Source organism: Solanum lycopersicum, chromosome 12 (genome assembly GCF_036512215.1).
Source record: "Solanum lycopersicum chromosome 12, SLM_r2.1".
In the NCBI taxonomy this organism is placed as follows: Eukaryota; Viridiplantae; Streptophyta; class Magnoliopsida; order Solanales; family Solanaceae; genus Solanum; species Solanum lycopersicum.
The window spans coordinates 59,487,109-59,559,197 of NC_090811.1; the positions used below are offsets into that span (position 1 = coordinate 59,487,109).

At 34.1% G+C, this 72,089-nt stretch overlaps 3 protein-coding genes across 4 annotated transcripts; 2 read left to right on the forward strand and 1 right to left on the reverse strand.

Moving 5' to 3' along the window:
• The first annotated feature begins 12,032 nt into the window (after positions 1-12,032).
• Positions 12,033-21,045, forward strand: LOC101252560 (probable beta-1,4-xylosyltransferase IRX10L). The gene is made up of 5 exons (XM_010315936.4): positions 12,033-12,096; positions 12,289-12,394; positions 15,055-15,443; positions 15,682-15,923; positions 20,202-21,045. Exons 2-5 carry the CDS (start codon positions 12,289-12,291, stop codon positions 20,713-20,715), a joined length of 1,251 nt encoding a protein of 416 aa, XP_010314238.1. The 5' UTR covers positions 12,033-12,096; the 3' UTR covers positions 20,716-21,045.
• Positions 21,046-21,613: 568 nt separating this feature from the next.
• On the reverse strand, positions 21,614-24,523 carry LOC101244166 (uncharacterized). Its single transcript, XM_019211336.3, has 4 exons — positions 24,332-24,523; positions 22,894-23,152; positions 22,240-22,434; positions 21,614-22,160 (listed from the first exon to the last, which is right to left on the reverse strand). The coding sequence occupies exons 1-4, from the start codon at positions 24,427-24,429 to the stop codon at positions 21,765-21,767; spliced, it is 948 nt and encodes a 315-aa protein (XP_019066881.1). The 5' UTR covers positions 24,430-24,523; the 3' UTR covers positions 21,614-21,764.
• Positions 24,524-45,736: 21,213 nt separating this feature from the next.
• Positions 45,737-50,415, forward strand: LOC101252852 (uncharacterized). Of its 2 annotated transcripts, none has more exons than XM_010315937.4 (5): positions 45,737-45,930; positions 47,979-48,856; positions 48,953-49,108; positions 49,696-49,950; positions 50,091-50,415. In XM_010315937.4, the coding sequence occupies exons 2-5, from the start codon at positions 48,017-48,019 to the stop codon at positions 50,226-50,228; spliced, it is 1,389 nt and encodes a 462-aa protein (XP_010314239.1). In that variant the 5' UTR covers positions 45,737-45,930; positions 47,979-48,016; the 3' UTR covers positions 50,229-50,415. The 2 variants fall into 2 exon arrangements, with proteins under 2 accessions (XP_010314239.1, XP_004252289.1); XM_004252241.5 differs by lacking the exon at positions 45,737-45,930 and adding an exon at positions 47,099-47,442.
• The last annotated feature ends 21,674 nt before the right edge of the window (positions 50,416-72,089 follow it).

Genomic DNA, 72,089 nt, shown 5'->3' on the forward strand with positions numbered 1-72,089 from the left:
AAAACCTTCTTACTCAAGAATGTTTTAAACGTAGTAATCCTATCAACCTTGAAGACTTCAATTTGATGAATAATTCTCCCTTGTTCTCTGCGTGAAGTCATCGTATTCTTCATCAGCGTCTTCTTCTTCTTATAGACTTCCTTTTGCCTTCAGTCCTTATCAGATAAGGTAAGGAAGTTATTATTAAACAAGGATTCCCTTTTAAAGTACAATCCTTATTATATACAACTTCCTTCCTTAATAATATATTTAAGGTTTTCCTTATTTGTATCAACTTATACCTTTAATATATTATTTTTTGGCTTTGACAAATAACTCTATTTTCTTGATTACTTGGCTGACCCATTTTACTCGATCTTGGACTCGATCTTGGCTTCTTTTGCTGCGTACATTTGATATTGATTATTTATGCTTCTTGTCTATCATCAAAACATGAATTATCGATTCTATCATATTCTATCATATTCCCCCTTTTTGATGAAGACAAACAATTCTTTCTGTGTGATGCATGCGCAAATACTCTTCCCCCTTTTGACAAATCAAAAAGAGTCCAACAGCGGCTAAACAAACCCAATCAACATCCATAGCAACAAAATATGCCCAGCCAGGTGAGCAATGTAAATTGTTCTGGCAACAAAACAAGGAACAACAATACAGAGTGAAACCAGCTAAGAGAACCAGGTTCAGACAACATGCTTCATCACTATGGAGGTTGACCAGGCTTAGTTGAAGCTGAAGCCAGCATATCCAAAACTCTGTCAACTCTGGCATTGTTAGCAAGTTGCTGCTGCACCAACTGATCCTTCAACCTGTGTATTTCAGCATTTGAAGAATCGAGCTCAGCACGTAACTTCTGATTGTCTGATTCAAGAGAGGCGTTCTTTTCTTCAACTACTTTAAGTTCCCTAAGTAACTGAGCAACAGGACCAGATGTACGTGGAGACGCAGTTGCAACCTGCTCTGACTCCATAGGAATGCAACAATCAGCAAGGATAGTTTGAGTGAACATGTCTGCACGAGTTAAGATCCTGCCTTCTCCCAATGGTACTTCAAAAGCATCAAACACCCTAGTCAATAGGTTGCCAAAAGCTAACTGATGGGAGCCTAACTTAGGATCCACAATTCTAGCAAGATGTTTGATAATCAATGTAGGCCAATCAATGCGCTCTTTGCACTCAAGTGTACTCATAAGTCCCATGTCTCGTATGGAGGCAATGTGATGTTGGTGACCTCTAGGCAGTATCACCTTATGAACTATCTAAAAAAGAAGCTTATGCAAAGATCGCATTATTCCCATTAAAACAGTTTGAGCCCTGGAATTGACTCTACCTTGCGAGAATCGAGCTGGCAGACTTGAATACTCATCGAAACTCCAATTGTACTCATTTATACCTACAGATGGTATATGCAATATTTCCCCAAGCTTGGTTGCATCGAACACAATATCAACACCCTTTACACTAGACGACACCACATCTCCTTCTAAGATTACCAAGTTCGTATAGAAATCGACCACTTCCGTTTCATAAATCAAACTAGGTTCTAGAAATAACTCCTCCCACCCTTGAAACCTTAGGAGTTCATAAACCTGCTTCACTAAATCCATTGACAGTATATCAGGATGAAAGGTTCTACCCCTAAGCACTGATTTGGTTTGGAAGTACTTTTTCCTTCCCACTTTTAGAAATTTATCTGCATTTCTTTTCGCAGATTTTGTTTTGGATTGAGGGGTTGCAGAATGTTTTCCCTCAGACATGGCATTAGTATCAGAAGCAAGATCCATTGGGGAGACTGATGAAGGAACAGGAGACTTACCCAAATGTCGACGCTTCACCCCAGATGTTGTATCAGCAGCTGGCTTGACCGCATGCGCACTCCTTGTTACTGGCCTGTGTGGACGAGCCTATTTGACGGCAATGTGCTTTCTTGGCCGCCGTGGTTTTGTAGGATGAAGGGAACTCAAAAGAATATCATCATGGATTTGAGAGGTTGGTCGGTTTTAAGGAGTGGTTTGGTGAGATGGTGAAGAAGGGGGGATGGTTAGGACAGTGGTTGTGGGAGATGTTGGGTTTCGTGAAAGTGGGGTTTCGTGGACCGGTGATGCTGGGGTTTCTTGGACTGGTGATGGGGGAGATTCGATGATGGGTGGTGATGGGCAGTGTGTAACGACAGGTGAAGATGCTCCTTTAACTGGTGATGGTGAAGGGGTTACTTGTGGTGGTAGAGATGTAGCTTTTGGTGGTGGAGATGGAGATTTTTGTGGTGGTGATGGAGCTTTTGGTGCTGGTGATGGAGGTGTGGTTGGGAGTTGGCTTTCTTCCCCAAGATCGGGCACACCATCAACAACTTGGTTTTCTTCCCCCTGAGAATATGCACTATCAGACGAGCTTTCGTCATCGGAGTAAGCAACAAGTGGATTAGTCATGGTTATGGAAGGGATTTTGGTTTCTTGGTTTTCTGAAGAATGAAGATGAGAGAAAGATGGTTGCTAGTTTAGAGAGAGTGCTTTATTGGGAACGGTTTTGGTGTTGGAATCAAGAGATTGGAGTAATTATGGGGGATTGACATCGAGGAGACGTGCGTCGTGACGGTTGCACCTGCTTGTCAGGGGGCATGGGAGAGAGAAGATGAAATTGATTTCCCCCAATTTTTTAATTAACATTTTTTTTAATTTTTGACACATTTTTTTAAATATAATTTTTTTAAAAAAAAAAATTTAACAATTTTTTTTTTAAAAATAAAGATTATGTGGAACCATCTTGACTTAACCTGGTTTATACCTCAGTAGAACTTGGTTGGGCATGGTTCATTCCAAGAAGATGAGCCCTAACTCAAGTCTATTTTTCTGAAATAACTCTCTTCCTAGTGCCTTGGTGAAGATGTCCGCAACTTGATTCTCAGTTTTGCAGAACTCCATAATTATGTTTCCTTTTTCAACATTATCACGAAGAAAGTGATGTCTAACATCTATGTGTTTGGTGCGCTTGTGTTGAACTGGGTTTTTGGCCATGTTTATAGCACTTGTGTTATCACATAGAATAGGAATACAACATGTTTCTATACCAAAGTCTTTAAGCTGCTGTTTTACCCAAAGAAGTTGGGCACAACATGAAGCAGCTGCAACATACTCAGACTCTGCAATAGATAGAGCCACTGAATTTTGTTTTCTTGTTGCCCAGGATATCAAACATGATCCTAAGAAGTGTGCCATCCCAGAAGTACTTTTTCTATCAACCATGTGTCCTGCATAATCAGCGTCAGCAAATCCCTTTAGATCAAAAGAATCACCAGTTGGATACCAGAGAACCAGGTTTATTGTACCTTTCAAATATCTCAAGATTCTCTTGACAGCTTTTAGATGTGATTCCTTTGGACACGACTGAAATCTTGCACATAGACCAACACTAAACACTATATCAGGTCTGCTGGCAGTGAGATATAGGAGTGATCCAATCATACCTCTATATCTAGTGTCATTGACTGGTGAACCTGATTCATTTTTATCAAGCTTTGTTGTTGTCCCAATGGGAGTATCATTAGTCTTAGCTTCATTCATATCATACTTCTTCAGTAATTCCTTGATGTACTTTTGCTGATGAATTGATGTTCCAACTGGAGTTTGCTTAATTTGGAGTCCCAAGAAGAAATTCAATTCTCCTATCATACTCATCTCGAACTCACTATTCATTAGTTGAGCAAATTCTACTCCTAGTGAGTCATTGGTTCCTCCAAATATAATGTCATCTACATATACTTGGACTATGAACAGATCTTTACCTTGTTTTCGAAGAAACAGTGTATTGTCAATTTTTCCTCTTGTATATCCATATGTGAGAAGGAAAGTAGACAATCGATCATACCATGCTCTTGGTGCTTGTTTCAACCCATAGAGTGCTTTGTCCAGTTTATATACATGATCAGGATATATGGTGTTTTCGAAACCTGGAGGTTGTTTTACATACACCTCTTCTTGTAGGTAACCATTTAAAAAGGCACTTTTGACATCCATTTGGTAGAGTTTAAACTCCATGTGAGCAGCATATGCAACCAGTATTCTAATTGTCTCAATTCTTGCTACTGGTGCGAAGGTTTCATCATAGTCTATACCTTCTTCTTGGTTGTATCCCTGTACAACTAGCCTAGCTTTGTTGCGCACTATTTGACCTTGCTCATCGAGCTTGTTTCTAAACACCCACCTAGTTCCTATTACTGTTCTGTTTTGGGGCTTTGGAACCAGGTTCCACACTCTGCTTCTTTCAAATTGGTTGAGTTCTTCTTGCATAGCACCAATCCATTCAGAGTCTAGCAATGCTTCCTTTGTATTTTTAGGCTCAATCAGGGACACATAGGCAGAGAATGCACACATACTACGTAGTTTGGATCTTGTAGATATGCCTGAGTTAAGAGGAGTAAGAAGATTTTGCAGAGGGTGAGAGCTTTGATGTTTCCAATTATGAGTTGGAATACTTACTGGTTCTTGAGGTGCAGATGAACCAGCTTCATCAGCAGACTTATCTCCTATTTCAGATGTTTTGTCAGATGGTATGGGTTCTTTTTCTCGTGTTTTTGGGTCTAACGGCTTGGAGCAGGTTCCCTCATTTTGTTCATCCTCTGAATTTCTTTCAACTTCACTAGTATGTTCATTAAAGACAACATGGACACTTTCTTCTACACGGTTTGTTCTTTTATTCAGTACCTTGTAGGCCTTGCTTTGTGATGAGTAGCCTAGAAAGATTCCTTCATCACTCTTGGCATCAAATTTTCCCAAATTGTCTTTGTCATTGTTGTGTATAAAACATACACATCCAAAGGCCCTAAGATGTGCTAGATTTGGTTTTCTTCCTTTTAGTAGCTCATATGGTGTTTTGTTTAACACTGATCTGATCATACATCTATTTATTAAATAACATCCTGTATTTACTGCTTCAGCCCAATAAAATTTTAGAAGTTTGCTTGAGATTAACATTGTTCTTGCAATATCTTTCAGTGTTCTATTTTTCCTCTCAACAACACCATTTTGTTGTGGTGTTCTAGGTGCTGAGAAGTTATGCTCAATCCCATTTGTAGTACAAAATTGTAGGAATTGTGAGTTCTCAAACTCCAGTCCATGATCAGATCTGATGCTGATTATTTCTTTGTTGAATTTCTTCTGAACCAGCTTTGCAAAAACTTCAAACATAGTGAATGTCTCATCCTTTGTTGCAAGAAACAATGTCCAAGTGAATCTTGAGTAGTCATCAACTATTACAAACACATATCTTTTTCCACCCCTGCTTTGTACACGCATTGGTCCACACAAATCCATGTGAAGCAATTCAAGTGGCTTAGTAGTACTTACTGTCAACTTTGGTTTGAAGGATGACCTAACCTGTTTTCCTTGAATGCAGGTTCCACATACTTGGTTGTCCTTGAAACTTTTGGTTGGCAGTCCCCTAACCAGGTCTTTAGATATGAGTTTGTTTATAGTTGTCATACTAATGTGTCCCATTCTTTTGTGCCATAGCATGGAGCAATCTGAGACTGCACTTAGACATTTAAGATTATCTTCCTTGGAGTCAACAGTCTTGACTTTGTACACATTCTTGTGTCTCTTTCCTAGTAGAACCAGGTTTCCAGTCACTGAGTTTGTTACTCTGCATTCTTTTTCTGTAAAGAGAACGTTGTTTCCTTTATCACATATTTGCGATACGCTCAAAAGATTATGTTGTAAGCCATTTACATAATATACGTTCTCAATTGCATGAGTATCCATTGTTCCAACCTTTCCAATTCCTTGAATTTCTCCACTTTTACCATTACCAAAGGCAACGTTTCCTCCTTTGATGTTCTTGAGTGAGAGGAAGCTTCATTTATCTCCAGTCATGTGTCTTGAGCATGCACTATCCAAGTACCATTGTTGCTGCTTCCTCTTCACTGATCCCTGCAATTTATTGTTGGATTTTAGATTTTGGTACCCAAATCCACTTTGATTTAAGCTTAGGGAATGGGTGAATAAGATTTCTTCTGGCCCATCTAGGAAGAGACTTGTCTATAGAGATTTGTTTTTGCTCATTGGGTTTATCATGATGAGGTTTTCTCAAGGATTTCAAGTTTTTGTTATGAGCAGTTTGTTTCTTTTGACAATCATGACTTTTATGTCCTACCAGTCCACAGTGCATGCATAAACAGTCTATGTTGGGATTTTTTACTTGAGAGCTGGTTCTATCAAAACCTATCTCATGTTTCTCAAATGTGCGATTCTTGTGAATGCTGTCAAGCAGTATGGAGGATCTGGTCCATCTCATTCCATTTTCTGCTTCAGTTTTAGTCACAAGAAGCTCTTTGGAGAGTGTTTCATTCCTTTTAATTACCAGTTCTAGATTTTTACTTAGTTTGGTATTCTTGGATAAAAGATGAAGATTCTGTTTTTCAAGACTCTTATTTTCTTCTCTTAGTGATGCATAGTTTTCCATTATCAGTTCCCTTTTTGAGTCTATGGTTTTATATTCATCAATGAGAGTGTAGAGTGAGGATTCTAGCTCTCTTTTTGAGTATGAACCTAGATTGTCTTGTAAGTTATGAAGACTAACCTTTTCATTTATGTCTTCTTCTTCTTCAGAATCTGATCCAGCCATAAGTGCTAGTATGGTTTCTTGTGATCTGCAAGTTTCCCTTTCTTCCTTGTTTTCCACTGCTACAAGGGCAAGAAATTCATAATCATCTTCTTGTTCTAGTGCAAGAAGAGACTGGTTTTCTATCTCATCACCCTCAAACTCTTCATCAGATGAATTCCCCATTGCTGCAAAAGCCCTCTTCATTGACATGTCTGCCTCTTGAGTTGTCATTCTTCTGTTTGAGGGGACAAACTTATCCTTTTTGATGTCTTTCCCTTTCTCATAGTTTACCTTTTTCTGTTCTACAGCCCAGAGTGGACAGAATTTGATGAAGTGATCTGGACTCCCACACTTATGACAAACCTGGTCTTTAGTGTTTTCAGATGGTTTTTGAAAAGCTTTCTTTTAAAAGGTTTGTCCTCTCTTTAGCATTCTGGTGAACCTTTTAGTTATGAGGGCAATGTTTTCATCTTCAAAATCATCTGATGCAGTAGCCTTTAGAACCAGGTTCCTTTCCTTTCTTTTTCCTCTAATTTCCTTTTCTTGGTTTTTCTTAAGTTCGTAAGTGATGAGATTACCAATTAACTCATCCATTCCCAGTGAGTCTAGGTCGCGGGCTTCAGTGATAGCCTCGACTTTGCTTTCCCAAGTTTCAGGAAGGACACTCAAGAGTTTCCTTATTGCTTTTCCATTAGGCACTATCTCTCCTAAAGAGTACATTTCATTGATGATGGAGGTGAACCTGGTGTGCATGTCTTGAATAGTCTCTCCTTCTGCCATCCTGAACAGCTCATATTGCCTGTTCAAGTTATCAATTTTAGACTTCTTGACTTGTGTTGTTCCCTCATGAGCTGTCTGCAGTGTTTCCCATATGGCTTTGGCATCTTGACATACTGGTCCTATGCCACATATCAGAATTTTCTTGGCTTTGGCATTGTTTTAAATTGCAAGCTTGTCTTCAACATTCCATTCCTTTCTTTCCTTTGGGATTTAGGTGATTCCATCAGTTGTTGTTTTCATAGGTATGGTTGGGCCATCTAGAATTACTCCCCACAGATCAGGGTTTTCGCCAATAAAATGGTCCATCATACGATTTTTCCACCATCCATAATATTTGCCATTAAACAGTGGTGGTCGTGTTTGTGAAGCTCCCTCTTGTGGGGTAGGTGGTGCTGCCATTGAATCTTTTCAAGGTGTGAATCTTTTAACGAAAAAACCCGCTCTGATACCAATTAAAGAAACCTTACCCCAGAACACGAACCAAGTTCGTGTAAGTTGCTTTTATGTAAAGACAGAGTAAAGATACAAACACTTATTGAATTAAAAACATTCCTCACTCAAGGAAGGAAAAACCTCGTTTTATTAATTCAACTATAAGATTTTGTGATTACAACTCAATAATCAAAAGTCTTATCTCTACTACTCCCTCGATTGACTCCAATCGATCTCTCCAAAAGGTCAAACCCACCTTTTGTTACAACTCTTACTAACACTCAACCCTACAAAGAGCCAAACCCACCCTTTGTACAATAAACTGTAAGCTACAATTAAGAACAAAAACAAGACAAATAGTTCTACACGATAAAACCTTCTTACTCAAGAATGTTTTAAACGTAGTAATCCTATCAACCTTGAAGACTTCAATTTGATGAATAATTCTCCCTTGTTCTCTGCGTGAAGTCATCGTATTCTTCATCAGCGTCTTCTTCTTCTTATAGACTTCCTTTTGCCTTCAGTCCTTATCAGATAAGGTAAGGAAGTTATTATTAAACAAGGATTCCCTTTTAAAGTACAATCCTTATTATATACAACTTCCTTCCTTAATAATATATTTAAGGTTTTCCTTATTTGTATCAACTTATACCTTTAATATATTATTTTTTGGCTTTGACAAATAACTCTATTTTCTTGATTACTTGGTTGACCCATTTTACTCGATCTTGGACTCGATCTTGGCTTCTTTTGCTGCGTACATTTGCTATTGATTATTTGTGCTTCTTGTCTATCATCAAAACATGAATTATCGATTCTATCATATTCTATCACTTTGAACTGAATACACAATCTACAATTGTGTATTTATAGATGCCTCCAACATCATACTTGGCTTTTTTCCGTAGATAATATAAAATCACATCAACATGCTGATAAATTTAAAAACAAACTTATAAATACCATAACTACTTATCAATCATTGTTAATAAAGATAAATGCTAAACAACTCTTACCAAATTGTTCGATAACTGTCCTTTGAAATATAGATTATAGAACCAATTCTTATTGTCTATTAGGAGAACGCCAAGGTTAATGGCCACATGAAATTCAGCTAGATTCTTCTTGTAATGGTCATGATTATGATTCCTAAAAACAGAATAAAAATAGAAATAGTATATCATTCATTAAAAAGTAATTACTATCAAAATTTAAATACAAAAAAAATTTAAGAAAACCTATATATAAGCTGCACCAAACAATAACTATTGTTGAAACACGAACAAACATTTAACTGGATACAAAAATTTAAATAGTTATGTTGTAAATTTATCTTGTAATTATTCACCAATGACTTACTTTTTGTCGTGCTTTGTAAGTAATTCATCTCGAATCCATGAATGAAACGCATCCCACAACATTATATCTTTATCGCCAGAGATCAAATCAAATATAAATGGGTGTTTCAATTCAAAAAATGTGGGGCTGACTTGATGAACTACCTGAAATGGTTTAAAAAATAACAAATTAAATACACACTAATAATAGCTATAAAAATGATTACATTAACAAAAGTATTAAAAAATGGAATACTGTACCAGCAGATGATCGAAAATTGGTCAGATACGAAGATGTATTATAAGGACCTGGACGTCTATTCCTACGCGTAGGTAATGGTGTTTGTTCGTTATTGCTGATAGGTTGATCTATCATCAATTTTTCACCGTTCGTACCCAAATGGACATCGATAGTGGCCTGATCTGCCTTTGTTGTAATGCATCCTGCAATTGTTGTTGGCAGCTGTTCGGTGTGTCCTTTTATCACAGTTGAATGTGGTGCGATGCTACTCTTATAGAATTGAGACTAGGCATGAATTGATCGTCAAATTCAAACTGTGAATCAGTTGTCACATTCATGTGATCCAAAGCCCAGATAGGGACTGGACATGACATTTGTTCAACATCGACCTCATATGAATTTTCAGATACTCCAAGCACTTTTTTTTTGGGGGGGGGGGGGTATGTCAAATACAAAGCTTGGTTGATTTACTTATAAATTTCGTAAAAATAACAACAACTTAAAAGTAATGACCCAAATAATGATATAACAAATGTACTTATAAAATTAATAACATACTCTAGGAATTGTAGGTCTTGAATCACTTAATTCATAATCCACTTCAATCATATTTCGAACAGGGGTGTTGATACAAAAAACCTTATAAAATGAAAGTTGTAAATGAAATTGTTGATATGATAATGAACATTATGGAGACTGAAATTTAAGGCAAATTTGTATATTGTAATCAAACATTAGGATGTACGACAAAAAAACATAAAACTTGAGTAATGCACAAATCAAATGAGGGAAATTTCAGAAAATTTTGAATGTTGTTGTTTATACCTCTAGTAATTCTGACTGAATCAGTCATTGCATACAATACACTCTTTTTTTCCCAACAATCCAAGAATCTAAAGAAAAAAAATCTTTTAACAACTGCGTGTTGAACATCAAACCAAAATGATTCTATATATATGAATTTTCATAATGTACCTAATCTTAAACATTCAAAGAAAATCACAAAAAAATGGACAAAAAATACAAAATCATAAATGTATGATAGATATTAAAACAAAAATCACATAAGTTATCCATAAAATCTTGACATACAAAATCAGAACTTTAACAAAAACATAAAAAGAATCAAAACCGAAAGTTGAACTAACTTTGCCACCACGAAATCCGCTTTAATAATGATCCTAGCTCAAAAATCCGCTTGAATCCTTGATAATCAATGGCTTTGATGAAGAAATCTGAAAAATTTGTGAAAGAAACTTAAAAATTTGGCTGAAAATTTTGAATGGGTATAATTTTTACCTTTCTTGGAACTTTACACGAAATTATTAATTTCTTCTTTTTTTTCATTAAATGTTATTGGACCATGTTTTGGTCCAATAAATGATTTTTCATAAATATATTAAATTAATAATACTAATATACACTAAAATCTAAAATACACATATTTAATAAAAATAAGTAACATTAATTAACATATTGCTATTCTGTCATTTTCACTAAAAAATTTAAATTAATATTATTTTGATTAATTATGTTCTTAAAGTTGTCTTAATTGCTAATTTTTCCTTTGTGGAATACAGCGAGTCTATTGATACAGGGGCAAATTGATGTACCACTATGGCAAAGCAAATTAATATAGGATATTCATTTGTTTCTATTTAATTGTCATTTTGTTAGATTTTTGATAATTTTATCATTATATCCTTATGTAGAATATCTCTCAAAGTTAAATTTTGAGATAATGTCCAAGTACCCCTCAATCTATATTTAAAATTTCAGAGATACACTTATATTATACTAAGGTCTTATTATTCTCCTGAACTTATTTTATAAGTAATTTTCTACTCCTTTTTGGCCACGTGACATTATTTTGTGGGTCCAACGCTGGTTGACTTTTTTTTCAACCTAGTGTCACGTAGGCCGAAAAGGAGTAAAAAATTACTTATAAAATAAGTTTAGGGGGTAATAAGACCTTAGTATAATATAAGTGTGTCTTTGAGATTTCGAATATAGATTGAGGGTATACTTGTGTATCTTTCCTTAAATTTTTAATAAATTAACATTAATTAATTTATTTTAATAAAATTAACTGGACTTATAAACATGAATTAATCATTTTTTCTTATGTTGGTCAAATGAATATATTCAAAGCTAATAACTTTTAAAAGTAAAATAAAAAAATAATGTCACTCACGCAATGATTTTTATAAATTACAATTTTAAGGAACAATTATTTTTAACAAGAATAAAATATAAATAGGATGGAGGAAGTATATAAACAATCTCAAAAACTACATTTAATAATTACCTAATTTTCTTTTTGGGGCAGACCAAAAGTATGCGTGAAATTATATAGGAATTAGATATATTACCTGTTTTATAATTTTCCAGATCGGTGGTACCTTTGCACCTGTAGAAGCCATTATGAGTTAAAGATAGTACTAATGAAATTGTTTCACCTTTAAATATAATTTTTATATTTAAGTATAGTATATTGAGAAAATTTAAATAAAAATATAATTTTTAAATAAACTTAACTTGTATTATAAATTTAATCGAATTTTAATGAAATATGTTTTTTTTTTTTTCAGAGAAGTGACTACCAAACTAGAACAAACGAAACCCCCTTAGACCTACCTTTTCTATCTTTTTCTTGAAGCAAATTTCTCTGAATTTTTCTTCAAAAATCAGCAGCATTTCATTGTCTCTTCTTGTAAGCTGTCTTTGTTGTTGAAAAAAAAAAACACTTCTTTAACAACTACTGTTTATTGACCCTCCAACTATAGATTCTTCTTACTTTTATTATTATTATTATGTTATTAACAAATTTGTAAGCTGACATATGCTTAAAAGTTGTCATTTTTATTGATTCATTTGTATACTGCTTTGTTTGTTTTGCTCAAAGATGAGGAATTGGAGATGGGGTTTTCTTTTGCTTCTTCATTTTGCTTTCTTGTTAGGAACTGAAGCCTTCAAATTTCATAAGACTCAACGTACTGAGAGAATCTCAGGTAACTATTTCTCTCTTTAGATCACAAGTTAGGGTTTTTTATGTGAACTGGAGAAAAAAGTTGCATTTTTTTAGATTCAGCTGGTTTTTGTTCTGAATCTGAATCTGAATCCAGGTGATCATAGCCATATGCCCTTAGTGGTAAAGGTTGGAACTTTTTAACTTTGTTTTCAGTAGGTTTGTGTTTTTGAGCTTCAAGGTGAATTATGCTGTCCGTCATCCATGAATTCGAAGTCTTGCTCAGCTGTGTCTACTTTGTTAACTTGAACCTTGCAATTCCATATACATACAATATGTGGTGGTTTAGCATCAATTTTTTTTTATAATGGTGACATAGTCTGGTTATAGCTGACTTGCTTAGCTGCTGGTGTAACGATGATGTCGACATTTTAAATGTGTTTTCCAATCCAATACTTGGGCATTGTTTATTGATCTTAACCTACTAGTTAGACCCAGAAAATCAGTTGTTTAGGCAAATCAGCTAAATGTGATTTACACCCTGACTGTGATACATGATGCCCCTTTAACGTTTACCTCACATTCTTCACATAGACAGAAGATGGGGGCTACTTGGACACAATTTAGAAGGTTTTAGAATTGAGGATATGGATGGGAATTTGTAGCTCCATTATAGTCTCTCTGCATATTGGTCTATTTTCAGTATCTTAGCTTAGTGCATCCTTGATAGATGCTGGCTGACAAGATCATTTAGATCCAGAATATATGTGGCTTGGAATACACTGGTAATAAGGTGAGTGGGAAAGGAATAGATAGTAGCACTGGAGATTTCACAACTGGAGCTCTAACATCTAGCTTAAATAAAAGTTCTATCCAAAATTCAGTGAATCTTGGTTAAGATTGATTGTAAAAACAAGCTCAAAAACTGGAGCTTGTCTTAGAACTAAGCCCACAGAACTAGTGAGGTGTTCTGCTTGAAAGTTCTTTAGTCAATCTCTGCATTCATAAGATGATTAAAATTAACGTGTATTCTTTTTAGTCGGTGTGTATAGTTTTATCAATTTGCTTTTAGATTTAATTCTTTGAGTTCGAAATAGGCACATCAAAGACACTAAGTATAAGATCTATCTATTCATCTTGATTTCGAAAAAGATGTATTTTTCACCCAGTTTCAAACTCTATAATGTAAATCTTGTGTTCCAAATGAGCCTTTACTTAATGAACTCATATCATGTTCCAGTTTTCATATTGGACTTAAATCATCAAATTTTAGAGTTTTGAGTCAGCCTCATGCTTGTAGATAATTGACTCGATCAACTCTGAGACACCTAGTCATCCAGATATTCAGCTTGATGAACCCATTTACAGCCCTTGGCATCTATTCAGCTTATATTGGTCCTGGATGGTTGATTAAAGTAGGTGATCATTCTTCATTAAAGAAAAGGAGGAAAGAAATATGACTATTACTCCTTTCAAACATTTTCATTATTTCAAGGATCTATACCTTACTATGGTAGCACAGCAGTACAACTAAAGAGAGTGAGGAAGACTACTGAGTAGACAATTTGTTTTGTGAGGCGTAAGTTATCTGATTAGTATTGGGGATAGTGGTTTTCCGGCATAAGGTTTTAAATCTTAACTTTAATGTCCAGACCTTGATCTGATAAGGATGGATTTTGCCTCTAAAGAGAGTGGGTCTTTGTAGTATGTATGGTCTCTGATATGTAAGTTTCTGACAGCTATTTGTGCTTTAGATTTGAAGAGTTGGAAGATTTACTTTTGTTCTAGGTAGGTTGATGGCTCAGCTGCTAAATGAGGTTTGGGGAGTAACTTGTTTCCTAAATGTTGCCATTATGTTTGAGGAGACTTCCTTTTTAACATCTAGGAAAAGCTTAAGTGGTATGCTTGCAGGCACTTTTAGGGAATTGCAACAGGATGAAGACATTCAGTAACCATTGGGCCAAGATATGTGTTTTGCTGGATTGTAGGTAGCTAAGGATCCTAATGGTAGAACCTAAGGAAGTGAGATGTTACAACTTTTGTGCCAAGTCTGCTATTTGATAAAGGGCGCTAGAGAGTTTTGTGTTTTAATGTCCTGTGCTCTTTCAAAAAGTGAATTGCTTGACCTTCATCACCTTGATCTTTCCTTGCATGTTTTTTCTGGATGGATGCCTTGAAACTTTTTCTTCACAAGGAAAAATAGAAGGTTGGAAACTTTGTGGTGGTATAGCTAGTTTTATACTTTTTTTTGGGGTCAATCCATACTCTTAACAAGAATCCCATTAGGACCTATTGGTCTATGTATGTGTGTTTACTCAGGAGTTGAAAGATTTGGTGCGTGGATGAATGATAGCTGCAGCAACATAGATATTATGTTGGTGAAAACTTTTAATGTTACAAGTGCTATGGGAGTGTCATCCTTCTGAGTGTAAAGCAACACTTCTTTACCAAGATGAAAAATTCTCCTGTGATATGATGTATACTGCAAAAAGGTCTAATGTAATTTTATTCTTCTGAGCCTTCTAAGATGCTAAGTCTTTTAGAATAAAGGCTTATAGAGCATGATTTTTCTTTCAGTCACTTTGCATGTCTGACAACATAATCTTGGCTTTTAGCATGTTAAATTATGTTAGTCATTAAGGATATGAACACTTGCTTTGAACTCTATAAAGTCATCTATTTCCTTCCATTTCTGCAATTCAGGTAGTGCTGGTGATGTCTTGGAAGATGATCCTGTTGGGAGGTTAAAAGTTTTTGTATATGAGCTTCCCAGTAAATACAACAAGAAAATTCTTCAGAAAGACCCACGATGTCTCAGTCACATGTTTGCTGCAGAGATCTATATGCATCGGTTCCTCTTATCTAGCCCTGTACGAACCCTTAATCCTGAGGAAGCTGATTGGTTCTACACCCCTGTTTACACCACTTGTGACCTGACACCTAATGGCCTTCCTTTACCCTTCAAGTCACCACGAATGATGAGGAGCGCAATACAACTTATTGCTTCTAACTGGCCTTATTGGAATAGGACAGAGGGTGCTGATCACTTCTTCATTGTCCCACACGATTTTGCTGCTTGTTTTCATTATCAAGTGAGAATTAAGTTTCCTCTCTCTCTCTACACTTACTTTTGTACTCTCTTTCTGGCACGCACAAAACACAGTTTAATGGATATGCACATCCAAATTATCTTTTAAATGTATTTCACTAAAAAGGTAGTGGAGATCCTAAAGGATTACTCACAATTTCTTATTTCTTAACTCTAAATTTCCATCATTACTTAAGGACTAAGAGTGTGTGGTTACATATGATCACTTCATGCAATTGCAGGAGGAAAAAGCTATTGGGAGGGGAATTCTTCCGTTGCTCCAGCGTTCAACTTTAGTTCAAACTTTTGGACAAAGAAATCATGTGTGTTTGAAGGATGGTTCAATTACAATTCCTCCCTATGCTCCTCCACAGAAAATGCAATCCCACTTCATCCCTCCAGATATTCCGCGATCCATCTTTGTTTACTTCCGTGGCTTGTTCTATGATGTAGGAAATGATCCAGAAGGTGGTTATTATGCGAGGTATCCTCATGTCTCATATCTATGATTAAACCGCATTTGATTCTAAATGCTAGAACTCAAAATTGATTTAAGACAACTAATTTCCCTAAGAAGTCACGAACGGTGATCACCAAGTAGTTTGAGTCATTGAGATGTTAAACTGAATTGCTAGACTTTTCAAGATTCCAGGACCAAGGTGTTTCTCTTCCCTGAAAGATCGATAATTTTTTTGGGAAAAGCGCAAGTACCCCACTGTTACTACTCTCTCAGAAAAGAGAAGAAAAAGAAAGCACAAGTACCCCCTTGAACTTGCTTGGACTTTTAGTTACATATGCGATCTTTGTAGGATCCTATTACTCCTGAACATTTTCAAAGTGAAATATATGCACCCTTGAGTCATGACGCGGCACAAAAGTGTGCTCTCTCTCTTTGAAAGGTATGAGAGGGGAAAGAATAAGTACAAACCATCACAATTATTTGCAGCTTATTAAATTTCATTACAACTGACAATAATATTTTTTGTTCCTTTTCTTTTTTGACAAATCCACTGGCGAACCACACCTTTTGCTGCAAGAACAACCACCACCAGAAAGTCCTTGTCATTCCCTTCTCCTCTTCTCTGGTTATCCCTTCATCCCTCTTCATCCTCTCTCCCTTTCTATTTGTAATTCCAAGTAGATCACATAGGTACCCTCTCTATCTCTAAAGCTTCTGTCCTTAAGTTCCTTCATCATCCACTAGTGAACCATGCATTTTTTCCTTTATGAAAAAAGGAAGCTGAACCCAGATTAATTCTTCTTAAGGGGGGTTTAGTTTATAGGAACAACACAAAGCAATTTCTCTGTGACGGAGAAGAGTGAGAGGAAGAAAAGAGTAGTAGAAAAAGAAGAAGGGAAAGGAAAGGCCTAGGAAGAAGCCATTGAAAATTCAGTCTGTTTTGTTTACGAAGAAGAACAAAAGTAAAAATATTGTAAGGTCGAGAAAGAATAAATTAAAGGATAGGGCACATGCCACGATACGAAAGTGTGCAAGTTTAAAAACAAATCTTCAAGCACAAACATAAGTTGAGGATCTACTTTTTTAGATTGCTGCAACTGAAGCGGAGGAGTGTTGAAATTTGCTTAAGTTACAACTACTGTTTTTTTAGCACAATAAGCTGCTTAGTTTTAGGGTGAATCTACTTTTTTTAATTTAAAATTTCTATTAATATTTTTTAGTTTGTCGAGATATTTTTATTTTTTGATTTTTTGTTATGCCGATTTTCGCAAATTATGTTTTCAAGTTGCCTATTTAAAGGTCTACGCTTAATAATTAGAGACAATTTCAATCAGTATTTTCAACCTCTTTGTTGCTCCATCTCTTTAAAAAACAACAGGATTTGTATGTATTATCCTATCTTTATCTTCTCCTTCCTCTCCATATCAATGACAGCATATATATGGACAAAAGTTCATATATTTTATTGTCTCTTTTTTTTTTTTTTTTTGAAATTGGTAACATATTATATTCGTCAGTGCCCTAGAAAAGGCCTGGTATATCATATATACGAATACAGCCCGAAGAATACTTACAAAGAGGCCAAGAAGTCTAGTAATGATTCAACATCATCTACTGTTCTTTACACCAAAATAAAGAAGAGAAATACAGGAGCGCTTGATCGTCTGGATTGAACTGCCCCTGCCTTCAAAACATCTTTCGTTCCTTTCTATCCGAATTCTCCACCATATGCAAGCTGGAACAATCTTCCAGCACTCTTTGCGACAAGTTTCTCCTTGTATATTGTTCCAACCACATATTATGTCAGAAGTACTCTGGGGCATCACCTAAAAAAATTGAGCAAGAGCTGCAAAATGTTGCCATAGTTGTCTGGTAATTGAACAATGCAAGAAAAGATGCCCATTGTTTTCAGCTTCCGGATGGCATAGAAAGCACCTAGAACATAGCTGAAAACCCCTTCTATTTGAAGTTTATCATAAGTGAGGCGAGCTTTCCATAGTCTGTACTACTAACCAAATAAAGCATACAACTTGAAAGGAACTTTTGCTTTTGAAATTTTTTTTGGTCTCGCTCCTTTTTCTTTTTGGAAATGGGTTGAATACCCCTTAAACTTTCGATTATTGCTCAAATCTATCCCCCATTATACTTTTTGGCCTTACTTTGACAGAAATGACACGTGGCATCGCCTGAGTGAAAGAACCAACCCAATACTAAATAACCCATCCCCAACCCATAACCCATCGGATTTCCACTCCACATTGAAACACATGCCAATGTGGCATAACTTACACCCATGACCAAAAATAGCAAAAGACAAGCTTCAGAGGGATGGACCACTGGACACAACACCATCACTGAAAATTGTGCTGCTGATCTCTTTATGATCTTCCTCGTTTTCTTTTAGGTTTTTTTCCAAAACAACTTCACAGAACTCACAAAGAAGTTGACTTTCCCCGTTCTTGCTTCATCTGTTTTAATTTCTCAAAGACAACTTTTGGACCTCTCAAAAGTACATCTAATAGAGAACAACTGGGAAGAGGTAAAAAGCAGAAATATCGGCAACTAGAGTTTCTGTAGGAAATATAAATAGCTATTCATCAAATTCTAGAAATATCAGTAGAAATTTCATTGGCCCTTTTGGAAACCCAATTCCTTAGATCTTCCTGAACTTTCTTTGTTATGGTGGAGGTTGGGCTGAATCAGTGAAGAAGGTGATGGTCATTGGTAGAATCATCGTTAAAGAAGATTCACAAATTAAAGAACTGTTGGGTTCCTTGCTGAATCAGATTTGAGGTTAAAAGAATGTATCTTCACTTTGTGAGTCAAAAATTTCGAGCAACTAAGTGTGGGAAATTCTGTTAGTGCTTCTATGTTTGGAAATTCAAGATTGAAGAACTTGATAGGTCTTTGTTGTTGGAAAATTGAGCCCTAATCCGATGATTGCTTTTGCGAATGGAGATTGTTAATATCAGTGCGCACTTGGAGTTCTTTAAGCTTGTATTGTCTATCTTGAATTATTTTTAAGCATTGTTGCTTGAGAATTGGATTGTGGTGTTGTGTGTGCTTAAATCGAAGGAGATTAACTACGGCTGTTGGAAGAATTTGGTGCTAATTTTGAGGACCGCCATATTTGGTCATTTCATATTTTGGAGGAAGGAACTTCCGTTGTTTGGGGTTCTTAATTTGTGTGGGTGTATTAATTTGGAGTGGCGTAGCCTGATGGGTAATTTAGTGTTGGGTTAGTTCTTTCACTAGATGCCTCCACGGGACATCTCCGTCAAAGTAGGGGAAAATTTAGAACCTTGCCAAACGGCAGGGGATAAAAAATAGCTGAAAAGTATGTTAGACATTTCCCATTTTCTTTTTCTTCACTTTGTTTTATTTGTTTGTGATTGTCTTCAAATAATGATGCTGATAGTTAAAAGTATACAAAATTGTTAAGAATAATTTGAAGTAAAATAATATATACTTTTCTGTGATAATTGTATTAGTTGTAGTTCACTTGTCAAGTCGTCGTCATGGAAATTTTGTATAGCATTAAATCAAATGGTAGTACACTGCACCCATCCTCTTGAAACTCTAGATATGCCTCTGCTATTACCCCTAAACTAGTTAGAAGTGATATTGATACCACTTTTTGAGCCCATGTTGCATAGATAGTGTGAGCATCTAAAGAAGTGCATGAAATGAGGAAAGGTAAATTGTTTAACAACATTTCTTTCATGAGAAAGGTTTCACCTTTCTTTGTTTTAATTCTACTTTTCTTTGGTTCTTTTTCTTATCTTGGCTCCTCCTCCTACCTGTTACTTTTCTTCACTGCAAATTATGCCCAGCATAAATCCACCAGAAATCTTTTCACCACCCACCCTTTCTTCCTCAGTACCCCCACCAGTGTCTGCAGTAGTCTCTTGGGGTGGTAGTAATTCCATTCCAAAGCAAGTCCTACCCCGGAAAGTTCAAGTGTAATGTAGAAGATTAAAGATGACAAGTTGGGTATTTATATATTGTCTAATATAGAAAGGAAAGAAAAAACAAGTTTTTAATGTAAATAATATGTAGAAGCGCTTGTAAAACACCACCAAATACTCAATTGATTATTTATGCGATGCCAGAGTTTAGGGTGATTTTATTATTCTATTTCAAAATATTTCAAATGGGTAATAGGAACCCCGCAAAAGTCTATAGTGAAGCTGAAAATCCATCTCAAGTTAGGGGAAACATTTTAATTTTCTCTGTCGACCTCCCAAAAAATCAAGTAATATGCTTTATGACAATGTACCTGATGCTTATTTATTTTTTCAGAGGTGCCCGGGCAGCAGTATGGGAGAACTTTAAGGACAATCCTCTCTTTGATATTTCCACAGAGCATCCAACTACCTACTACGAGGACATGCAACGAGCCATCTTTTGCTTGTGCCCACTTGGGTGGGCACCATGGAGCCCAAGATTGGTTGAAGCAGTTATATTTGGATGCATCCCTGTTATCATTGCAGATGATATTGTCTTGCCATTTGCTGATGCAATCCCCTGGGAAGAGATTGGTGTTTTTGTAGACGAGAAGGACGTTCCAAATTTGGATACTATTCTCACTTCTATTCCACCAGAGGAAATATTGAGGAAGCAGAGATTACTTGCTAACCCTTCAATGAAACAGGCTATGTTGTTTCCACAACCTGCTCAATCAGGTGATGCTTTCCATCAAATTTTGAATGGACTTGCTCGTAAACTGCCACATGACAGAACCGTTTTCTTGACTCCTGGGCAGAAGATCTTAAACTGGACTGCTGGTCCAGTTGGTGACCTAAAACCTTGGTAAACATATGATTGCAATCACTAAATCTTGGCTTTTCAACCTTAATGCCTCGTCAAAGGTGTGGAATTAATGTGAAGTGTAAAGAATCTTTTGTTGATAACAACATCGACAGGATGCAACATGTTACGAAATCTTAAGGTGGAGGGTTTGCTGTAGTTCTGGAAGACTACTCATTCATTTTTGGAGCTGTATGGTTTGTTGTACAAACAGCTATGTTGGTTCCCTAATGTACACTAAAGGCATGTGTGGCACTAACATTGTGTTATAAACTCATTACACGTTGTGTTACTTCCCCATTTAGTGTCACAATACCAAGGCTATGTTACACCTTAATCATTTCGATAAGGCGACTTTTTCTGTTGGTGCAGTGTTTATTGTGATTGCGATGGCCAATGTGGTATCACACTGAAGAACAATACGTACAACAATAATAATCATATTATATAGGTTTATCTCAGAAGTGAGGTCTAAGGAGGATATAATTACACTGAACTTATCCAGATAGAGGGTTTATTTCGAATAGACCTTTGGCCTAAGTAAAGCATCTCAGAAGCAGTTTGAGAAAGAGAGCATGAAAATGAAAGTTAGTAACAACAAAAAAAATGTAGCTCAATGAAAAGCAGTACATAAGTTACAGAGAAAGAAGAGTAACAACAATGAACTAGTGCGATAAATAAGAAACTACAAGAATAATACTAATACTACTGGTAAGACGGATGGTACTGTTACCACCACCTATCCTACCCCGGCAGAAAAGCCATACAACGTTCAACTACCAACTAACATTCTACTCTAATTCGTGATCTTTAAATCCTCATATCTAAGATCATGTCCTTTGATAATTTCAAGACGCATCATGGCCTATATAATTACCTTCCCACAATACTTCTTCGGACTAAATCTACCTCTCCAAACAACTATCGCTTCCAACCTCTCGCACCTACTCACCAGGGCATCTCCGCTTCTCTTTTTTCACACCAACTGGTAAAGACAGATAGCAATGTAATGACTGTCGAACAATATCTATCTGGAATGACCTTTCAGTTTCCACCTTAAAAGCTTATCTCGCGCCTTTCAGTAAAAAACTTACCACTTACAAACTGGTCAGGGAGAAGAGCAAGCCAGACTGCAGTATCAGCAGCATCTTCAGGAGATATATGCCCTGCCCAACCAGTCATCGCGGTCTTCACCCAACCTGGACAATAACAATTGATGTAAATCTTATGACCCTCAGGACGATCTTCGAGTATCCTTGCCATTAGCCTAGTATATGCATTCACTGCAACCTTTGACACTGAGTAATCAGTGAACACTTGAGGCCATCCCCCTGACTCCCACGTACCGTCTTTTACTTGTTCCAAAAATATCTTCATAACATTGTCAATGACTTCCTCTGTTAGGGAATCAACATCCTCCAACTGCTGTCTCAAGCTTGCATTCGTAATTCTCTGGTTACATCAAGTAAAATGTAGACGTAAACAATTTTGAGATGTCAAAAGAAGAAAATGAAAGCTCGTTCGTACTTACATTCTTTTTTCCATGTAGTCTTCCCAATCGAGAGGTTACACTAACTATACGAGCACCATAAGGAGACGACCTCATCAAAGGAATCATCGCTTTTGTCATATTTTTGGTGCCAATGTAGTTCGTTTCGATAACAGTGTCAGCATTTTCCATTGAATTCTCTGTACCAACATTGAAACTCACTCCTGCATTATTGATCTACATACACATATATCATTAACTGAAAATGTCCATATTTGCCAAAAATAGTAAAAACTCACACTGAAAATCACTAGTTAAATAATAGTACTTTCCTCTGTCCCAGTTTATATGATTCACTTTCCGTGTTAGTCAGTTCCTAAAAGAAGGAATCGGCTAGCAAAAAGAATCTTGATTGAAATTTCATATCTTTCTTTTATCTCTTCTTCTATCTCCGGCTAGAAAAGAATGTATGCATATATCAATAACAAGTTTCCTTTAGTGCCATTCACCCATACCAAACCACGAGGAAAGAAAGAACCCGCGGCTCCCCCTTCTGAATACTCCCCCCGGGATGTCACATTTCTATATATATTTAGTAACAATCTAAGTTTAAAATGCTCATTTTATATCTGTCAGATCACAAATTTCAAAAGTCTTTTTTTCTGTATCAAGTCATATAAAATAAGTGTAAAATACCAGTATATCTAAGCCACCATATGTTTCTTTGATCCAATCAGAAAATGCTTCAATGGATGCATGATCAACGATATCTAGTTGATGAAATGCAACATTTAAACCTCCTTCCTGCATTACTTTCACTGCTTCTTCACCAACTCCAGTCTCTCGTGAAGTAAGAACTACTGTTAATCCATGTGATGCTAATTGGTGAGCAATCTCAAATCCAATCCCTCTATTCGCGCCCGTCACAACAGCAACTGTTTCAGATGACCACCATCTGAAAATCATTCATCGTCTATATATTTAGTTTTAGCTCGAAAATCAACATCCTATATGGGTTCTCAACATATATTCAACAATTTTGACAATATAGATATATTAAATTTGTCAAAAAGTTACCTAGATCCGCCCCTGGACTCAAATTAAAACATATAATAAAGTTACTGAAAAATTATTTCACACGAAAAATCTCTAATTAATCTTTCATTCCTCTGGATTAGTAGTATATGCTATCAATAAACCATGCACATATATACTACTTCATCCATCCGTTTCACAAAGAATGACCTAGTTTGACTTGACACAGAGTTTAAGAAAATAAAGAAGATTCTTTATGGTGCGATCCTAAATTAAAGTTATGTCAAATGTACAAAATTACCCTTTAATCTTGTGGTCTTAAACATGCCACGTGGAAAGTTATTAACAAAAAAAGTAAGAGTCATTCTTTTTGAAATAGACTAAAAAGGAAAGACATTCTTTTTGAAACGGAGGGAGTATATATTTTTGAGTCATATGTTCTGTACTCCCTCTGTCTCAATTTATGTGACATTTTTGAATTTCGAGATTCAAACAAATCTATCTTTCTTTAACTATTTTGAATTGTCAATTATTATGACTAATACTCCCTCAGTCGCTAATTACTTTTCCACTTTTCATTTTTAAGTTGTCCCTAACAAATCAAGAAATGACAAAAAAAAAACTTTTTTACCTATTATACCCTCGATTAATTACTTATAGAACTTCTTGAAAATCTTAAGTTTTTAGTTCACCCATGTTATAATTAATAGAGATAAAATGGTAAACTCACTATGTCGATCATTGTTATTTTAATAGGTGTGTCAATTCAAAAGTTGACAAGTAATTAGAGATAGAATGAATAGTGTTTTTATATAGTTTACAAAAATATAAGTTTCATTTTTAAAAAATTTAAAATTTCATGCGTAAATTTTTTATCAAACTTAAACTGCTTGACTCTCGTAAAAACAAAAAATGCCACATAAATTTATATAGGTAAAGTAGTACACAATGATTAATAAATTTTATACATATATAGATCTTAATCATGTTAATGAAAATTCTAATTTGATCACTTATTAATACGTCATTACTTTAAAATTCTGAATTCAATCCAAATACAAAGAAGGAAAGGATAAATGTAAACGAAATGGAAACTCACTTTCGATGTTCGGAATAAGGAATAGTACGTAAAAGAGAAATCTCTTGGCTTCTCTTTTCTCTTTTCTCCTTCGATTTTTCTTTTTTACAAGTATCCATTATCTTTTTTTCGTGTGATTTACTTATCTTTGTATTTTCTTCATTACTCTGTATTCATTTTCTAAAAAATAAAAATAAAGCTTGTTATGTAAATTGAGAAAGAGATGAAATGTTATGTCACAAAAATTGCGTTTTATCTTCCGATGTATTTGGAGCAAATGCTTCAAGTTTGAACAACTGTCTTTGGTCAACAATTTGTTTATTTCTTAACCTTAAAATTTTAGAAAAAATTTAACCTCCCCTTAATCTCTCTTTTGATCTTATGGATCGTGTGGTTAATTATTTAGTTAATATATATTTACATGAATCATAATGTAAAGATTGTTATATAGAGAAAAAGTACTAGGAGATAAATTTTTTTTTAAATAATAAATAAAAGACCTTTTTTTTTCGTTTTAAGACTTTTTATTTGTAAATAATGAATTGATGCAACATATGTTCTCATATCAAATGTATGAATTACTATATATTTATATATTTTGTAGGTATTTATCTATCCATTTTTTCTATTTTGAAAATTAAAATTTTCCTTTTATGAGACCAAAATGATTGAAACGAAATTAAATTGCATTTTTTCCCCGACAAAATACATGTTGAGTGTGTCATCTTGAATATATGTTTATTTGGTTAGTATAATGTTTTCAGTGACTTTCCACTTCAAAATCAATAACTTATTTATTTTAATGTCTTGAATAGTAATTCAAATTGTTTACAAAAATAAAATAAAAATATGTTAAATTCTTGAGATTAAAAGGATCAAGTTGGACAGGTCATGATTCAACCTAATTTTTAGTCAATTTGAGCCTGACTCATTTTTAGTCTAAATCAAATTTGGACAAATCATGACTCCATCCAATTTCTAATTAAGCCATTTAAATCTCTCCAACTTTAGTCCAATGCCACGATTCAAAAATGGACTTGATAACACTTGTTTATTCTCACCAAGACAAGTCAGCCTCAACCCAACGAAAACGAAAAAAACAGAATTATAAATTAAAGAAAGAACAAGACAAAGGCGGAAACCTTATTCATTCTAAACAATGCCCCTGATCTGGTTGTCACGTATACAAGCCACTAATGAACATATAAAATTCGAAAGATAAATACAAGTCTCAGTCGTTGTTTCTAAAAATAGAAAAAAGCATAAAAAAAAGAAAAGAAAAAAAGGATCCGCCAGGATGACACACAACTACATCTCAAGTCCTTCAACGAGGCTCGAATTTCAGGAGAAAAAGAAGCTCGCACGAGCCTGGGCTTAGAAACTACATAGGTGTAGAAGCAAAAGGCGAATACCAACAACACAGTACCCTATAAGCAACCTCATAAACAAGAAATCTAGTTAGAAAACTAATATCCCTTACACTCCAACCGAAGCTCCTAAAACTACAACCTGCACATATGTCAGCCCAACCTAGGGGTTTTACAATACACGGCTCACACGGCCCAATATCCACAATTCAATAGTCACAATCAACAATCAAACAAATCAAGCAAGTCATTCTCAATGTCAAATAGTTTAGTCACAAGCAAAAAGTACATAAATCACAATTCGCAAGAAAGTCACGCATAAGTTCAAATACATCAAGTCACAATAATCTGTTTCTTGTCAAAATTATTTTTCATCGGTAAAATATCATTAGTTAGAATCATTTTCCATTGGCTTTATATCAACTCACTAGCCAGAACCATTTCCCATTGGCTTTATATGAAATTACTATACGGAATCATTTTTTATCGGGTTTATAAACACTTGTCGAAAATGACCTCGACATCACTACACTCGTCGATAAAAATCTCGACATCATAACACTCACCTGTAAAGACCCCCATATCATAAATCAGAGCATGTCTCATCACAGTGTCCACAATCAATGCAATACAAGCAATTAACACACCACACAGAAGAGTTAGGAATTCACACAATTCAAGTCCACATTCATACTTTCAATTATTTCATCAATGAATCAACAAGGGTCACAATAAAGCAGTTTGGATAATCATGTTCATCATGTATCCATTTTCATTTCAACTTCTTTTTATTCATATAGATATATCAAGTGGACAATTAAATCCTTCACCTCATTCTCATTACTCCTAACATAATAGCTAATGACAGAAGTATATAAAATCTACTAAAATATAAGGTTTAGGAGATTAGTTGTCTTAAATAAATCAATAATCACTCCAAGAGTTGAGTCTTCTCCTTCGAATCACTTTTAAAGCCACACAATCTATAAACAAGCAAGTATTCATAATCATTTTTCAGAAACAACAATACCCACATCAGTTCTCTTGAAAAGTAGGGTCAATCAATATAAAAGACAATTCCAAAATAAGATTTGAATTCAAAATTTAATACTTGAAAACATTACTTAAGAATCTAGGAACTTATTAGGAAATATCATTTCAAAAAAGGACTCAAAAGTAGTTCAATATCACCATTTTACTAAGTTCTTGAAGATAACCTTAAATTTGTCATTTCAAAAGCTTCTTGTGAGCACATAAATCCATAAATAATAATGGGTAATAGAGATTTAGAGTTAAGAATAGTTACCCAAATAATTTTCTTCGAAAACCTGCTTTAAATTGCCATCCCAAAGCTCCTAAAACTCAAAAATGGTGAACTGGGATTGAAACCTCAATTTTAGAAGAGCATTTTCCATAGGTCTCAATTTTTCATCGCAATCGTGACTCGGGTCACATGATTGTGATGAGTACAGACAATCAACTCGTTAACACTATATTTGGATTATTGTTATTCATTATATTGTATTGTATTGTTATTATACATACAATGTTTGTTTTGATTAATACTTAAAATGTATTGTACTGTATTGTTAAATTTCGTTGTTACGTAACAATGGGAACCCCTATTTTATGGAACAACCAATTTGGTGTGTTCGCATTGTTATTTTTTTTTCAATTATATCTTTACATAATGTTTCAAAATACTATTTTACCCTTTACTTTAATTATTTAAATCTAGTCAAACCTCCTACCGTAGAATAATTATGGATATTTAAGTAAATTTATAAATTACAATATAGTACGATAAAATCATACTAAACAATTAAAATATTACTAAACAACAACAAACAATACAATCTAGCCAAACATTGTATCTACCATACAATACAATACAATACTATACATTATAAAACAATGGGTAACAATGATCCAAACAAAGTGTAAAATTGACCATCGTGTCGCGACAAGACCCATGCGATCATGATGTACCTCAAATTAGTGCTACACGATCGTGACGAGGGAGCCGCGCTATTGCGATGCTTAAAATGGTCATGCACCAGAATCAGAACAAAAAAAATAGACAAGTCACAAATCTTTTAAATGGAGCTTTGGGATTCATTCGAAATCTCGTATACACAAATCACATATGCAAATCAATTATACTCAACGTTCTGGACTTATTTAAATCATCAAAACATGAATTTGAGGTCTCCTTGACTCTCCATCTGTGAAATCACAAGAAACCAATCTTAAAAGGCTAAAACAAGTTCAAAACTTCTCAAAAATTATTCAAGACCTCATCTAGGACTAAAATCATCCCGAATTCTATGGAACTCTATTCGAGCATCTGAACTTCAAATGTTGACAAAAGTCAAATCAAAGGCTAAATTTTCACAAATTCACAACTTAGGGCCTTAAATCCTAAAAAAAATGGACTCTGAAACTGATAACTCTCACGTATCATATTTCACCTTTTGAAACTGATGGAATCGACAAATTTCATTTGGACACTCGAAACTCCATAAGACTCCAAAAATCACTTTTAAACAACTTGGTCTTTCAAAAGCACAAATTACCAAATTCTCAACTTTTAATTCAAATTTAAAATAAAAATTTTAAAACTCAAAAATAAAAGACTCGTGGTCAGTATTGAGAGGACAAAACAGTAGATTAAAAAAAATCAAAACTATTACAATGAAAGCAACCGAACCACATTTTGAGCGCTCGGTGGCAGAATCATCAACATACACTAGCCGTTATGAAAGAACCTCGGAGACAATATCGAACATTACTATTTTTACTTATAAATGTCATTTAGTTAATTATTTAACATGAATTGAAAAGATATATATAATTTGCGGTTATGAAATCTTGAAAATTAATATTTATAAAAAGGGAAAATACATAATAAACTTTAACCCTTAAACTATACAGGCGTTTGAATACCTCTTAACATTTTTCAAGTGATTTAAACACCCCTAAGGGATGACGTGGCATGGAGAGTAAGTGTACTCTCCTTAAAGTGCGTAAAAAAAGAAAAAAAAGCTGAATCTTTTTAAAGTCCTACACATGACTTCTTTTTACTGGTCAATATATAATTAACATTTAAATAGTTTTTCTTGATATATTATCTCTCCAAAAAATATGTAATATTTTTATTTCGATGTATATAAAAATTAATTGGTCCCCTTTTAATTTGGTAAATGTGTGGGATGGGTTCAAGAAAGATAATGTGAATATTATAGTGAATTTTTTCATTCAAATTAATTAAAAAAATTGTTGAATATTATAGAAGAATAGTAACTACCGAAGGTTGAATTGATGAACAACAAGAAAGAAGAAATAGAGGGGGTGGGGATATACATTTATAAATTAATTAATTGATATAATTAATATTAAAATGTATTTAATAAAAAATAGTGAATAAGTAACAAAGAACTAAAAGTTAATGATGTGGTATCTGCATGGTTATGACATGACGCTTACGTGACTATGATGTGACGGATAAGAGTAGTGTTACAGTCTCAGGGTGGAAAAAAAATCACTTCAAAGATGATAATGAGTTACTTAAACGCCCGTATAGTTTAAGTACTAATATATCTAATTTAGAGGAGTTTTTCTTATTTTCCCTTATAAAAACAATAGAATCATCACATTGCGCATTACTAAATTCTTGAATATTATTAAATTTAGTCAATTTGTCTTAGGTTTATAATTTCTTATTTACAGTTTTGCTTGTTTGTATATTTCATTATCTTTATCAATTCAATTCACGTCTTCTTTAAACTTAAAATAAATTAATCGTGCTTTTTTTGGATAGACAAATAATGAAATAATACACTACTTATTTTTCATATATTGTGACATTCAGAGGCAGGTACATCCTTATAGGTACGTAGGAGTGCACGTATATTTGTTAATTTCATATATCTTGAGAAACTGACAGAAATTAAAAAGATATAACTAATGGTAGATCCATGGGGAGCATAGGAATGTCATTATGCTGCTAGTACAAACTAGAAAAACCATTTGAATCTAGAGAGAGCCCTATTTTATTAATTATATTAGGGAAAATACCCAAGTACCCCCTCAACATATGCCCGAAATTCCAGAGACACACTTATACTATACTAAGGTCCTATTACCCCCCTGAACTTATTTTATATGTAATTTTCTACCCCTTTTTAGCCTACGTGGCACTAGTTCGAAAAAAAAAGTCAACCATCGTTGGGCCCAAGATTGTGCCACGTAAGCTAAAAAGGGGTAAAAAATTATTAATAAAATAAGTTCAGGGGTAATAGGACCTTAGTATAAGTATAAGTGTGTCTCTGAGATTTTGGGCATACGTTGAGGGGGTACTTGGGCATTATCCCATTATATTAAGATTATCTTAAAGCTCATATTTGAGCTAAGATAATTTAGTATAACAAAAAATTTTAAATTCTGAATTCGCTTCTCCTCGTATTCAAATATTTTAATCTTAATAATAAATAAATGAGGTCTATATTGCCTTTTAATATGTCACTAACTCATTGTTACTATAAAAAAGAAAAAGACTTGGTTCGATAATGAGAATTCCCAAAACAAGATTTGACCATGAAAATTCCAAATTCAGATACAAATGTTTCACTTTCTTAAAAAGAACAACATTTGGCTCTGGAACTTTCAAATACAACTTGAAGTTGTTGAAAAACACACGGAACATCACTTTTACTATATTTTTCTTTTTAAAATCTCTTCCCCCCCCCCCACCCTCCACCCCCCAAAGGTCCAAACCCCAAATCCCCCACCCCTTTTATTTATCTTTATATATATATATATATATATATATAAATAGCCTCATTTCATACTTTTTAGAAAAGAAAAAGTGTGCTTTAATTAACAACCAAATATTTTTTTATAAAAACTATAACCAAAAGCAACTTAAAATTCAAAATATTGAAGTACAGTGAAAAAGATATTTGCAATAGTATGTAATAGCACTTTCGAAGGATCGATCACTATTCTAAATATAATAAGGCGGAGAACTGTTGTTCAGTGAGATTATTCCCATCATTGAAGTCAGATCTAATCTATAATATTACATAATTATCTATTTAAGAAATACTATTATTTTAAAGTAATTTAATTTATCAAATACAACTCCAAACTTCCAATATTCCAAATAAAAGAAAACAGAACGTCCACTTTTAAATACTTTAAAATCATAAAATTGTCAAATTATGATAATCAGCTCTTTTATATATATATATATATATATGCTTGTCAATTGTCATATAAGTTTGTTAAACTTCGTTGTCCAAAAGTACTGCAGTTGAGACAGAGACAAGCATCTGTATCGATAATGAATGAAATTAATTATATTTGGTATCATCTTCTATTTTTAATTATCATAATTTTATTTATTTATTTTTTGAATCAAATTGGTATATCTTTTTATCATATTAATGTGTAAAAATTAAAATTCACAGTACTTTTTCTAAATTTTTTTAATATAATTTACTTTATTTAAAGTATCAAATTAATATAATCTAATTTAACTTTAAGAATTAGTCAAATTGACTTTTAGAAACCTAACGTGACTCATTTTTTGACAATATCTACGTCTTCTATTTTTTCTATTTTTCATTTCTCTGTCAAAAAAGAAAATAATGAAAAAAATATATATTAAAAATTGACAAGTTTAGTTTTGATATATTGGAAAAAGCTAAATAAACTCGAAATATTTTATAAGCTACACGACTAAGTATCCGCAAGAATAAACTCCATATTTAGGAATCTTCAACTTGTTTTGTTCTTTGTTTAACTCTCTCTATTAATCTGTCTCCCTTTTAAGTAATTAGACATAATATAATATATAAATGTATTTTTTAATTTAATTTTATCTCATTTTACGTCTTTTATCTTTAGATGCACATAAATAAATATTTAACTCTGTACAAAGTTAAATAAATCGATACACGAATCCTACTGATATGATATATGTAGCCCACTACATATGAAATAAATTGTGTACGTAAGAGTTATATGTCTATTAATTTAATTTTATACAAATTTAAGTATATACACACCCAAATATATTTATATATTATGCCAATATTTATATACGTGATTGTCTTCACCTTCGACTATTGGTATTAATCTACACTAATCGATACAAGATAGGAGATGAAAAATTGATTAATACAAGATATTGACTCCTAATGGTGAGGTAGTTGATAATTGATAAATGATAATGACTTTTGGATATTCCTTAAATATTATACTATCATATAGTTTAAACAGGCGTGTAAGAAAAGTAAAATAATATTTTTAATAATAATTTGAGATGTGTGAAACCATTTACCGGCCATTGTGTTTGTCCTATAAGCCGTCCCATGCCAATTGACGTTTTTAGCAATTTTATCGAAAGTATATTCTAAAATATTGTTTTCCTCTTATTTTATACTCCATATAAATTTATGGCAGTTTAATTTAATTAAACTTACAGTTTCTTATAGTTAAAGAAACACAAGACGATTTTTGCAGTGCTTTAAAATTGTTTTAGAAATAGATAGATTTTTAAATAAAAAAGTATATTTGGTGAAATTTTTGCCAAATAAATAATCCACCATATATAGAATGTTGATACTATCATTATACATTTATTAAATAAAAAAATGTATTATATAAATTAAAATAAAAAAAAGTACATAGATTTGAAGTTATTGTCTCCCTCTTACTTTAGTCTCTTTGTTTGCTTTTTTCTTAAATTAGTCAATAGAGAAAGGACAAGTTTTTTATATTTAGTAATAATTTTATTTTGAAATATTTATTTTATTTTTAATAAAATAATTAATAGCAACACAATCATTTATAACTTATTTTACATCATAAATTTAAAAAGTCATTCATTTTTAAAATTTTTTTAATGTCCACTTAAATTATATTATACAAAGACAAAAGCCAAATAGTAAAAGAATCTAGATGTGAAGCTTATCTGTTAAGATTTGACATCTTTATTTTTTTTTTGCAATGTTGAGGGCATGTTAATATCAAGAGAGTATGAATTGGATCGCCCAAATTTCGTCCTTAAATCAAACCATAGAATACAATTTATATATACTTTTTTATTTTATTTAAAAAAATTTATTTCCTCCATTAAATAGTAACTTAATTTTAAAATATTAATTTTATTTTTAATAAAATAATTTATAACCCTATAAATTTTTATTATTTAATTTATAACTTAATTTTTTTTTATTTGAATCAAGTTAATTTATAAAAAATAAGACGAATGGACCGTATTTATTTTCGAGCAAATGTGATAGCCTATATATCTTAGCTTTCATAACATCTTCATACTCCCTCTATATCTTTTTCATCACAAAACATTTCTTTTGAACAGATGATTTAAACATTTTTGTTGTTATTTTCTCAACTGAGATTTTGATATAGAAAGAATTTCTCGTCTTTTTATATTGATTTAAAATTTTTTGTTGTTATTTTTTTAATTGAGATTTTGATATAGAAAGAATTTCTTGTCTTTTTATACTGATTTTTTTGCTTATTGATCGGGTAAGTTTATATAAATTTAGTCGTGATTTTTTTGGTACAGACAAATAATGAAATAACACACATCGTAATTTTCATATATATTCGTATTGAGAGCAGGGGCGGACCCACATGCTGTTCAGGGTGTTCACCCGAACACCCTCGATAAAAAATTATACTGTAAACCTAAGGTGAATTTTCTGGATTGGTGTATATATATATATATATATTTTAAACACCCTCAATAACAAATGAATGAGATAGCCCATCGGCAGCTACGCTCAAAGTTACGAGCAACGTCCTGGGTTTGAATCCCTGGGTTGGCATTTTATCTATTTTTTTTGTTGACTTATTATATGTTTATACTTTTATTTTTCGAACCTCTTGAACAAAAATCCTAGGTCCGCCACTGATTGAGAGGCAGATCCACCATTATAGGTAGGAGTGAACATGTGCCCTTTAACTTCAGAAAAATCATATGTATATATGTATATCTATCTTGAGGAACTGACAGAAATTAGAATAGTAATAACTAACAGTGGATCCATGAGGAGCATATGAGTGTCATCGTGCTGCTAATACAAGCAAAAAAAACCATCTGCAATACTTGAGTTTAGCGAGAGCTCTATTTTATTAGTTTTATTGAATTTATCTTAAAGCTCATATTTGAACTAAGATAATTTATTACGTTCAAAATCTTTAAATTCTCAATTCGCCTTTTAATATGTCACACTAACTCATTGTTACTACCAAAAAGAAAAGGACTTGTTCGATGATGAGAATTCCCAAAACAAGATTTGACCATGGAAATTCCAAATTCAGATACAATTGTTTCACTTTCTTAAAAAGAACAACATTTGGCTCTGGAACTTTCAAATACAACTTGAAGTTGTTGAAAAACACACGAAACATTATTTTCACTTTTACTATATTTTTCTTTTTAAAATTTTAACCCCACCCATTTTATTTATAAAAATAGCCTCATTTCATTTTTTTTTAAAAAAAGAAAAATGTATACTCTAATTAACAACCAAATATTTTTTGTAAAAAATATGACCAAACATAACTTTAAATTCAAAAGACTGAAATAAAGTGAAAAAGATATTAACAATAGTATATAATAACTCGTATATGAGATCTAATAATAGGTATAATGTAATTATCTGTTTGAGAGATACTATTATTTTAGAGCAATTTGATTCATCAAACACAGCTTCAACTTTTAATATTCCAAATAAAAGAAAACAGAACGTCCACTTTTAGATACTATAAAAATCTTAAAATTGTCAAATCTTGGTAAGTGGTATCAGCTCTTTTATATATATCTTTGTTCTATAAGTTTGTTAAATTTCGTTGTCCAAAAACTATTGCAGTTGAGACAGAGACGAGCATGTGTATCGATAATGAATGAAATTAATGATATTTGGTATCATCTGTGTTTATTTTTAATTGTCATAATTTTATTTTTTTTAGAATTAAACGATAATAATTTTAATTTATATTTTATTATACATCTTTTTATCATATTGATGTGCGAAAACCGAAACTTATAGTACTTTTTGCATGGTTTTTTAATATAATTTACTTTATTTAAAAATATCAAATTAATAATAATCTAATTTAACTTTAAAAATTAATTCAATTGAATTTCGAAATCCTAACATAAGGATTAGAAGTGGACATAAGAAGTATTTAATCTTGACTCATAGTCCACCATTTCATTTTTGACAATAAGTACGTCTTCTGTTTTTTCTATTTTTCATTTCTGTCAAGAAAGAAAATAATGAAAAAATATAAATTAAAAATTGACAAGTTTAGTTTTTGATATATTGATAAATATTATTCTGTCTGTTTCATAAAGAATAATATGATTTGACTTGACACAAAGTTTAAAAATAAAAAAAAAGTTTGAATCTTGTGATTCTAAATTAAAGTAAGATCTCAAAGTATAAAATTATCCTTTGATCTTGTAGCTTTTAACATATCACGCAGAAAGTTGACATTAAAATGTTATAAAAAAAGAAAAAGGTCATTCTTTTTTAATTACTAAAAAAAGTCATTCTTTTTAAAATGAAAAAACTAAATAAACTCAAAATATTTTATAAGCTACACGACTAAGTTATCCGCAAGAATAAACTCCATATTTAGGAATCTTCAACTTGTTTTTGTTCTTTGTTCGATAATAACTCTGTATATTAATTTGTCTCCATTTAAAGTAATTAGCCATAATACATAAATATATTTTTTAATTTGATTTTATTTCACTTTACGTCCTTCATTTTTAGATGCACATGAATAAATATTTAAATTTTTATAAAATTAAATAAATAGACACATGAATCCCACGTGATATGATCTATGTATGTAACGATCTGTTTAGTCGTTTTGAGCAGCAGATTTTATTTTCTGGAAAAACTGGCTGAGACGACGGATCCCACGACGGACCGTCATGGGTACGACGGATCGTCGAGGGGGTCTCGTTCCAAAACACTTAGAATTCTGAAATTTGGGTACTGAAATCGACTCTCTGAACTTCACGACGAAATGGCAGGACGGACCGTCACAAACTCTTGGTAAAAATCTAGTCTCTAAACTCTGTGACGGAAGCAGCAGGACGGACCGTCGCAGTCACGACGGCCCGTCACAGGCTACATAATCCCAGGCTGGGTCGGATTTCTGTTAAATATTTTAAGGGGCGTTTTGGACTATTTCCTGCTATAATTATAAATTTAGTGGGTTAATGTTAATAACCTAATTACTTGAGGGTTAAAAGAGATAACCTTGGATTAATTAATGGGTAAATTCACCATCTGTTATACTTAATTATATGCTAATTAGGGTAAAAGAAAGAGGGTTTGAATAAGAAAAATAGAAAGAACAAGAGAGAGAGAGAGGATCGAACGAGAAAGAGGAGAAACGAGAAGAAGAACAAAGCTTTGGGAAATTGCTTGCTTGATCAAAATTCTTCGGTGGAGGTAGGTTATGGTTTTTATACTATTCGTAGTTAACTCTTAATGGCGAATGATATGTGTTGGATTGTATTGTAAAGTCCTCTATATGCTTAATTGTATGCTTGCATGAATATGATTATATAATTGTGATGAATTAAGCATGATGAAGCTATTGAATCCCAAATCTTGAAAACTCCAATCTTGAAAACCCCTTGTTAATGATGATGCCTTGGTATAAAAGAAGGCTTGATGAACTAAAGTAATGAGATTGATTATGCCTTGGTATAAAAGAAGGCTTGATGAACTAAAGTAATGAGATTGATGATGCCTTGGTATAAAAGAAGGCGGGATGAATTAATAGAATGAGATTAGTGGAGCGGGTGTCACGAACCGACACGTAGAATTAGGGGATCGGGTGTCACGAACCGACACGTAGAATTAGGGGATCGGGTGTCACGAACCGACACGTAGAATTAGGGGATCGGGTGTCACGAACCGACAAGTAGAACTAGGGGATCGGGTGTCACGAACCGACACGTAGAACTAGCGGATCGGAGTGTCACGTTCCGATACATAGTAGTAGGGGAGCGGAGTGTCACGTACCGACACAAGAATAAAGGTGATGAATCTTGAAAGATGTTAATATACTCAATCTAATGAACCTAATTCCCAAATGAGTATGGTATTGAGGCTTGAGTCTTCATGTGTGAACTTGGCGGTACTTATTAACGATCATGGTACTTGTTGTTGCTACATGTTGAGTAATGTAGTTGATTTTATATTATTACTTGATATATATTGTTTTCTATTTTGAGTTGGCCGATGATATCTACTCAGTACCCGTGTTTTGTACTGACCCCTACTTGTATGTTTCTTTCTTTGTTATATGTGGAGTGCAGCAAATATACCGTCGTCTTCAACTCAACCGCAACTCTATCCAGTCTTCATTACTCCAGATTTCAGGGTGAGCTAATGCTTCTAGCCTAGACTGGATCTTCCTCTTCATGTCTTGATGCCTTGAAGTTCCGGCATGGACTAGATTTTTATGTATTTAGCTTCTTAGATACTCTTAGATTAGATATTCGAGGATAGATGTTCTTGTGATGATGACTTTCAGATTTTGGGGATAATAATAGTTGTCGAGTTTTAAGAAGTTGATTATTGATTTTCATTAATGAGTTTAAGTTTTCCGCATTATATTGTGTTATTATATTCGAAATGTTGGGTTTTGTATTGATTGGTTCGCTCACATAGAAGGGTAAGTGTGGGTGCCAGTCGCGGCCCGATTTGGGTCGTGACAAACTTGGTATCAGAGCATTAGGTTCGTTGGTCTCATCACACAAGAACGAGTCTAGTAGAGTCTTAAGGAACGGTAGGGGGAAGCCTTTACTTTTCTTTGAGAGGCTATAAGACTTTAGGAGAAATTCCATTCCTTCTTTCTTTCTTTCGTGCTATTACTTGGATCCAATTGGTATCTAGGTGATACAAATTGGTATCTGACCATCTTCACTTTACTTCGCAGATGGTTAGAACTAGAGCAACAACCACGCCAACATCAACATCGGCAAGACAAGATGCATCTGAGCCAGCCACTGAGACTGTAGCTCAAAGAGGAGCAGTGGCAAGAGGCCGCGGTAGAGGTCGCGAGAGGACGTCCTCTAAAGGAAGAGGACGAATGCCTGACCCATCTGGTACTAGGGCGGTGACTCCTCCACCGACTAAGGAAGTAGTAAGAGAAGGGGAGGATGGGGAAAATGAACAAGTACAGAATGAGAAATTACCACCCCAACCTACCCCAGAGATGATCAATCAGGTTCTTGCTTATCTTAGCGGGTTATCTGATCAAGGCCAGACACCTCCAGTGTTTTCTACACCAGCACCTCAGGCTCCGGAGGTACAACATGCGGCTACTGTGGCTCCCCACATGGATGCCTCATTGGAAATAGGCACGTTTCCTCGTCTGATTACAGGGCCTATAATGACAAATGATCAGCATGAACTTTTCACTAAGTTCTTGAAATTGAAACCTCCAGTCTTCAAGGGTGCTGAATCTGAGGATGCTTATGATTTTCTGGTTGACTGTCATGAGCTACTACACAAGATGGGTATAGTAGAACGGTTTGGTGTTGAGTTTGTGACTTATCAGTTTCAAGGGAACGCCAAAATGTGGTGCCGGTCACATGTTGAGTGTCAACCAACAGAGGCACCACCTATGACTTTGGCATCATTCTCTATCTTGTTTATGGAGAAGTATATCCCCCGGACTTTGAGGGATAGGAAAAGAGTTGAGTTCTTGAGCCTAGAACAAGGTAGGATGTCGGTTACTGCATATGAGGCTAAGTTTCGTGCATTATCCCGGTATGCCACCTAACTTTGTTTTAGTCCACAAGAGCGGATTTGCCGTTTTGTGAAGGGGTTGAGGTCAGAACTGCGGATTTCAGCCTTAAAGGTAGCGACTACGGCAAAATCCTTTCAAGAAGTGGTAGACTTCGTGATAGAGGTAGAAGGAGTGAAGCCAGATGACTTCACCATGGCATCGACATCCAAAAGGTTTCGAAAGGGAGGTGAGTTTAATGGTTCTTACTCTAGAGGACAGGGTTCAGGAGGTTACTCAGTCCGACCAATTCAGTCTTCACTACAGACTGTAGCTGGGGGTCCACCTCAGACCGGTCAACACTTCTCTGAGAGACCTATGTCTGATTCCAGAGAGTGTTATGGATGTGGGGATACTGGACATATTAGGAGGAATTGTCCAAAACAGAGTTATAGACCCCCAATAGCTAGAGGTAGAGGTGGTCATGGTAGGGGCCGTTATTCTGGAGGACGTGGTGGCCGAGGTAATGGTGGTCATCAAAACGGCCGGGGTGACGGACAAATAGGAACTACTGCAGCGCAACCTGTTAGGGGCAACGGGCAGACAGGTGATAGGGCCCATTGTTACGCTTTCCCTGGGAGATCTGAAGCGGAGACATCTGATGCTGTCATCACAGGTAATCTTTTGGTTTGTGATTGCATGACTTCTGTATTGTTTGATCCTGGATCCACATTTTCTTATGTATCTTCCTCATTTGCTAATGAACTTAATTTACATTGTGAATTGCTTGACATGCCTATTCGTGTTTCTACCCCGGTGGGTGAGTCTGTGATAGTTGAAAAAGTATATAGGTCTGGTCTGGTGACTTTTGTGGGGAGCAATACTTATGTAGACTTGGTTATCTTAGAAATGGTTGATTTTGATGTAATTCTGGGTATGACCTGGCTTTCTCCGAATTTTGCGATCTTGGATTGTAATGCTAAAACTGTGACGTTAGCCAAGCTTGACACAGATCCGTTAGTGTGGGAGGGTGACTACACTTCCAATCCGGTTCGTATCATCTCCTTTCTTCGTGCTAAGAAAATGGTTAGTAAGGGTTGTTTAGCGTTCTTGGCACATCTCAGGGATGATACTACCCAAGTACCTCCAATTGAGTCAGTTTTGATAGTTCGTGAGTTTTTAGATGTGTTTCCCGCAGACCTTCCTGGTATGCCACCGGATAGGGATATTGACTTCTGCATTGATCTTGAACCGGGTACTCGCCCCATTTCTATACCCCCTTATAGAATGGCTCCCGCTTAGTTAAGAGAGTTAAAGGCCCAACTTCAAGAGTTGTTAAGTAAAGGTTTCATTAGACCAAGTGCATCCCGTTGGGGTGCTCTAGTGTTATTTGTGAAGAAGAAGGATGGGAGTTTTCGGATGTGCATAGACTACCGACAGTTGAACAAGGTAACTATTAAGAACAAGTATCCCATTCCTCGCATTGATGACTTGTTTGATCAGTTACAAGGTGTTTGTGTCTTCTCTAAGATTGACTTGAGTTCCGGTTATCATCAATTGAAAATACGGGCAACGGATGTGCCCAAGACTGTTTTTCGGACCAGGTATGGGCATTACGAATTTGTAGTGATGTCTTTTGGTCTTACGAATGCCCCCGCTGCTTTCATGAGCTTGATGTAGGGGATTTTTAAGTCATATCTGGATCTCTTTGTGATCGTATTTATTGATGATATATCGGTATACTCAAAAAGCAAGAAGAAACATGAGGAGCACTTGAGAATTGTATTGGAAATGTTGAGGGAGAAAAAGCTTTATGCCAAATTCTCCAAGTGTGAGTTTTGGCTAGATGCAGTGTCCTTCTTGGGGCATGTGGTTTCTAAGGATGGGGTGATGATGGATCCTTCTAAGATTGAGACAGTGAAGAATTGGGTAAGACCTACTAATGTGTCAGAAATAAGGAGCTTTGTTGGTTTAGCTAGCTATTACCGTCGATTTGTCAATGGATTCTCTTCCATTGCTTCCCAATTGACGAACTTGACTAAGCAGAATGTTCCATTTGTATGGTCGGACGAATGTGAGGAAAGCTTTCAGAAACTCAAGACCTTGTTGACTACTGCACCAATCCTTACCCTGCCAGTGGAAGGTAAGAATTTCATTGTCTATTGTGATGCATCCTATTCGGGTTTGGGTGCAGTGCTAATTCAAGAGAAGAACGTAATTGCTTATGCTTCAAGATAATTAAAGGTGCACGAACGTAATTATCCGACCCATGATTTGGAGTTGGCTGTGGTAGTGTTTGCATTAAAACAATGGAGGCACTATCTATATGGAGTTAAGTGTGAAGTATACACGGATCATCGTAGCCTACAGTATGTCTTTACTCAAAAAGATTTGAATTTGAGACAGAAGAGATGGATGGAACTACTGAAGGACTACGATATCACTATCTTGTATCATCCGGGAAAGGCTAATGTTGTGGCAGACGCCTTAAGTAGAAAGGCATGGAGCATGGGAAGTCTAGCTCACTTACAAGTTTCTAGACGTCCATTGGCTAGAGAGGTTCAGACTCTGGCTAACAACTTTATGAGGTTAGAAGTAAATGAGAAGGGAGGATTGTTGGCTTGTGTGGAGGCAAGATCTTCTTTTCTTGACAAGATCAAGGGAAAGCAGTTTAATGATGAGAAATTGATCCGAGATAAAGTGTTGCGAGGAAAGTCTAAAGAAGCAACAATAGATGAGGAGGGTGTTTTGAGAATCAAGGGAAGGGTATGTGTACCCCGCATTGATGACTTGATCAACACTATTTTGACAGAGGCTCATAGTTCAAGGTACTCTATACACCCTGGTGCGACCAAGATGTATCGTGACCTAAAACAATATTTTTGGTGGAGTAGAATGAAGTGTGACATTGTGGAGTTTGTTGCCAAATGTCCAAATTGTCAGTAAGTAAAGTATGAACAACAGATGCCTGAAGGAACACTTCAGAGAATGCCCATTCCTGAATGGAAGTGGGAGAGAATTGCAATGGACTTCGTGGTTGGTCTTCCAAAGACAATGAGTAAGTATGACTCCATTTGGGTGATTGTTGATAGGTTAACTAAGTCTGCTCACTTCATTCCGGTCAAGATGACTTACAATGCAGAGAAGTTAGTCAAACTTTACATATCGGAAGTTGTTCGATTGCATGGGGTTCCACTCTTCATCATATCAGATAGAGGTACGCAGTTTACCTCCATGTTTTGGAAAACATTGCATGCGGAATTGGGTACTAGGTTGGACCTTAGTATTGTGTTCCATCCTCAGACTGATGGTCAGTCTGAACGAACGATTCAAGTGTTGGAGGATATGCTTCGTGCATGTGTGATAGACTTTGGTGGTCATTGGGATAACTTCTTACCCTTAGCAGAGTTCTCATACAACAATAGTTATCACTCAAGTATTGATATGGCTCCATTCGAAGCATTGTATGGGAGGAGATGTAGGTCTCCCATTGGTTGGTTTGATGCATTTGAGGTTAGACCTTGGGGTACTGACCTTTTGAGGGATTCATTGGAGAAAGTGAAATCTATTCAAGAAAAGCTTTTAGCAGCTCAAAGCAGGCAGAAAGAATATGCGGATTGAAAGGTTAGAGACATGGAGTTTATGGAGGGTGAGCAAGTCTTGCTGAAGGTTTCACCCATGAAAGGGGTGATGCGGTTTGGAAAAAAAGGTAAGCTAAGCCCAAGGCATATTGGACCATTTGAAGTACTTAAGCGAGTAGGGGAGGTGGCTTATGAATTAGCCTTGCCCCCAGGACTGTCAGGAGTGCATCCGGTATTTCATGTGTCTATGTTGAAGAGATACCATGGGGATGGAAACTACATCATTCGTTGGGATTCGGTTCTTCTCGATGAGAATTTGACTTATGAGGAGGAGCCTGTTTCCATTCTAGATAGAGAAATTCGCAAGTTGAAATCAAGGGAGATTGCATCCATCAAAGTTCAATGGAAGAATCGACCAGTTGAAGAGTCCACGTGGGAGAAGGAGGCTGATATGCGAGAAAAATACCCACACCTGTTTACAGATTCAGGTACTCCTTTTCGCCCTTGTTTTTCTTCTTGTAATCGTTCGGGGACAATCGATGGGTAAATTGGTATCTATTGTAACGACCTGTTTAGTCGTTTTGAGCAGCAAATTTTATTTCTGGAAAAACTGGCTGAGACGACGGATCCCACGACGGATCGTCGAGGGGGTCTCGTTCCAAAACACTTAAAATTCTGAAATTTGGGTACTGAAATCGACTCTCTGAACTTCGCAACGAAATGGCAGGACGGACCGTCACAGACTCTTGGTAAAAATCTAGTCTCTGAACTCTGTGACGGAAGCAGTAGGACGGACCGTCGCAGTCACGACGGCCCGTCACAGGCTACATAATCCCAGGCTGGGTCGGATTTCTGTTAAATATTTTAAGGGGCGTTTTGGACTATTTCCTGCTATAATTATAAATTTAGTGGGTTAATGTTAATAACCTAATTACTTGAGGGTTAAAAGAGATAACCTTGGATTAATTAATGGGTAAATTCACCATCTGTTATACTTAATTATATGCTAATTAGGGTAAAAGAAAGAGGGTTTGAATAAGAAAAATAGAAAGAACAAGAGAGAGAGAGAGAGGATCGAACGAGAAAGAGGAGAAACGAGAAGAAGAACAAAGCTTTGGGAAATTGCTTGCTTGATCAAAATTCTTCGGTGGAGGTAGGTTATGGTTTTTATACTATTCGTAGTAAACTCTTAATGGCGAATGATATGTGTTGGGTTGTATTGTAAAGTCCTCTATATGCTTAATTGTATGCTTGCATGAATATGATTATATAATTGTGATGAATTAAGCATGATGAAGCTATTGAATCCCAAATCTTGAAAACTCCAATCTTGAAAACCCCTTGTTAATGATGATGCCTTGGTATAAAAGAAGGCTTGATGAACTAAAGTAATGAGATTGATGATGCCTTGGTATAAAAGAAGGCTGGATGAATTAATAGAATGAGATTAGTGGAGCGGGTGTCACGAATCGACACGTAAAATTTGGGGATCGGGTGTCACGAACCGACACGTAGAATCAGAGGATCGGGTGTCACAGACCGACACATAGAATTAGGGGATCGGGTGTCACGAACCGACACGTAGAATTAGGGGATCGGGTGTCACGAACCGACACGTAAAACTAGGGGATTGGATGTCACGAACCGACACGTAGAACTAGGGGATCGGAGTGTCACGTTCCGACACATAGTAGTAGGGGAGCGAAGTGTCACGTACCGACACAAGAATAAAGGTGATGAATCTTGAAAGATGTTAATATACTCAATCTAATGAACCTAATTCCCAAATGAGTATGGTATTGAGACTTGAGTCCTCATGTGTGAACTTTGCGGTATATATTAACGATCATGGTACTTGTTGTTGCTACATGTTGAATAATGTAGTTGATTTTATATTATTACTTGATATATATTGTTTTCTATTTTGAGTTGGCCGATGATATCTACTCAGTACCCGTGTTTTGTACTGACCCCTACTTGTACGTTTCTTTCTTTGTTATATGTGGAGTGTAGCAAACATACGGTCGTCTTCAACTCAACCGCAACTCTAGCCAGTCTTCATTACTCCGGATTTCAGGGTGAGCTAATGCTTCTAGCTTGGACTGGATCTTCCTCTTCATGTCTTGATGCCTTGAAGTTCCGGCATGGACTAGCTTTTTATGTATTTAGCTTCTTAGATACTCTTAGATTAGAAATTCGAGGATAGATGTTCTTGTGATGATGACTTTCAGATTTTGGGGATAATAATAGTTGTCGAGTTTTTAGAAGTTGATTATTGATTTTCATTAATGAGTTTAAGTCTTCCGCATTATATTGTGTTATTATATTCGAAATGTTGGGTTTTGTATTGATTGGTTCGCTCACATAGGAGGGTAAGTGTCGGGTGCCAGTCGCGGCCCGATTTGGGTCATGACAATGTAGTTCATCACTGAAAACACAAATTGTCGTGTAAAATTTATATGACTATTTATTTAAGTTCATACAAATTTAAATATATCTGTGCACAGTCAAAATAAAAAAAAAATATAAATATAAGTTGAAATTAATCTAAAAAAGTATAATTATATATTGTGCCAAATATTTATATATGTGATTGATTGTATTTACCTTCGACTAATATTAGTAATCTACACTAAAATCTATACGAGAAAGAAGATGAAAATTTGATTAATACAAGATATTGACTCCTCATGGTGAAGTGGTAGATAAATGATAATGACTTGTCGATATTCCTTAAATATTATACTATATATAGTTTAAACAGGCGTGTAAGAAAAGTAAAAAATAAAATAAAATAATAATTTGACATGTGTGAAAGCATTTACCAGCATTTGTGTTTGTATTATAAGTCGTCCCATGCCAATTGACATTTTTAGCATTTTATCGAAAGTATATTCTAAAATATTGTTTTCCTCTTATTTTATACTCCATACAAATTTATGGCAGTTTAATTTAATTAATCTTGAAGTTTCTTAGAGTTCAAGAAACATATGAAGATTTTTGCGATGCTTTAAAATTATTTTTAAATTAAGTAAATTTTTAAATAAAAAAGTATATATTGATAAAATTTTTTCCAAATAAATATAATTCAATATATATAAAATATTAATAATATCATTACAGATTTATTAAATAAAAAATTATATGTAAATTGTAACAAAGAAAGTATATAGATTTAAAAGTTACTGTCTTTCCCTTACTTTATACTCTCTTTGTTCCTATTCATGAATACTTTTTCTTGGATTAGTCAATAGAAAAATGATAATTTTGTATACTCAGATAATTTAATTTAAAATATTTATTTTATTTTAAACAAAATAATTAATAGCTAAAATAATCTAGATGTGAAGCTTATCTGTTAAGATTTGACATCTTTATTTTTTTTTGGCAATATTGAGGGCATGTCAATATCAAGAGAGTATGAATTGGATCGCCCAAATTTCGTCCTCAAATCAAACCATATATATAATTTATATATACCTTATTTTATTTAAAAAATAATTTATTTCTATATTAAATAGTAAAATTTAATTTTGAAATACTTATTTTATTTTAATTAAATAATTACAATCCTATATATTTTTTATATTTAATTTAAATCACAATTTTTTTTATTTCTTTCTTGATTTTTATTTGAATCTAAATTAATTTACATAAACTAAGACGAATGGACCGTATTTATTTTTGAGCAAATGTGATAGCCTATATATCTTAGCTTTCATAACATCCTCATACTCCCTCTATATCTTTTTCATCACAAAACATTTCCTTTGAATAGGTCATTTAGAAGTTTTTGTTATTAGTTTTTCGATTGAGATTTTGATGTAGAAAGAATTCTTCGTCTTTTATATTGATTTTTTTGATTATTGGTCGGGTAAGTTTATATCTTCTTAATCATCATTAATATACTTAATTTACAGATTTATTGTAACAGATTAAAGAATTTCGTTGCTTATAAAATATATATATTAGTTTTTCGAAAAATTTTAACTTTATTCACAATTTTTACTTAAGGAACATGTTTTTTGCTAAAAAATAATTTCATAAAAAATATTATTTTATAAAATAAATAAAATTTTTACTTATTTTTTTGTAAATGACAAATAATAATTAATATTATCTTAAAAATACAAATGATATTATTCTAGAAATATTTATACGTTATATTGCATAATATATAAATATTTTCGGAATAATATTTTCAAATTAATTAATCAAAATAAAAGAAGTAGTTTTAATTGTGTAAAAGCATTTACCGGCCATTTGTGTTTTTTGTCGTATAAGTCGTGCCATGCGGATTGACGTTTTAGACATTTTACCGAAAGTCGTGCCATGCGGATTGACGTTTATAACAATTTTTTTAATTAAAAAGTATACCTTTGGTGAACATTTTTCTCACATAATTGTAATTACTATAGATAAAATATTGCTAATATTATTAAATATTATGTTGTATAAATTAAAATAAAGAATATGTGAATTTAAGGTTATCTTCTTTCTCTTATTTTATAGTTTCTCTGTTTCATTTTGTGAGAAATACTTTTTTTAATGAATAATATTTTTGTATATATTTAATAATGTTTTAATTTGGGAAAAAGTAAAAGCGGGTAGGTTGAGTTTAATTCGTAAAAAGTTTAAATTGATTGGCTCTGTTTCACATAATAATTCTCTTTTTTTCATTTCAATCCGCTTCATTTCGTGTTGCATGAACCCGCTCCTGTGTAAACTTCTGAATATTCTAACTAAATTTAATAGTAAAAAATAAAATTCATAAAAATAAATTCATTTACTTAATAAGTTATATTAATTTAATAAATAATAATTTATTATTTTATTTTGTAAAGATCAATTGAGAAGCATGTAAGCTATATTAGCTTTTATTAAATTATTTTTATTTACTGCGTTAAAATATTTTAATAACTTTAAAGAAATTATCATAATAAATAATATTTTATAATTTTTATAAAAAATTAAAATTAAATTTGAAATCGCATCGTAATCTGCCTTATATTATTTTCTTTTTAAAAAACCCACCCGGCCATGTAGCCACAAAATCGTCTCGCTCCATTTACATCATAAGTTTAATTTTTTTATTTTATTTTAAATTATTTTATATCACATAAAAGAGAAATAGTAGGAAAATCTAGATGGTAGGGTTTTTATGTTATTAGATTTGACATGAGGGCCATATGCGGTATGAAATTGGATCCTAAATTTAGTGGTCAGATTAAAATAATTTACTATTTCTCTAAAATCAAACCTATGTCGTAAGCACTGTCCTCAGCAGAGCTTCTATAACAATCTCATGGCTGCTTTCTTTTATTTTTTCAACTGGGATTTCGATATAGTAAAAATTCCCTGTCACTTTATTTTGCTTATCGATCGGGTAAGTTTTTCTCTTAGTAGTTTTTTATTTTTTAACTTGAGACTGATGACCATTAGTATACTTTATGTACAGATTCACTCTAATTGATTGAATAAATTTCATTGGATATATGTTAGTTTTCGAAGAATTTTAGCTTCTATGCATGGTTTCCGCAGAAAAAATGAGGAAAATATTATTTCAAAAATATTTATATCTTATCTAGCAAAATGGAGATAGTGATGTGATGAGATGGAGAGTGTGGCCGGAGAGAAAATAATAAATTTGTTATGTCACCTATATAATAATGTTGAAGTTTATGGATTCAGGGATTTTAGTCCTTTAAAGTTAATGGGTTCGAGATTTATATTATGTTCATATTCAATGAATATTTTTAAATACAAATACATTGAGAAAAGAAAAATAGTGATAGGTTCATACGGAATAAATGATAATTTGTTTTCCGCCCAGTAAGCTAATCGTGTTCTGCCCCTTAATGGAAACTAATACTAAACTCTTTATGCTTAATTTGATTGGTTTGAGTATGTTGTTGTCAACAGATATACTTGCATCAAGTGTAGTTGTAAAGAGGAAAAAGATGTTAGGCTGTCCAAGTCACCAGTTGATTTCCCTTGTTTTGATCTTACTACTGATAATAGTTGATCAAAGTTCACAAGAAAGCCCTTTGAAATCTGCTGTGTTTCTATCACCAGCATTTGTGCTGGAACCTGGATCAGTCTCTAACAAGTTTTACTACAACATTGGCTTCCCAAAGGGCCATATTGCTATCAAAAATTTCGATGCAGAAGTAGTTGATGAGGGAGGTAATCCTGTACCTCTCTACGAAACATATCTTCACCATTGGATTGTTGTAAGATATTATCAACAAAAAGGTGTGAAAGTAACAAACTACCATAATAATTTGGGGTTCCACCAATCAGATTTTATTCTCAAGAGAAACTCAGGTATATGTGATGGAGGACTTTCTCAATATTTCGGGCTTGGGTCAGAGACACGAAAAACAATCACCTATGTTCCAGATCCTTATGGAATAGAAGTCGGTAATCCAGTGGAAGTACCTCCTGGATATGAGGAGAAATGGTTGCTTAATGTACATGCAATTGATACACGAGGTGCAGAAGATAGATTGGGATGTACTGAGTGCAGGTGTGATCTTTATAATGTTACCAAGGACGAGCATGACCGAGTTATAGAGCCAGATTACATTGGAGGGTTGAGATGTTGTTATGATGAAACAAAATGCAGGGTGAAAGACGGATTCCAAGGACCGAGGAGAAATCTGTACCTCAAGTACACAGTGAAGTATATTGATTGGGAGGCCTCCATTGTGCCTGTCAAAATTTATATACTTGATATCACTGATACATGGAAAAAGCCAGAAAAATCGACTACCACTGTGGCAAGACATCACTGCCAGGTGTGAAGGATAATTCAGCACATAACTCAAATCATTTTTAACTCTTTACTACTGCATATATATGACTAATATTCAGGAAATTTTCTTTTATTTCAGATCGAATATTTAGTGGAATCATGTTCGTCAGCTGTTGCAAATGTCGATTGCACTCATACAAAGAAGATAATCTTAACTTTTCCTAGCGGCGGAGATGTCATATATGGAGTTGCTCATCAACATACAGGAGGGACTGGTATGGCACTCCATGGAGAGGTACTCTGAGCTATTATATTTTGGTTACAATATGGATTACTTTCTTATATATATTTTCAGATGATTAACTTATTGATAAACTTTTCTTTTAGTGATAATTGGTTTAGTTCGGTCTCATCTTAACACTGATTATGTATGCTCGGACTTTCAAGACCAGTTTGATTGAATACATATCTGATATCGTTCTCTTAACATCCGATAAAAGACAAGTGATAGCGTTCATTTGACATGATTTTCATACTTCAGAAGACTATTTTGTTGATTCAAATTCCAGTTTATCTTCAATTAGCTGCAGAAAACTTGATGTTTTTTTATTAAACTGAATGGAGACTCCTGCCCTTTGAGACAATTAATGGCTCCTCGATGAACTGCATCATTATATAGGAGATAATATTGCTTCTTGATAGTTAGTTGCTTTAGTTTTGTGAGTGCATATATAGGTGTAAGTTCAGTACTTGTGTGGGAACTCAGGAAGATAAGCTAGTGTATAAGTCCAAGGCTATCGGGTAGTAAAGCAGATTTACTCGTTCATTGGTGTTGATTATTTTCTTAATTTCTTCTTCTCTGTTTCCCCTGCTTTGGTCTAGGATGGACATGTCATATGCTCATCTATTCCAATCTACGGGGAAGGAAAGGAACCAGGAAATGAAGCTGGTTACATAGTCGGGATGTCTAGTTGTTATCCTAGACCTGGCTCTATTAAGATCTCGGCAGGGGAGACTGTAACTTTACTATCAAACTATAGCAATGCCCAGAGGCATACAGGAGTGATGGGGTTGTTCTATCTCTTGGTTGCTGAACCATCACCGAAGCCTAATTCTATCCTACATTCCACAGATGAAGTAAGTTCTTTGACTCATTAAAAGTTTTTCGAGATTCAGAGTAGTGAATTTCCTACTTAACTGTAAACTCAATCTTATCATGTCCACAGTATTCTTGTTTCATCAGATTTCCTAAACTTGTTATTTCTTTGATACTGCAGACAGGTGAGATTGTAATATTACAAAGTGCTATTGGAGCCTTGGCAGTGTTTGGAATTGCACTAGTTGTTGGTGCTGCTGTTATTTATCAACGTCGGAATCAAAGGGATCAGGAAGGCTATGAGTCTATACTGATCTGAGGTTCTTTTCTGTCTGGTGACTCTGGTCCCTAGTGTAGTACACAAAATGCAAGTTATGATATCCCTTCTTTCGTGGACTAGTTCCTCGACACATCTGTTGCACTTGTATGTCAAGTCATGAACTATACGTTTTGTAAAATAAATATTGATATTATTAAAATAAAATTGAGTAAATGATACAGCTGTACAAGTGCTTGTGAATGATCTATCTTTGTATTGTGACATATTTGTCAAACTTAAGATGAGGGAATATGACCTTTTTTTCTTATTTTGATGATTTTATATGACTAATGACTATCAAGTTCTTTATCACTACATCATTTTCGGCCTACAGCAAGACCAATTAAGTGTACCCTAAGCTATCTTTGATAAAAGGCTACACTTTTAAACTTTCAGCAACACTTTTTAGGGGCTGCCCAAAAAAGCGTAACCTTTGACATTAGGCAACACTTTTTAAATGTGGCCATCTTTGACTACACTTATAAAGCGTAGCCAAATAGATATAACGGCACGCTTTGAAGACGTGCATGAACTACACCTATTTTTATTAGATGCGTTGTCTTTTCAGAGTTATTGGTCATACTTAAAAAGTGTTGCCTTTTATTGGCCATCTAGAGCAACACTTATAAAGTGTAACTTTATAACTCATCTATAGCAACACTTATAAAGTGTAACTTTATATCTCATCTATAGCAACACTTCTAAAGTGTAGTTTTATATCTCATCTAGAGCAACACTTACAAAGTGTAACTTTATATTTACCTAGAGCAACACTTACATAGTGTAACTTTATATTTACCTAGAGCAACACTTAAAGTGTAACTTTATATCTACCTAGATCAACACTTACAAAGTGTAACTTTAACATTTATAATCCTAACCATCTAAGTTTCACATGCCTTGTTTTTGTCATACAACTAATCCCCAAGCTTTGACACAAGATTTAAAGAAATCAACTAACATGCATAGACATTGATATAAACAAGAGGTGTTTATATAACAATATCAATTTACACATTGAAATGATATATAAATCTAAACACATTTCAAAGTACTCATTTTAGCATTAAATCTTAATCAAAATCATGTGATATTTTATGATTTACCAGGGAGAAAATAGCTAAAAAAAAACCCTCGATCTATTACTCAATTCTTAGATACACACTTATTCTATAGTGGGACCTTTACCGCCCCCCCCCCCCCCCCCCCCCGAACTATTTAAATATGGACTACTCACCTCCCTCAAGAGTTATAACCAGTTTTATGTCAATACAGTGCAGCACAAGCGATGAATCACTGTACATTCATTTTTTTAAATTTTAATACCCTTTTTTTGCTGTAAATTATAAACCTAATCAAAATAATAATTTAATAATCCCCTGTAAAATTATGTTAAGTTTCTATTTTTATCACATCTTGAAATTGAAATTTACATAAAATGTCTCAAATAGAAAAAAAAATTCACAAATAAGTATTCACAAATGTGGGAGTGATTTTTTTTATAAGAATGAAACTAGAAAGTAAAATTTCAAATTCACCATTGTTGGTTCTTTGTGGTTTGACTTCTTTTATTTTCTTTGTTTGCCGAAATTATGAGGGGTTTAAGAAAAAACTTGAACTACTCCAATTTTGAGTTTTATATATGTAAGTTTCTTATGAGTTAGGCGATTATTGTTGTTCAAAATGTTTAATGTATGATTAACTAAGCATAAATCAGTAGCTAGAAGCCGATTCAGAGCTCCTACAAATGAAATTTAAAAGACCATCATCGAAGGATTTCGAGAAAGACTTGAAGAAATCATGAAATGAGTATAACAATTTTGTGATATAATGAAAGGGAACGAATTAAAAAAATGAATTAATTATATAATCTCCAATGAGAAATTGCTACATTGACTATGTAGTTCAATTTTAGTCATTTTATGTTTTTTTGTTGAACCCTTAGCGCCTACAAGTGGTGTATTCACCTTCTTCACCGGGAGTACTATACCTTAACCATCAAAAAATGTAAAGTCAACTAGCTTATGTACCTAATAGTATTGTCAAAGGCGTGCTTAAGGCGTGAGGCAAGTCTCAAAACGGTTTGAGTGCTTTTGTATCATCATCATGGTTCCAAGACATATATTTTTCCTCTCTTGGAGTCTTTTTTTTCTATAATAAAGCTCACTCTTTATTTGTGTTGTCCTAACGGACCTTAGATTTTTTATTTTTTTTTTGCTTTTGATAACACTTGTACATAGTAGCAAGTATTATATATCCTACTTGCTCAGGTTTTCCCATCAAAGTGTTGTATGAATCGACTCAGCGATGGAAATAAAATAGCACAACAGTACCCACTCATGGGACACTCTACAATATTCCTAACCATAAGGTAGGTCCTATGCCTACACAAGCATGTTTAGTCTCATGTTATTACAAGGAGCATGTTCGAAGACAATCTGGTGAATCTTCTAAATCCCAAATTCTCAACCTTGACCTTCATAGTCAATCAAACGTTTGGACAAAAATCAAACAAAATCCTTTCACAATTCATGGTAAAAATAGTTAATATCATATAAAATGATTCAATAAGTGCAATTTTTTTTGGTGAAACAAAATGTTTATTGATACCAAAAAAGTGTGTTAATTACAAAACAAAGTATCTGTTGTCCACCTACTTCTCAGTTCCCTACCACATCAGTCTAGCTAAAAATTAATAAACCATACAACTCACCGAATCAAGTAATGTTAATAAACCGTAAGTCTTCAAAGATTCCTTCCGCTTCTTCGGATATTTTCTTCTACTATGAATGTATAAGCCAATTTCCTTGAAAATCTATCACTTGGTATGGAATCACATGAAACCTAATAATATTCCTTTATCTCCATATAATATACACCGTCATTTCAAACACACAACTGTTTATTGCACCAGTTCTATTATTCTTGCTTGCCCACTTATTAACCCATTCTAGCTCAACCTTCCAACTCCCTATTTTCCTATTGATTTCCAACCATTTCAGTAATCTGGCCCAGAATGCCCTAGTTCCAATACACTCAAAAAAAGGACGATCGAATGTTTCAGGGGCAACTTCACAGTAGAGACAGTTCGGGGGCACTTGTATATCGAACTTCTTTAATCTTTCTGCAGTAGCCAGTCCCTCCATGCCGCTAACCAATGGATATAAATTGATTCCTATTATGGATGTTTGGTTCCAAAGCAATGTTATTCCAATTTACTTTAGGATGCTTTGGTGTTAGATTGATGTACATCTGATGAATAGAGAAGTTACCAGCTATCGTCACTGCTTTTAATTTGTTCCGAAATCACCTGATCCCATGACTGAACTTAGTGCCTTCCTTGTCTCTAGGATCTTTCTTATTATCCAAGTGGCGTTCAGTGGAATAGTACATGTTCCACATCCTCTTTATATAATATGTATTTATCCATTTGATCCAATAACAGTCTTTTTTTTTCATGCGCTGCCCATAAGATTTTAAGAATAGCACCAGTATTCCAGGCTTGGAGATTGATTATGTTTTGACCCTTACAAACTTTGGAAGGCATAGTTGCTCCCATGAAACCAATGCTATCCTTGAGCTTATAGTTGAACTAGTGTAAAAGTAAGTTCTACATATTCCTTCATTCAGTTTCAAAGATTTGTGCCCAGTAATTCTGGATCTTAAAAACTACTTATTTCAATAACTCGATTCTTCCTGCATAAGAGAGTAGTTTAGTTGTCTGACACCTTATTTTTTCAGTGATCTTTTCCATCAATGGCATACATTGAGCTATAGTGAGCCTATTGGAGGATATAGGCACCCCTAGATATTTAATATGTATTTCACTTTGCACATAGCCCAATGTAGATAAAATTGTTTGCTTCATGTCAGGCTTCACACCAGTAATGTAAAGGCAGTTTTTTTCATTATTTGCCTGTAGTCCATGGACCATAGAGAATATTTTGTAAGCACCTTGCAGTAGTTGCATTGAACCTACATCACCCTTACAAAACATTAGTAAGCAATCTACAAAACAAATATGCACTATACACCAATATTTTTACACCTTAGATTGTTTTTAAACTGAGTCACCTCTAACAAAACATACATCTCTCTTTGCAGGTACTCCATTGCTAGCACAAACAGGTATGGGGACTGTTATTGATTGTACATAGACATATTATAATATTATATACATAGCACAATCATAGATTAAATATATTTAGGGATATTCTGATTTTGTTACCTTAGATTTGATTTTGATTTTGTGTCCTTAGATAGACTTTCTTGTACAAATATAAATGACCCTCATCTTTTGAATGATATGAGAAGTTAGGTTGTTCCATTATCTCTATATATTACATGGTATCAATGTCATTAGGGCTCAAAATCATTTAAATTAGAAATTCTATGTCTTCATGGTTTATTAAGAGGTCTTAGCTATCTGGGTTGTCTTTCAATCTCCAGTCTTGGTCTGGCAGAACTGATTTTGGCTTACTTCTTAGATTTTGTCTCACCGTTCACAAAATAATTTTTAAAATATTTTCTGATATATTTTAACTCCATTATTGTAAGTGTTGGGTTTTGGTATTCGTGGATTTGCAATTTTATATTCGTTTTGAACCTTTTCGATGGTTCCGTATAGATTCAAGAATTCTGTATGGAGACTGTTTGTTTCTAGGACATGGGTGAAGTTTCAAGTTTACTCTTAGGTCTATTAAAGTATATTTTCAGATTGGGTTTAGGTCTCACTAGTGTACAAATATCGTCTTGGTCTGTAAGAGACATCTTTGTTGGCAGATAACTTATTCATAGGTTTTGTTCATTGGGTTGCAACGCTTGTTAACCATAGTTATCTATAATTTATTTTTAAATCCTTTTGGACTAAAAATTAGTTCAAATTGTCTGCTTATAGTCCATCATCTGAGAAAATAGTTTGGGTTTTTGCTGATAAGTTTGCTAAATTCGATTACTGTCATAAATCGGAGAAGGAATTTGCCTCAATTAACATCTTTTCTAAGTCAAATAAAACATGTCTTATCACCTCTTCAAATAAATGGGTGATTTATTCAGGTTTAACTAACCACATGGCGGTAATCACAATATGTTTTCTAGCTTACAATCACAGAAAGCACCCTCTCCCGTTGTAGTAGTTGATGGATCAACTTGTAATAGTCTTGGATAAGGGAATGTTAAACCTACCTCATCTATTACCCTATCATATGGATTAAGTATACCAAAATTGGACTTCAATTTGATTTCTATCAGTAAACTTACAAGATACCTTAAGTGTTATATCTCTTTCTTTCCCCATCATTGTTTGTTTCGTGATCTTACAACGAATTGGGTTATTTGTAAAAGACATGTATCTGATGATCTCTACGCTCTCTATGAATGGGAATCTCAATCTATTTCCTTCTCTTGTGTTGTGTCTTTATTTGAAGTACATTGTTGATTGGGTGATCCTTCTTTACTTTTGTTTACCTGTGTTGCAGTAACTTTGTCCTCAGTTTCAAAATATTTCTTCAATGGATTTTGAGTCATTTCACTTTGAAAAACACCATTATATCTTAGTAGGTCCAAGGGTTAATAAATGAGTTGATTCAGCTTTTGGTTAGTCCATTTTGATGTTTGGGGACCATGTCTTGTTATTTCCAAAATTAGGCATAATTATTTTGTCACTTTTGTGGATGATTTCTCTCGAATGACTTGTATTTACTTTATCAAGAGTCGCTCTGAAGTATTTACCCACATATGTTCCTTCCATGCTTAAATCAAATCTTAATTCAATGCTTCAGTATGCATTTTAAGTAGTGATAATGCTAAATAATACATGTCAGAAATGTTCTAGTCTTACATAAGACAAAACAGTATTCTCCATCAATCTTTATGTATTGATACACACTCCGAAAATGAGTTGTTGAGAAGAAGAATAGGCATCTACGTGAGACAGCCCAAAAACTTATTTTGCAAATAAAGGTTCCTAAACAGTTTTAGGTAGATTTAGTCTCTATTGCTTGTTTTCTGATTAATCGCTTGCCATCAACTGTGATTATTGTTATTGTGACAACTCATTATTTCTGGTTGAACTTAAGGCATTTGGTAGCACATGTTATGTCTGAGTTGTTCCAACATGTGTTACCAAGTTGGATCTGAACGCGTTGAAGTGTGTTTTCTTGGTCTATTCTCACCTTCACTAGGGGTATCAATGTTATTTTATTGAATTTGGCAAACATCTGGTATAAATTGATGTGGTATTTTCAGAGACTACAAAATTATTCTATGAACCTCCCGTTTCTACAAGTAAGGGGAGGAAGATGAATGGCTAGCTTATCGAGTTAGGCATGTAATGACAAATCAATAAGATGAGGTTGTTTTTCCATCTCTTAGTTCTTCTATTAAGCATCAATCACCTATTATGCCTTAAACACATGCTCCATTAGTATTAGAAACACCACCAATTTTCCAAGTTTACACACGGAGGTGAGTAACTTATGACACATGTCCTACATCCATTCCTTTGTAATCAAATCCTCCTTCACTTGATATTTTAGAAAATTTTGACCTTCCTATATCTCTTCGGAATGGTACATGTCAATGCACATCAAAATGTTCCATTGCCATTTATGTTTCTTTTGATTGTTTGTATCCTCCATCTATTTGTTTTATTGCCTTTCAAGACTCTATATTTATTCCTCATGACATTGAAAGAATCCTTGAAAAATCCTTTATGAAAAGACACAATGTTTGACGAGATACATGCTCTAGATGAGAATCATACTTGGTATTTGGTGGATTTACCCCAAGGAAAGAAAGTAATAAGATGCAAGTGGGTGTTGGCAGTCAAAGTTCATACAAATTTCTCTGTTGAAAAACTTAAGGATAGGCTTGGAGCTAAAATCTATGCTTAGATTTATGGGGTGGATTACTCTGATACCTTTTCTCCGGGTAGCCAAGATGTAACACCCCAGAAATTTTTTTGAACTACGACTTGAGTCGTTAGTTATAGTGAGTGATATTTCACAATGGAATTAAAAATTTCGTAAGTATTAAGGTCAGTTTTTCTAGATTTAGTACCCAAAGATCCAAAAAAATTAAATTGGAAATAACAAAAATCTGAAATTTGAGAGTTATGCTAAGTATGAGTTTTGGGTAAAATACAAACGACCATAACTCCCTGTACAGGTTGGTTTAGCAGACAACATAACTTCAACACATGTATTCAGGACTCCTAACCATAACTAATCACACATTCATATAGGGGTACACAGGTAAGGGTCATTAATCATCATAACTTAATAAATGTATCACCTAATATAACCCTAACCTAATCCTTCTCATGCTTATACAATAGCAATACAACCTAGATCATAAGTAGAATAGAAGACTAGGTATGCTTCACACGGTGTGATCATCATTACCACACACTCTCATAATATATATTGTGACTTCAAGTCCATAATAAACACATACAGATACTGACAAGAAGTAAACACCACCACTATAAGTGGATCATACCACACAATGCCATACAAGGCCAATTCAACTAGCCATTACATAGAAAAGTAAAGGAATAGAGAAAACCTTACCAATTCATCAACCTTTGATCATCATTGATCCATATTCATCTTTCATTAACAATTAAGGTATAGGGAAGTAACTAAATATACATTAACATGAATTAAATCATGAATAAAACAACAAAAGATCATTATACTAAAATGTACACTACATCACCAATTCAATAGAGAGTAGAGAAACATAGATCACTCACTTACAAATATCCCTTGATTTGATACTCCATTATCAATGCACAAAATTCATCAATAATATAAATATAAGTTAGTATATAAAGAGATCATAACCTAACGAAATCCTACTTCAATTTGCCATAGAATCGAGATCACATTGAAACTACATTATCAATCTATAGAATATACGAGAATTATATGCTTATCTTATTCAAAACATCAAACCTTGATACACATGGATAACTCATCAACATACATAATATGCAGTAGATATAAGCAATTCAGCATAATAGAATCACAATTCGACCAACACATAATCAAGATCACAATGCCTATAAAATAAGCTAATTTGAGAATTAAAGGGGACATGGGTTCATCATGAAATTGGATTGAACTTGAATTGAGAATTAGTACATTATCATCAATTCATCATAAACAAGCTTTTGAAAACGTTTTGAGAAAGAACCTAGATTGGAGAATACACTATTTGATCATAATTTCTCTTTGAAAAGCTTTGAAGGAGTTCTATAGATGCATGAATATCCAAAGATGAAGGATCACCATAACTCATTGTAGAATAAAAACATGAAAAGTTGATGAACAAAACAATCAGAATCAAATTTACAAGTTGTTCTTGAGCTTCATCTCTAATGGATGTTTCTAGAGAAGTCTAATTTTTGAAGAGTGAATAGGGAATTGGGTTCTCATGTTTTATACCTCATTTCCATGATGGACCCGTTGAAGTACATTTTCCAGAAGGTGATGCCGACCAGAATGTTGGATAAATGGAAAATACTTTTGAGTGAATTTGATAATGAGTATGTGACCTAGAAGTTGATAAAAGCACAAGCCTCATCTAATCATCTTGCGAAAAATCAAATTGATGAAGAGTATTAACCACTCAAGACTTATTTCCTTGATGAAGAGGTATCATTTGTGGGTGAATATAATTTTGAAGCATATCCTTGTTGGAGAGTATTCTTTAATGGAGAAGCATATACTCGAGGAAGAGGTATCATAGAGGTGCTAGTGTCAGAATCTGGTCAGCACTATCCTATGGCGGCTAAACTCCGATCTAATTGCATAAACAACATGGATGAATATGAATCTTGCATTCTTAGGTTGAATATGGCCATTTACATGAATGTCCAGGATTTTCTAGTTATTGGAGAATTAGATCAGTTGAATCATCATGTTCAAGGAGAATGGGTTGTAAAGAACCTGAATATCACATCGTACGTGCAGTATACACAAAAGTAGTGTAGAAGATTTCATAAGATTGAATTCTGACACACTCCGAGGATACAGAATGAGTTAGGCGATTCCCTTGCCACCATTAACTCAATGATCAAACATCTAGATACAACTTATATTAATCCTCTTGATGTAGAGGTAAAGGAGAAACCATTCCATTATTCACATGTTGAAGAGGAACCAAACGGTCTGCCATGGTATTTTGATATCAAGAAGTATTTAGAGACCACGACCTATCTCTAGGGTGCAACATTCAAGCAGAAGAAGTAGATACCCAGTATGACCCTCAATTTTTTTAGGAGGACTCTTAACTGCAAAGCTTCTTGGACAAACACATGTTTGAGTTTGTGGTACGCACATGAATGGACTAACTAGCAGGGAATATCCTTCGAGCCTGTTACTTTTTGATGACTATGGAGCATGATTCTTGCAAATTCGCGCATGAATGTAATAATGTCAAGTGTGTGGTGATCCAATTCATGTGCCTCCTGACAAACTAAATGTTATGAGTTCTCCTTTGCCATTTCTAGATTGCGGCATGGATTTCATCGATCCAATAGAGCCAATCGCCTCTAATGGACACAAATTCATTTTGGTTGCGATTGACTACTTCACCAAGTGGGTAGAAGCTTCTTCATACAAGTTAGTTACCAAGAAAGTGGTAGCTGATTTTGTTCGCAACAATCTGATATGCAGGTTTGGAGTATAAGAATCCATCATTAGTGATAATGGTGCGAATCTCAATATCACTTGATGAGATATATATGTGATCAGTTCAAGATAACTCAGAAAAACCTTTCCGCTTGTCGTCCCAAAATTAATGAAGTTGTAGAAGCCGCTAACAAAAATATCAAGAAAATTTTCAGAAAAACGATTAACAATCACCAAGGTATGCATGAGATGTTTCTATATGCTAAAATTTCAGAAAAATGATTAACAATCACCAAGGTATGCATGAGATGTTTCTATATGCTTAGTTGGGATACCAAATGACTGTTAGGACGTCGATTGGAGCTACTCCGTACTTGTTATTATATGGAACAGAAGAAGTCATACTTGCTGAAGTTGAGATACGTTCTTTGAGAATGATCCAAGACACTGAGTTAAGTAATGCTTAATTGGTCCACAAGCGGTATTGATCAATTAACATTGATTTACAAAAAAAGAATGGTTGTTTTTTGTCATGGTCAACTGTATTGACAGACAATGATTCGTTTCTTTCCACAAAAGAGTCAGAGCAAGAATTTTTGAAATTGGTCAGTTAGTCCCTAAACACATTTTCCTCTTCAAGATGGGTACAAAGGGAAATTTTCACCAAATTGGCAAGGACCTTACATAATTCGCAAGGTATTATCTGGAGGTGCTTTGATCCTTTCGCAGATGGATGGCACCGAATGGCAAAATTCAATCAACTCAGATGTTGTTATGAGATATTATGTGTGAAACTTTGAGTTTTGTTTTTGTTATTTCCCTGAAATTTTTATATTTGCTTGTTATCATTTTGTTTAGAACCTTATCCCTCTTGTAATGAACTATGTCTGACCTGAATTCTCAAGAATGAGATATGTAGGAGGCCTATGTCAGCCTAGGTCACCCTACTTATCTCTTTTATTTTTTTTGTATTTGAACTACTTTATACTTGAATTCTCAAGAATTAGACATGTAGGATGCCTATGTCGGCCTCGGTCAGTTTCTTTATAAATTCCTTACTTTTCTTAATCTTTGAGGAGGAACTACGTTTGACCTAATTCCCGCCTCAACGGGATAAGTAGGCACGACAGTGGTTCGGTCATATCTCTTGTAAGATTTATATTTTTCATTACAATTAAAACTGGACAGATTTTTTGAGAGGGACTCAAAGATTCTAGATAAGAAGATTTTTCTTCAACAAGCCTAGACCGAAGTTACTTTGAGATTTCCAAATGGGACAAAATATTTGAGAGGATCTCAAAAATTCCATGATTTTCTCACCAATGGTTAAATAAAAGCCAACACAGTCAACTGGGACTGAAATTTTTTAAGATGATCTCAAAAAATTTAAACAAGGTTTATCGGCGATTTAGGAAAACTTCGATGAAGTCCTAGCAACTAATCGTAGAGACTTTGGGACGTCAACCACAAAGACATTTATTAAGTTAGACGTGACATGGAACTTTGCGGTGATATTTTCCTAATATTTACTTTTTGAGAATCTGTCTTCTTTAAAATATTCCTTCATGTTTCAAATATTTCAACAAAAGAAATACATTTTCTTATCTATCAAGATGCGGGAGAATGGAGATAGTAACACAAGGAGTAGAAGCCCGAAGAGATCGATACAGTTCATTTTTAAAATTAACAATTTTTCGATAGATGCAGGTTTATAGGTGCACCTCAAAATCAGTGTATTCCTTCATTCAATGAATATGGGGAGGTCAAATGGTGAAGGGCTCCCCGAAATTGACAACTTTTTCTGTGGGTGCAGGAAATATTTTATGTCACTTATTTTAAAGATTTGGGAATATGAATAACATTATTTCATTTAATTCTCAAAAACATGAAGTCCATAATAAATCTGCAACTATGTTGAAAGAAGAATCAAATGAAAACGCCGAGAAAGGCATTTTATGGTTTTTGATTAAGAACGTTATTTGCATCATATTATTAGACCTGATAATAGTACTACCTAGAAGGTCATTTTATTTGTATTATTGACCGAGATGATATTACTACCCGGAGGGTCATTTTATTTGTATTGTTGATTAATATGATACCACTACCCGAAGGGTCATTTTATTTGTATTAACAATTGAGATGATATACTAATCGAGGGGTCACTTTACTTTATTGTCAATTGAGACGATATCACTATATAAAAGGTACCCAAAATATCATTGTGTTTCTTGTGAAGCACTATCTTCGTTTGGTACCAGAAAGAAGTCATGTATTGCAAAGAAGGAAGTCATGAAAAGCAAGAGAAGGAAGCCATGCATAGCAAAAGAAAGATGTTATGCTTTGCGGGAAAGAGATCCATTCTTAGCAAGAAAATGGACCATGAATAGAAGGAGAAGGAATTCATGTATCACGTGAAAGAATTCATGCAGTGCAAGTGAAGGAACCCATGCATAATAAGAGAAAGATGTCATCTAATGCAAGGAAATAAATTCATACATAGCAAGAAAATCATGCATAGCAAAAAAAGGATGTCATGCATCGCAAGAGAAGGAGTTATGGATCATAGGAGAGAGATTTACCCATGACGAGAAGACAACATCAAGAGAATCATCAAAGACGACATAAACAGAAGCGTCAACAACAACATAGAGAATATTATCAACATATCACATCAACCTTTTTATAGCTTTGACAAGGAAGAGTCATTAAATATTATATTTCAAATATGAGACACAAGATTTATTTGCTTTACGTCTAACCAACGGAGTTGAAGTCAAATGTTCAAGGGGAGCAAATAATTATCAATAAGGTAAAAGACATTATCTCCCATTTGAATTGAATTTTTTAAGCTAACGAGTTTTTTCTCAGTTTCTGTTTAGAGAATCCAGAAGGATAAATTCTCCAAAGCAAACAACAGGTGTGGACAACATAAAAAACGATGCAGCACAGCGAAATTTTTCTTAGTAACGAACGGGACATAGTCCAAATAGGTGTCTCAAACTCTTATGACGCAAGCAGAGGAGCCAACACAATCGAAACACACACCTATCAAAAGGCAAGTGGGATTTTCTTAGTTTTTTGGTTTCAGTTTTGAATCCGAAACTTTTTGGTCTTCACCGGAAGTAACTTACCAATCCGAATGTCAATGCACCAAGAGCTTTTGAAATTATGTCCATGTAAGTTCTTATTTATGGGTGAGAATAATGACATATTCATGGATAATATGTAGAAAGTATTTTTTCATACTCAACTTATTTGTCACTTTTCCATAACCAAAGGTTATCTAGCATAATAGATGTCCTTTTCAATCAATTTGTAACACTCCGAAAGTCCAAAGCCTAATATAGAGTATCACACGAATGTATAAGGGTTTAAAACTGTTTTATGGTCAAAATAGTGTATAAAAGTCATTTACAAAGTTTTAGAGTCAAAACGTCAAGGGACGTCTATGACGTTCGGAGATCAGTGCAAAAGGTGTTACTGTGCCTTAACACATTTTGTAGGGTTTTAAGAGTCGCAAATTAATGAAACTTGGTGAAAATATGTATAACACATATTAGAGTAGGTTTTGGGTAAAGAATTTGGGGTATGACTCCCCAAGGACCACCCTAACGGTCTTTGAGGAGGACCCTTCAATTTTGACCAAAAAGTTGTCATGGACGTTGTCTACCAACGATTGCCGACGTCAGGGCGTGGTCCAATTGACGAAGCATCAATTTCCTCCGTCTATGGTCACATATCAAATTTTATAAATGGAAAAATGACAAATCTCTGACCAAATCTACGGTTTCACAGGACGGTGGGGGTCCTAGCCGTCGACTGACCTATGACACGTAGATCGAGGTCTTGTAGGTCAGGCCTGTACTTTTTTGTGAAGCTTTAGTTGTTTCATTTAATTAAGTTAGTTAGTTAGGGGTTAATTAAGGATTAGGGGGTGGTTGATTAAGTGAGTTAAAAAACTATTTAAACTACCCTAAGCCTAAACCCAACTTAACACCCTCAATTTCCGCAAACATAATTGCTCTTCCTTCACTCTACTATCTCTCCCAAAGAAGAAATCGATTCACGGGCTAGTTCAAGGTCATTAGGGCATCAATAATAGTGCTTGTATCCTGAAATATTGAACAAATTACAAGGTATTGGAACCTTTCACCTTTGGGATTCCTTTTCTCAAAGGTTTCTTCCAAAATTGGTTTACAAAAAGATAATTTCATATGAGATTCTTTCTAATACGAGTTTGATATTTGAAATTGCATCATATATGATTAGATTAGGATATGGGATGATTCAATTATTCTTGTTCTTGATGATTTAACCTAGTTTGTGGAATAGATCATGAAATTGACCCAAGTCCCTAACCCTAGGTTATGAACTAGTGTTGAATTGAGTTGTAGTGATGCAATTGACTTCATTTTTGTGTTAGTTGATACTGATTAATGTTATTACAACTATTATTGGATTGAATTAACTTAGTTGATGGTAAGACCATGATGATGGATCTTGAAGGATACTGGGTAAGTCTTGATATCCTAAACCTTTTTTTAATTGATGATGGCTTGTACTTGGTGATAAATTTCAATTGAATTATGTCTTGTAAAAGGTGATCTTCTTCAATCCCTATTGAGCTAATGACTATGAATATATAAGGATCTGTCCTCTTATGACCTAAACTAATTTATGATTGTGAAAGAAAGACATTTTAATAAGGACTCTAGCTTAGCACCGAGTGAACTAGTAGTGAGGTGTTCCTTCCTACATAGGGAAGGTAGGTTCACTATTGTAATCATGAGACTGGAGACTATAATGCATGTAGCATAAGGAGGGTCCCAAACGCATCTCCTAGTTCTTGAACTATGTTTCCCCCATAGGAATACTAGCTAGTGGATCCACCTAGATGCTATGTTCATGTCTTGGTACTACCTTGTAGTCCACCTTTTTTCGGTGTAGAGTTCCATGACACCGGATTCCACATTAGCTCATGTGGTCTACTTCGGTTAAGACAAGTGTTCCCGAAATTAAAATGAAGTAATAAAATGGACTCTAACTAAGATTATTAAGGGGTTTTACTTAGTCTAGGCAGGGGTATAGGACTCTACCCTTAGATTGCACTAGTTGGTCTTGAGGGAAGTATTAGGAGGATGTTCTTATGCTTTTATAAAGTGGATGAAATGCATGTGTTGATTTTATATGTTGATGATACTATATGATTTTGGTTTCATTTATGAACATGATATTGGTCTATATTGCCAAATATGATGATGACTACTCTTGATTCTATGTTATGTGATTGTAGACATTGCTTATTATCCCTTTTTAGGTTACTTGGTTGAGTAAGTTTATGGGGATTTACTCGGTCATTTCACTTCTAGACTTGATGGTGGGTTATGAGTGAGTGTCTTGTATATGTTTTTATTATATGAACTCTTGAACATGTTTTTTGTTGTATCATGATGTTGGAGTTGCTTTGGTTATGACTCTAATATGCTATTAAACATGTTAACTTGGTTATACTCTATGATGTTGGTTTTGTGTTGAATATGCTATTGACTTAAGGAATATATACTTATTGTCTTATATGTGTTCTTGATTGTGCAAAAGTCTTTTCAAAGTGGCTTGGCATGATTTTGAGAAAATTTCCCTTTTAGCATGATTTCTATATTGAGTTTGCATATGTTTCCATGCTTAGTACAAGTGATGTGCTAACCCCTATTTCTACCTTTTCCTAAAATTTTAGGTTCCAGTCCTTGAAGGGTTCATGACCAATTTACAAGGAAAACTTAGATCATTTATTCAAGTTTGGGTATGTCCTCAAGATTCGAGGATGATGCCTTTCTCTCACTCTACCTATTTTACATTGCTATATACTAATTACAATCATTTCACTCTTATTTTTTCAAGATATTGTTGTAATCCCTAAGTGGTATTTATATATTTCTGTAAAGGCTATGAACATATTGTTCTATTTCGTTTATATGGTTTAATGTGAGACATCCCTATTAAAACTATATTGTGTATTTTACATATATGTGACATAAAAGTAGAAGACTATGTAATCTTCTGATAACAGGAGTCTAAGTAAGTTGGCTATGAATATATTATGTGTAAGCGAGAGGTCCAAGTAAGCCCAGAAGTAAATGTAGATGAAAAGTTCTAATTTTCTGCACTTTTTAACCCATAAATGTAATGACGAATGCTAAGAGGTTAGTGTTAGTCCTCTTCAAGGAAGACGACGTCGGTTACATCTAGGTGTACTTCCAAGATGTGACAAACTTTATATCAGAGCATGAGGTTGAATATATTTAGGGTTGATGTCTCATTAAACCACGTCTACGTATATTCTTATTCATAATTGTGAAGTCACCACACTTATGAATAAGAGACTATGTGATAGTTAGGAAAGCCTCATCTTCTTCTACTCCTATGTCGTGTCTCTAGAGTTTAATATTATATGCTTTCCCCTAATCTATTTATTATGGTTATCGGTATGAATACTCAAAGGGTAGCGATACGAAGGGCCGAGGAAGGGATGTCGAATGCGGGGGCTCATGACAACCAAGCTCCTCCGCAAGACAATCAAGTCCCTCCACTTGAAGACATTGCTATGGGTGATCAAATTACAGTTGTTCCTCCACCTATGACCGATGGAGAGATAAGGGCGACTTTTCTCAATTTGGACCAAGACAGGACTTCACAAGCTAATGTCATCACTTTTCAAGTCTAATCCATGAGTGAATAGGGAGATTAGACCCCGTGTGCCTCATCATGCTAGCACTATGGCATCTCGTTTGAGAGACTTCACTAGAATGAATCCACCCATGTTCTTTGGGTCAAAAGCGGATGAAGAACCCTCAAGAATTCATTGATTAGGTCTACATGATTCTATTTTCTATGGGTGTTACTTCGATTGAGAAGGCCGAGTTGGTGGCCTATCAATTCAAGGATGTGGCCCAAACTTGGTACACACAATAGAGAGATAATAGGTTTCTAAGAGGTGGTCTAGTGACTTGGTAGATCTTCAAGCGGGCTTTCTCTGCTAGGTTCTTTCATACAGTGTTGAAGCGGAGTACGCTTTTGTCTCCAGTGTTGTTAAGCAGGCTTTATAGGTTAGGAAAATCTTGATTGACTAAGAGTTTCATACTAGCAAAGCAACTGAAGTTCTTTCTCAAAAAAAAATTATTTGTTGCATGGTAAAGAATCCAATCTTTCAAGGAAAGATTAAACACATTAAAATCAAATATCATTTTTTCGAGAAACTAATAGGAAAAAAGAAGTTAATCTTTGCATGGTTGTGAAGTTCAACTAGATGATATTTTACAATGGTGTTGCAAAAAATGATTTGAGCTTGTTAGAGCAAAGGTTGGAGTATCCAGCAACACTTTCATTCAAGGAGAAGTGATGAATGGTGTTGTTTTTGTATGTGATGCTAAGTGTTGTCATGTTAGTACCTTTGTCTGGATATTTTTGTTATAACATTGAATTAATTTTAAAACAAAGTTCTATAATGTAGAAGATATTGTAAGATATGGTGGATCTTGATCTAAGCACAAAACAGGGAGTCAAATTTCTGGATTTAAGTGATTTGATACAACTATATGTGTGTTTTTGGCAAAAAAAAAATCCTTTAACTATACGCAAAACTTAATCTACATTCTTCAACTAACCTATTGAACAGAAATCGTCCTTAATATATTCAAAACACGGCAAGTTCATTCTTCTGTGAAACTTCTGTTTACCAATATAATTAGGTCATACATCTTGTGCAAGACACGACTCTAACACATCAAAAATTATGTCCCTCAATCCAGTAGCAGTCCTATTATTGGTTGTTTGATCATATTTTATAGTGACATTTTAAAAAGTAGTTTTGTTTACAAAGTGAAAAATAATTTTCAAAATTGTGTTTGGTATTGATACAAATTGTAGTTGTTTTTTCTTTTGTTAAAAATTTAGAAAAAAATAATCTTTTATTGTTTTTTTGAATTTTAAAAGTATTGAAATTTTCTAAACATATTTGAATGTTATACTCCGGAAAAAAACATAAAATATTTTCGACAAAACACCTAAGCTTCTATGAGTTTGCTTTTGAATGCGCCAATTTTTTTTGGTAAATATGACCGGTAAAAGAAAGATAAAAAACAACAAAGCTAAGATGATTCTTCTCCTGTGTAGTGATTTAGCTGTGATTATATTTGATTTAGATATTGATTTTAGGAAGAAAAAAAAGAGGCTCTAGACTAATTAAAAATAGGGGAAAGCTTATGTCGGAATTTGTATCATAATTGGAAAATTATAAATGACGTTGTGTAAAAAGAATTGTGAAATGACAATACAATATGTTGATCAAAAGTCTTCAACAATAATTCAACAAGAAATTTTGTTGGGTATTTTGAAAATTGAGAGATAGAACCGTAAGAGCGTGTCATGTCACATAAAATACAAAAGAAATAGTCCTAAAAGAGTATTTTGATGACAAACTTTAACAATCTCATATCAAAAAGCATATTATATACAAGAACAAAAAAATGAATGAAAGAACCTTTAGATTACACTGTAAAAAGATACCATAGGAGGGGTTTGTTAGTTTTCTTAAGAGAATTTCATATAAGGATTAGTCTTGCTAAGGTTAAAATATATTAAGGATGATTTTTGTTAAATTTGATAGTTTAAGGATGTATATTAAGTTTTGGCTATAGATACGGAATAATTTTGGCTAAATATTCATCTATATGTAGTAAGCTTTTGTTGAATGAAAATATACTTTTTCTCCAGATTATCTCTCTTTGTCATATTTGTGTTTATTCTAGATCTCAACTGTTAACAGGCATGATTTGAAAAAATAGGTTTATGTAAAAAAATAATGTTAATAACTTCTTTGAGTGCTAAAACATGAATTCATCATTGTTGGATCAACATACCAATTGAATTGACAATATTTTTTGTTTCTTCTTTGATTGATAAATGTAGATCACCTTTGATAACACACAATCTTTCAACAATCGAAGAAAGGAGATTCAAAGTATTGAAGACTGATTCAAAATATGACCTGGTCAATTAAGTTTGTTAGTAGTGCCCTATATTCTAGGGCTAGTTGTTAGAAAATATGATGATCATGGTGCAGTACTTTCTAGTTGTGTTTTGGTTAGTAATTACTTCTTTAGTTAATGGAAATAGTTTTCACTTAATGACTTAGTAGTTTGTTATTTCAAGTCTATAAAAAGTTGTACTTTCATGTGATTTCATATACAGAAAAACAGAAAAACAGAAAAGACTCTATTTCTTCTTAAAAGTTTTCCTCCCTATTTACTCAAACATCTTTGACATCAGAGCCATGACAATGCATTGAGTGTGACACAACCACTCATTCTTGTCTTCAAGGAAGAAAGCTATGAATTCAAGAGTATTCGTATGAAAACAATACTCAAATCTCAAGATCTTTGAAACTTGGTATAACGAGGATTTGCAGATCCTTAGGAAGAAAATAGACTGCGAGACAGTAAGAAAAGAGACGCTAAAGCACTAGTTTGTATTCAGCAGGCAGTTTATGATAGCCATTTTTCACGATTGCAACATCAACCACATTAAAGAAAGCTTGGTCCATTATGCAAAAGGAGTTTCAAGGTGATTCAAATGTTATTATGGTGAGTTTGAAATCACTGCGGTGTGACTTTGAAACCTTGATGATGAAAAATGGAGAATCAGTTGTTGATATCTTGTCCAGAGCAGTGGTAACTGTCAGCAAAATTCGATTATGTGGCGAGAAGGTTGTTGATCAAACAATTGTGGAAAACATACTACAAAGCTTGACTCCAAAATTCTATCATGTAGTCGCTGCTATATAAGAGTCTAAGGATCTATCAATTTTTTCCTTTGATGAACTGATTGGATCTCTTCAATCCCATGAGGCGAGACTCAATCGATCTATTGAAAAAAATTAAGATAAATCATTCCAAGTGAAGGAAACAACAACCAATATGGTAAAAACAATGGTCTAGCGAGAGGAGGTCGAGGAAGAGGAGGATTTCGTAGTGGTCGAGCTCGTGGCTATAGAAGAGGCAGAGAAAAGAATGATGGGCTTAGATAGTTCAATAAGCAAAGTAATTTGGCATTCAATGTCATCATTGTCAGTGTTATGGGCATATAAAGGCTAATTGCTGGTATAAAGACCAGAAAATAAACTTTGTAGCAAAAGAAAATGAGGAAGAGAATTATCTCTTTATGGCTTGCATTGATACAAATCACAAGCCGAGTGATGTATGGTTTGTAGATAGTGGTTGTTCAAATCATATGACAGGCACCAAATCTTTTTCCCAAGAGCTAGATGAAAAAGGTGCAGCTTGGCAATGCAAAAGAAATGCAGGTTGAAGGAAAAGGCACTGTGGGTATTAACACCACAAAAAAAGTAAAAATGTTGGATAGCGTTCAATTTGTACCTGACTTAGGATATAATTTATTGAGTGTTGGACAACTAATGCCTGATGGGAATTCTCTTTGGTTTGATGATGATGCTTGTGTAATTACAAACAAGGAATTAGGCAAAAAGGTTTGCATCACTATGACGCCAAACAAAATATTTCTGCTGGATGTTTCTAACATGGAAAGTGTTGCACTTGGAGCAATTGCAAAGGATGAGTAGAAGTTGTGGCATTTGAGGTAGAGTCACCTTAATATAAAGGGCTTGAAATTTCTTATTGACAAAGGTATGGTTCTTGGACTATCAAAAAATGATTTTATTGAATTGTGTGAATGGTGCATTTTTGGAAACAAACTAGAAAGTCTTTTCCTGTTGGAAAAGCTTGGAGGCTTCAAAGTGTCTTGAACTAATACATGTTGATTTACGTAGACCTATGCATACCACATTTTCTTGTAGGAGTCGTTCCTTTATACTATTCATTGCATGAGTTGGGTGTATTTTTTAGAAATCAAATCAGATTCTTTTCAAAAATTGAAGTACTTTAAAGCCCAGTTTCAGAAGCAAGGTGGTCCGTGCATAAAAACTTTTCGCACAGATAGAGGCGGTGAATTCTTGTCCAAGGAGTTTAATCTCTTTTATGAGGAAAATGACATTCATAGGGAAATGACAACACCTTATAATCCGGAGCAAAATGGTGTTGTTGAGTGAAACAATTGCATTGTTGTGGAGATGGCAAGAAGCATATTACAAGCAAAGGGAGTTCCGAATTAATTTTGGGCTGAAGTTGTAGCGACATCAATCCATTTATTGAATTTGTCTCCAACAAAGGTTGTTATGTATCAAAATCCATTTTGAAGCTTGGAAGAGTAGAAAACTAACTGTAAGTTATTTAAGAATTTTTTTTGTATTGCTTATGCTTTGGTAAATTCCCAATTTCGTCCTATTAAGAAAAATCTGAAAAATGTGTTTTTATTGGTTAGAACACAGAATTAAAACATATAGATTGTATAACACTCTTAGTAGAAAGATTTTAATTAGAAGGGATGTAGTATTTGATGAAATGGCTAGATGGAATTGAAGTGGAAGCAACGATAAGATGCAAGAACAGATTCATGTGCCCACTGGAGTCACATTGGATGCAATTCATCAGCAGCCTACAACAACTGGTCTAGTACCACTTCTCCATATTCATTTTCTTCAACTTCAACGAGCATAAACTCTTCATCTACTACTCTTGAAGAGTCTCCGGATGAGCCAATTCCATTAAGAAGATCAACAAGGCTTAAAAAGTCGAACGCGAAGTACATCAATGACATGTATACAACTTGTCAATTTTCTTTTGCTATTTCATATCCTACACATTATAGAGAAGCAGCTAAAAAGGAAGAGTGGCAGAAAGATATGTTAGAAGAAATTAAATCTATAAAAAAGAATGACACATGAGATATGGTGGAATTACTAGAAGACAAAAATACAATTGGTTTTAAATGGGTGTTCAAGACAAAGTTTTCAGCGGATGGGACCATGCAAAAAATTATGCTCGTCTTGTGTCAAAAGGATATGCGCAACAATATGGTATTATTTTGAAGAAATAGTTTCTCCAGTTGCTCAATTTGGAACTGCTAGACTTGTTCTAGCATTGGCTGAACTGTCACAATGGATATTTTATAAATTTGATGTCAAGTCACCATTTCTCAAAGTAGACCTAAACGAAGAGGTCTATGTAGCACAACCAGAAGGTTTCATAAAGAAGGGCGATGAAACAAAGTTCTATAAACTAAAAAAGGCATTCTATGGTTTGAAGCAAGT

What these genes read in the sequence shown, in the direction of transcription:
- LOC101252560 (XM_010315936.4), top strand. Translation starts at nt 12,289, where the DNA reads ATGAGGAATTGGAGATGGGGTTTTCTTTTGCTTCTTCATTTTGCTTTC. An exon ending in ACGTACTGAGAGAATCTCAG is followed by an intron (nt 12,395 to 15,054) that starts GTAACTATTTCT and finishes TCTGCAATTCAG; the next exon opens with GTAGTGCTGGTGATGTCTTG. An exon ending in CTGCTTGTTTTCATTATCAA is followed by an intron (nt 15,444 to 15,681) that starts GTGAGAATTAAG and finishes ATGCAATTGCAG; the next exon opens with GAGGAAAAAGCTATTGGGAG.
- LOC101244166 (XM_019211336.3), bottom strand. Translation starts at nt 24,429, where the DNA reads ATGGATACTTGTAAAAAAGAAAAATCGAAGGAGAAAAGAGAAAAGAGA. An exon ending in CCTTATTCCGAACATCGAAA is followed by an intron (nt 23,153 to 24,331) that starts GTGAGTTTCCAT and finishes AATGATTTTCAG; the next exon opens with ATGGTGGTCATCTGAAACAG. An exon ending in ATGGTGGCTTAGATATACTG is followed by an intron (nt 22,435 to 22,893) that starts GTATTTTACACT and finishes ATGTGTATGTAG; the next exon opens with ATCAATAATGCAGGAGTGAG.
- LOC101252852 (XM_010315937.4), top strand. Translation starts at nt 48,017, where the DNA reads ATGTTAGGCTGTCCAAGTCACCAGTTGATTTCCCTTGTTTTGATCTTA. An exon ending in GTATGGCACTCCATGGAGAG is followed by an intron (nt 49,109 to 49,695) that starts GTACTCTGAGCT and finishes GCTTTGGTCTAG; the next exon opens with GATGGACATGTCATATGCTC. An exon ending in TCCTACATTCCACAGATGAA is followed by an intron (nt 49,951 to 50,090) that starts GTAAGTTCTTTG and finishes TTGATACTGCAG; the next exon opens with ACAGGTGAGATTGTAATATT.